Raw genomic sequence first — 72,089 nt, forward strand, 5'->3', positions numbered from 1 at the left:
TTTCATTATTCACTAGATTCTGGAATGGTTCCTTAGCACTGGAACATTGCAAATGTCACTTCACTCTTTAGGAAGTAGTGAAGCAGAAGAAAGGGAGCTCAGTAACATCAGCATGGTTTCTTTAAACGGACATCTTGTCTGACAAATCTGTTGGAATTCTTTGAGGAAATAAAACAAACAGGGTGGACCAGGGGTTCCCAACTGTGGTCCATGGACTGCTTGCTTAATGGTATTGGTCCATGGCATAAAAAAGGTTGGGAATTCACGGGGTAGCCAAAGGAGAGTCAGTGAATGTTGTTTGCTTGTATTTTCAGAAGGTCTTTGACAAGGTGCTGCACATGAGACTACTTAACAAGAGCCCGAAGTATTAGAGGAAAGATAGTAGCGTAGAATTAAGATTGGCTGATTAGCAGGAGGCAATGAGTGGGAATAAAGGAAACCTTTTCTGATTGACTGCCAGTGACTAGTGGTGTTCTGCAGGAGTCGGTGTTGGTGCCTCTACTTTTCATGTTATATGTCAATGATTTGGATGACGGAACTGATGACTTTGTGTTGGTACAAAGATAGGTGGAGGGGCAGGTAGTGTTGAGGAAGCAGGGCATCTGCAGAAGGACTTTGACAGATTGGGAGAATGGGCAAAAAAATGGAATATAGTGTAGGGAAGTGTATGGTATTGCATTTTGGTAGAAGGACTAAAGGATTAGACTATTTTCTAAACTGGGAGAAAATTGAAAGATCAGAGGAGTAAAGGGACTTGGGAATCCTTGTGTAAGATGCCCTGAAGGCTAACTTGCAGGCTGAGTCAGTGGTAAGGAAGGCAAATGCCATGTTAGCATTCATTTCAGTATATAAGGCAAGGATGTAACTGAAGCTTTATGAGGCATTGATCAGATTGCACTTGGGAGTATTATGAGCAGTTTTGGGCCTCTATCTAAGGGGAGATGCACTAGCATTGGAGACGGTCCAGAGGTTCAGAAGAATGATTCTGGAAATGAAAGGGTTAATGCATGAGGAACATTTGATGGCTCTGGCCTGTATTCGCTGGAGTTTAGAACAATGAAGAGAAATCTCATTGAAATCTATCAAATATTGGAAGGCTTGGAGTTGATGCAGAGATGTTTCCAATTGTGGGAGAGTCTAGGACCAGAGGGCAACATTAGAATAGAGGGACTTCAATTTAGAACAGCAATGAGGAGTGATTTCTTTAGCCAGAGGGTGGTGAATCTGTAGAATGCATTGCCACAGACAGCTGAGGAGGTCAAGTCATTGGATATATTTAAAGCAGAGGTTGAAAGGCTCTTGGTTAATGAGGGCATCAAAAGTTACAGGGTGAAGGCAGGAGATGATGGAATTGCAGAACAGACTTGACTGGCAAATAGTCTAATTCTGCTCCTATGTCTTATGGTCGAAGTGACCTTGACCATGGAATGTTTGTTGGTGCCAGATGGGGTAGTTTGACTACATCAGAAACTGCTGATCTCCTGGGATTTTCATTCAACGAGTCTCTGGAGTTTAGAGAGAGTGGTATGAAAAACAGAACCATCCACTGAGTGCAGTTGACAAGAATGCCTTGCTACTGAGAAAGGTCAGAGAATGGCCAGACTGATATAAAGGTGACAGTAACTTAAATAACTACATGTCAAAATGGTGGTGTGTGAACGAGCGTCTCTGAACACACAACACATCAAACCTTGATGAGGATGGGCTACAGCTGCAAAAACATCATGAACATACACTCAGTGGCCACTTTATTATAAATAAATTAGAAAACCTACATTTGCTTAGCTCAATGTGCTGCATTTCTTGTCTGCTAGATTCTGAATCTCAACTGCATTTTTAATTCTTATAATGGGTGAGCTCATGTATCCAGATCTCTTCAATATTCACCCAGCTTCAGAAATACTATATCGTATTCTGATTCCAAATTTAGATGATAGATTTTGAAGCAAAGGGATCAAACTAAAATGGAGCTAAAGACAAGTTTGCAAGTGGAATTCCACTTCTCCACTACAAATTAGTTTTCTGTTCCTGGACAACAAAAATCAGCAGGAAGGTTGGTGAGGATGGCAACTAAACAACAGAAATGAGGGCACATGAAATGAAGACAAGGTGCCAATTCTCTGCAAAGGAAATTGAAGCAAACAGTTACACCAAGAATTAATTGCTTAGATTCAGATTTATTTATCGCATGTATATTGAGAAATACAATGAAATGCGTTGTTTGTGTAAACAACCAACACACCCAAGGATGTGGTAAGGGCAGCCTGGAAGTGTTGACACACATTCGGAACCAACATAACATGCCCACAATGCTCTGAGTTCTGGTGACAAACTGGTTAAGGACTGGAGGCAAACCAGAAAAAAAACCATGAGGATAATCCCCAACAGAAAATGCATAAGAATCAGAGAAACTTGGGATCTTCAAATTGTCCAAGAAGAGATTAGACCTGCAAGACATCTGTACTGCACAAGTCTGGAAATTTACATTAAATTACTCATTTAGAATCAGAGGATACAGGATCACACCAATAAAAAGTACATTCAATAAAAGTACAGCACTTCAGACAAAAAATACAGTGCCTTGTAAAATATTCAGCCCCCAACCTTTTGTTCACATAAATGAGTATTACGAACAGGGACTTTGCTCAACTTAACATCTAAAAAATTAGTGAATTACATGTTCTTTTTTCACATTGGAGCCAAAAACAAAGAAACCTGTAAAGCATGAAAAACTAAAAATTCAAAACCTGAAATGTCAGCATTTCATCCCCCTTTGCTCAGTACTTAATTGAACCACCTCTTGAGCAGTAGTCTTTTTGGATAAGTATCTATTAGTTTTGCACAATGTGATGGAGTAAGATTTGCCCATTCCTTCTTGCAAAATTGCTCAAGCTGTGCCAGGTTAGTTGGGGAACAGTGGTGAACAGAAATCTTGAAGTCTTCCCAGAGACATCCATCAGATTAAGGTCAGGACTCTGACTGGTCTATTCAAGGACATCAATTTTTTTCATTTGAAACCACTCCACGGTTGCTCTGACAATGTGCTTTGAGTTATCTTACTGAAAGATGAACTTCTTCCCCAGTTTAAGTTTTCTGGCAGAGGCTAGCAGGTTCTTAAATTGAGGAATTCTTTGTACTTAGCAGCATTCATCTTCCCATCAATCCTGACCAGATTTCCAGTCCCTTCTGTTGAAAGGCATCCCTATGGCATGATGCTACCTCTACCATACTTTACAGTAGGGATGTTGTTACCTGGCTGAGGTGCAGTATTAGATTTACATCACACATATTGCTTAGAGTGGAGTCAAAAATTCCCACTTTAGTCTCATCTAATCACAAGACCTTCTTCCACACCTTTACAGTATATTCTAAGTGTCACTCTATAGTCTTTATGGGCAAGGATATGCTTCCCCCTCCCAAAGCCAAAACTACTTCTTTGTCACTCTTTCTTAAATTTATACAAGGCCTTAGAGATTGCAGAGCTGTGAACTTCATCTCCAGTTGCAGCCACTGACTTCTGCAGCTCACCCAGAGTGTCTGTTGGTATCACAGTAGCCTTACATGTGTCATTCTCCAGTGACTAAGTTTAGAGGGGTGCCCTGACCTAGGTAGTGTGGCTGTGGTTTCACATTTTTTTTAAACATTGGATTGCACTGAGCTCCAAGGTATTTTCAGTGCCTTTGAGATGGTATTGCACCCTTCTCCAGATTTGTGCTCCTTTATTTCCCTAATTTATCTTCATTTTTATATGGTCTGCTGAAAATGCACCATACTGTTAGACCTTACAGAGCAGAGGTATTTATTCTTATGAATTCTTTGAAAATAGCCTATCCTGCAATTTTCCACATCAAGAAATTGGGTGAGTTGGTAAGGCAACATACAGTATTGCACTTGAGGAAAGAGGAATTTTTCTTTTGATTTGACATGATGCACAAAATTTTGTAAATTAGCACAGAAATCCTACTTTAATATATTTTAAATTTAGAAAATGAGAGTAAATTGTGAAAATGGTTGAGGGGCTGAATATTTTTTAAGGCACTGTGGAATGCAAGTGGAATAAGTGAATTAGACACTGCAACATTGAATCAAAATCTAAAGATCAAAAAACGGTAACAGTCAACCAAGGGAAAGGAGGATTCCCAATTTGGTTGGCTTCAAAAACTCATTAATCTTAACCTGCTTAATAATCACAGGCAAGAAATGATTCTCAGTGGACCCATCCAGACAAATTCCAATGGAGACAGCTGTCAAGGCTGCATCATTAAACTTTGTTGCAGTATTTCACATCCTTTATTTTAGAGGTCTCTCATACCTTTTCATAATGACAATTTCAATTCAATTTTTCCAATATAATATTCCCAAATAGAATTTTTGCCAAGTTTCCTTTTCACATACGTATAAAAGTTTACAATCTGCTTTTATTTTTATCATTGGATTACAATTCATCTACTTCCTCTTTCTTTATATAATGGTATTCTCTTGCCACATTCTGCATGGCAACATAATTCAACTTTTCAGCAATACTAAGCCTCGTGAAATTTTGTTAGCCAGAGGTGGACTAGTTTTCCAGTGACAAGTGTTTGTGCACAAGGCCACATTGTAAATTCAGTTAACTGGTAGTTTAACAGTCTACTATAACAAAGCCATACCTCATACCATAAACTTGTTTTATTTAAATTTAAGACCTTGATCACTTCCAAACTTCTAACATTACCATTACTTTTCCTTTAATTACCAGATTCATCCACTCATTGCATTATACTAGACTTGCACTGTTGGTTCTTTGATATACTGATCTGGAACAATCTTAGATATTCCATTTATGTTTTGGATCAGAAGAACAGATATGTTTTTACTAATACCACAAACACGACCAACTGGACTGCTAATTTCCTGACTTCTCCAAATTTAGATGTTGAAAGCAACCAAACATTATGATCTGCTGTTAAATGCTTCGAGCTTCTTACACAAATGGTGGGTTTCTATTCTTTCAGAGATTGATGTCCTCTGCATATTTAAAGAACCTGGGTTTGTTCAGGAAACCACAGCACCTTACATGAAATTGGAGTGGTTTTGTTTATTGCAAGTTCACAATGTTAGTAAAAGGAAGCTAGATACAACACTTTTTTTTAAAGTTGATAGTTTATTAGAAGTAATTAGCACTTATCTTTAAGGGTACTAAATCACTAGTGCTTGGCTACCAAAGTGTGCCTCATTTCCAGAACATTAAGGGATGTTGCACAGTGGCATGTACAAGCCACATTTGATACCAATCACAAATAATCATTTGAAAACTACAGTTTGAGATTGTGGTGCGATTAATGCAAACTTTTAACAGCAACAAGACTTTCTTGTACTCCCAGCCCTCTTGTACTCAGCACAAAACATCCCAAAACTAGCACTAATTACAGAAGCTAGTGAAAACAAAATTTGCTGCTGGGGACATTGAGTTTCAATATCACTAGCAGTTTTAAAAAGTAGTTTTCAAAGTTAACATTCTAAATCCTTGCCACATTAGCCCATTTCAAAACTAGCTGGCAGCAATGTCTGAAGAATCTATCAACACTTCCAGTGTGTAATACTGTACTTAAAGCATACTTTGAAACAGTCTTATTAGCTATTCATTTGCGAAAGGTGGTAAAGTTAATACTTCAATAGACAAATGATATTGTTGGTTAACTGTCTTCATTTGCACTATAAGTAATGCAATCCCAATGGAGCTGATAATTAAAAAGTTAGATATTATAAAACAAATACAAACTGGAGTTAATTCGCACCTCCCTCTATTTTTATTTGTCAAATTACAGAAGTTTTTATTACAGACTGGTATCTCTCACACAGGCAAACTTGCTTTCATTGCCAACAGTCAAAGCACGACTGAACACTCTCCACAAATCCAAGCATTGTGCAAGATTGTAATTGCTGACATTAGGGACATCACATCACCTCCATGGACATTGAAACTTGCAGATTGCAAAAATTTTTGCACAGAATAGTGCATAACACTAGAAACCAAAAAGAAAACTCCATGCTTTCGAACACAAAGAGGAAGAACAAAACAGCTATGATGGAAGGTGCTTTATGGACATAATGGTTTACTGATTGAATACAAAGAAAACTTGCATTACAAATACAGAGATCCCTTTCAAAATTCATAATTGTGATTTGGTCAAAACCACAAGCATTTAACCGCTGATTCCCATATTAATCTAAATTTGTTAATATTTATTGGAGGGGTTAAGTTCTTTATGCAGATTCACAAAAAGACATCTAATCTTTAAAAAAAAATCTTTCGCTCTCCAGATATTATACAAGTTGTACAGTCTGAAAATGAAGGAATTGCCCAGGTAAAGTTGGCTCAACATAACTGGTGCATGCATCCATCACTGGAATTAGAAGGGAAGAGCAAAAAGGTTGATTTAAGAATTAGAACTTATTTCTTATGGAAAAAGTGTTGGCGGATTTCCTCCTGGGTGATCGGAGTGGTGTGAAGAATCAATGCAGCGATCTGTGGCCGCTCTTGCGGTAAGTACGAGTGGTGAAGGGGCTCCGGTCGGGTTCTGTGAGGACACCTGCCAGTTACCAATTTAATTGCTGCAGCACTGGCTCCGACTCTGTGGACTGGTCTCCTGGAGGTCTACGCCTCTGGTTCGTCCTGAGGTTCCACCTGCATTCTGAGGTTCATTTTTTGGCAGCTTTTTGGCTGTAAAAGAAAAAGGTTTAATTTTAAAAAGTTGTTCCAACAACTGATTTCATATTTATTATTTCACAATCTATAACACTTGAGTTGTATTCCCAACATAATTGGAAATTTAATGCACATAAACTACTGCTTATTATAGGTTCATGATTAAATCTTTGTTTTATTCTTGGTGCAAGAAACATCTTAGGATGCATATCTGTCCCTGAGATTTCCTGCTTTGCTGAGAGCCTTTCAACCCAGGTACATTTCTATACTGTCCATAGGCTCCACCAGAATGACATTCTAATTGAGGACAAATATTTCAAAGTTAAAAATTGCAAGTGCTATTGAAATGCTAGAAACATTCTGGTCCGGTAGGATCTGTGGAAAGAGGAACAGTTAATATTTCAGGTCAAAATTCTGATGAAGGCTCTGCAACGCAAAATGTTCACTTTCCTCCTACAGATGCTGCATGAACTGCCCAATTAAGCACTTTCTACTTTTTAGGAGAAATACTTGATGTTGCTGGCCACATTACAAGTGTTCCCAAGGTTTGTCCACTTATTATTCAAAGCATTTTAATTTGTTTTTATTGTTGCAGCGGCATTTTCCTTTCAACTCTTTTGGCCAATGTTTTAACAGGGGAAGAGTGAAAAAATTGCAATTAATGCTTGAAAAGTACAATTAGATATATATAATATGGCTTACATTGCCTATCATTGAAGAGGGCGTGTACATATGCTTCACTGTTTAGTTGGATATCATGAGTTATTGAAAAATATTCTTAAGATAATGTTAGACTGTCAATTTTCATAATACATAAATATGGGTTACTGGCACCTGCAAACCAGTTGCTTCAGGCAGATGGGGCTCGTCAGCCATGGTTGCAGCTCATCTAGAAGCAAAACTGATCTGAAACCTCCACTGCATTGTGACTATATCCACTTATATGGAGGGCTTCGGGAGCAAACCCAGTAGAAAAATCTGATGTTTGAGTTCTTCATGAACTCCTACATAGAGTTCAACACTGACTAGCAACTCCCGCGACATTGCTGGTGCCAAACTGTATTGGTCTCCGCAATTCCTTTGGATTCATATGCTGAGTGGAGGGGGAAAGCCTGCAACGGCTTGCTTGCCACATATTGCCCTGGCTTGTACATCATGAAGACAGCTGGGACACATCTATGGTCAACCCCAACCTGAGGGCCTCAAGTTTATCTAAAGAAGCAATTCTGTATTTCTCTCAAACAGTAATACCCTGTTGTTAATGATGCAACGTTAAGCAGTGGATTCTGTTTAATTGCGATACATCGGGACCAGTACATTTTGCTCCAATTAGCTGAAATTATGACAATAGTTAAGTACAAGACAAACTACTATTTGACTGTGCAATAAAAATATATTTAAATGAAATACAGAACTTAGGTCACTACAGTATTATAAAATTAGTCCCCAATAGTTATCAATGGAGGCTGCCATGTACTTTCAATTGACTAACTGAACAAAATCAGTGCAGTTACCTAGTGCTGATAATGGACTACCTTTATACAATGCTATTGATGATTGCATCTTCCAAATCTTAATTTTAGTTGTAACATTTAAGATGATTGTCAATACCTTCAAATTTTTCATAGTTCCCAAAATGAAGTAATGAATGTAATGGTTTCATTTTCACTCCTGACTGTTTCTGGCATCTCCAAGCCTGAATGCTTGAAACTGCAGTGAGCAAAAGTTCTGAAACATCTTATTGCTTACTTCTCATGAACTATCAGTGACCAAAAAAACTTTTTTGAACACAAGTGCACACAACTGATGCTATTTAAAAACTGTTTGCTCCAAGCATGACAGCTGCACAAATGCACGCAACTGATGCAAGTTAGAAACTGTCGGCAAGAGTTTCCTTCCCCTATTATGCAGCATAGGGGCAAATAAACGAAGGGAATCCTGGCTACTTTCTTGATTATTTTTCTGTTATTTAAAGGTTGTCCCAAATAGGCAGCCGCCCTGATGAATGCCTGATTAGCTGGAATCAACTGTAGTTGAAGACTTCCAGTGATATAGTCCCTGTAATTTACTTAAATACTGCTGTGACAACATTTAGTGCAAGTAACTTACTATTTTAAGTTTGTAAAGCCCAACTTTTGCTACAAGAGCACAAAGGCAAGCCAAAATAATTCCTCAAAGCAGTTCCAAATGCAAGTTGTCATCTTAAAGGTCAAACTCAAATGACAGGAGACAAAAAACACATTTAAGAATAAAAAGTCACATACCTATGGCCATAAATATTTCATTCACATTCATTGCTGTCTTTGCTGATGTCTCCATGAACAGCAAGCTGTTGTCTTCTGCATATGCTTGTGCTTCCTGCAAGAGAAAGAAACTTCTAATCAATCATCTATAGTTTACACATTTAAAATGCAAAAAATTCTTCTGTAAGAATTTCATTTTATGTAACAGGATAAAATGAATATACTTTGTTCCTGTGCAAAGATGTCAGAGTTGTGAGAGTGGGTAGTAGCAGATGACAAAAATGCAGTTGTATACAGTGACCTACCTGAAATTCCACTGCTCTTTTATTTGCAAGGTCAGCCTTGTTCCCAGCTAATGCAATCACTATATTTGGACTGGCTTGTCGCTGCAGTTCCTTTACCCAGTTCTTAGCCCGTGCAAATGTATCCTTCAAAATTAAACATTATATTCATTATATTTAGACCTGAAGATCTGTAAGATTTCTAACTCTTGCTTAGCAATGACTTGTTAGAAAGTGGCACGGTACTGGCCAATCTATATTAGTTAATTTAGATGACTGACAGTCTCCTAAGCATTTATTTATTGAGATACATTGTGGAGCCTTCTGGCCCTTTCAGCCAAGCAATCACCTGATGACCAATTAGCCTACCAACCAACGTGTCTTTGGACTGTGGGAGGAATCGGAAGCACCCAAAGGAAATCCAGGCAGGGAGAACGTACAAACTCCTTACAGGACAGCGGTGGGAATTGAATGCAGGTCGTTGGTACTGTAAAGCATTGTGCTAACCACTATGCTACTGTGCTGCCCGAAACATTTCAATGAGTGATGTAGCTTTTCAATTTGTCTTCCACTGCAAGGTTTAGTTACCTGCTACACCATAGCCCAAGATAAAAAACACACTCATGCAACTAAACCTGGCTCAGCCAATGGAACACACAAAATGCCAGAACTCAGCAAGTCAGGCATCTATGGAAGTGAATCAACAGTTGATGTTTTAGCCAAGACCCTTCATCTGGGGGGGGTGGGTGGGGGGAGAGAGGACAAGATGCCATAATAAAGGTGGGGGGAGGGCACGGAGGACATGTTAGGTGATAACAGAAGCCAGGTGGGTGGGGGAGGGGGAAGTGAAGCTGGGAGGTAATAACTGGAAAAGGCAAATGTCTGGGGAAGGAGAGGAGAGTGGACCATGGGAGAAAGGGGAGCACTAGGGGGAAGTGATAGGCTGGTGAGGAAAAGAGATGAGGTCAAAGTGGCAAACAAGAGGAAAGGGAGATGGAAAAATTACAAGGAGAAACTGATATTTATGCCATCAGGTTGGAAGTTGCCCCCTTTTCTCCTTCCTTTCCAGTCCTGAAGGGTCTCGGCCCTAAAAGTTGACTATTCCTCTCCATAGATGCTGACTGACCTGCTGAGTTCCTCCAGCATCTTGTGTTGCGCTCTGGATTTCTAGTATTTGCAGAATCTCTTCATGATCTGCCAAAGGAAAGCGGACATGCAGTACTGTGCAAATGATACAAATCTGTTTTAGATGTTAATTTTGTCTTCTGCATTAGTGTGTCAGGAGAAGAGAGTACAATTTAGATTTCCAAACATTTACTTTTCAAAAAAAAAATCAAATGTTAGAGAAATGTTTGTATTTCATTAAAGTAACATATTAATAGACAACTTTTCAAAAACTTGCTAACCCAGTGCGTGAACAAGTGAAGATAAACAGGTGCTAATCATCAGTCACAGCGAGTTGAATGAACTAAAATGATTAACTTAAACAGAAACAGGTGTAGAAGAAATTGAACTGGGTGAAGGCCAATCAAATTAAAAGGTGAAAGTGTGGCAGATGTGACAGCTTAACCTTCAAATCATCAATTCTGCAAGACAGCACATAACAAGACACAAGGTGGTCATTCTGCATCAGCAAGGCCTCTCTCTCGAGCAGAAACTTTGCAGCAAACATGAGTTTTCAGGAGTGCTGTCCAAGCTCTTTTGAAGCATGAAAAAAAATGGGCAAGGCTGAGGACGAGAAACGCAGTGGTCAGCTATGCAGACAAGATATGGCAGCCCTTCTAAATCAGAAGAAGTCCAGCACTGCTACCAGCTCTGAAATCACAGAAACCACCAACACCCAGGTATATCCCTCTACAGACTGGCGAAGTCTTGTCAGAAGTGGTTTTCATGGAAGAGTTGTTGCCAAAAAGCTATTTCTCCAAAGTGGAAACAAAGCAGAGATACTCACCTACACACAAAAACACAAGGAAGAGGATGCTGAACAAGTGCTCTGGACTAATGAGTCAAAATTTCAAGTTTCTGGCTTAAAAAGGAGGCAGTTTGTCCACAGAAGAGCTGGAGATCACTACATGGATGAGTGTCTGCAGCCAACAGTGAAGCACAGCAGAGGTTCTTTGCAGGTTTGGGGCTGCATTTCTTCAAATGGAGCTGGTGATCTAGTCAGAATTAATGGAATCCTCAATGCTGAGAAGTACAAGCAGAACCTCATCAAACATGCAAGTGTCTGATTAGTTCCAGTTTCAGTCTGCTGCAAGACAATGACTCCAAACACACAGCTCAGGTCATAAAGAACCATCTTCAGCAAAAAGAGTAAGGAGTTTTGCAACAAATGGTGCAGCCTCCAGAGTCCCCGATATCAACATCAAGGTGGTCTGGGATTGCCTGGAGAGACAGAAGCAAGCAAGACCAAGTCTGCAGAAGAACTGTGGCAAGTTCTCCAAGATGCTTGGAACAATCTACCAGCCAACTTTCTTATAAAACTGCATGACAAGTGTACCAAAGAGAACAAATGCAGTTTTAAAAGGCAAAGGGTGGTCACACCAAATATTGATTAGATTTAGCTTTTTAATGCTTACTGCTCTTTACAGTAAATTTTGATATTTAGAAACAATTTTTGAAAGCATCCTCACTTTAGAGATTTTTTTTTAACATGTGCCTAAGACTTTTGCACAGTACTGTAATTGGGGGGAAAATATTTCAAGTTAAGAAAGTTTAACCAGATGCAACTATGAAAGTTACAGGCACTGATCACAATTTCTACTCTCCTGTCTAAGATTAGTTATACAAGTAAAATATGACAGACTTGTATGATCGTGTCAAACCATTGGTGGCAGTAATCAGCAAAACCAACTGTAGCTCACCTGCCTATAATCTGCCAAGTCATCAGGCACAGGGCAAAGCTCTTATCAAACAGCAAGCATAAATTAAAAGGTTGAATCATTGATGCTCAAGTGCAGAACATTTAAGCATTCTAATGCAAGTAAATGCTGACTTACTTGCACCATAAAGGAAGTGAATGAAAACAAAATTTGGAGCAATGCCTCTAAAGTTAGATTTCCTCATTGGAAACTCAGATCATAGCCTGCTTACACCAGCTTCAGAGTTTTTTAAAAAATGGGAAAGTCATTGCAAATCACTTAGTAAGGCAAAGAAATTTGCCAAGTTACATTTTCAGAAGTACTTAATTTGATTTTTAGTATGGTACTTTGCATTTGAGAATTGGTCTTTATCGGGAAGTTGAGAATTTCATGTTCAGTCAATATGGTATTAGCATGGTGTTTTAATCCATTTAATCCATTTGGAAAAATCTTTTCATGTTCTTCTGGGCAAATGGATAAGAATAAGTGCATTAGTTTGATTTTGTCTGCAGTTTACTGATAGGGCTGCTGCCTCACTGTTCCACCAAACCAGGTTCAATCCTGATCTCTGGTGATGTCTGAGCAGAGTTTGCACATGTGAATGCATAGGGTTCCTGAGGCACTCCTCCTTCCCCTCTCATACCAAATTTGTGGAGGTTGGAAGGTCAATTGGCCACTGTAGATTGCCCCTGGTGTACAACTGAGGAATAGAATCTACAAAATAATGAGGGAAAGGTGGGAAATATAAATTAGGTTAGGATAAGATCAAAACAAAAATAGGTGATGTTCAATTCAGAGTCAATGGGCCAAAGTACAACACCTATAAAATGTGCTGCATTTATTATAGCACAATGAATAAAAGTCAACCAAGGGGATATCTGATCAACATATGCCAATTTGAATTTGAGATTCAGGCACCAGCACCAATTTATCAGTTCCCTGCTTCACTAATTAGTGTACACAAGGATAGTGCATGACCTTGGGTGGGTGGGACAACATACAGCAGTGAACAGGGCAGTACGAAGTACAGGCTGGATGGAAAGAACACCTTTCCACTTCATATTTGAAAAACAAAACCAAAGCAGCTTTAGACTAATATTTTTAGCCATGTTAAAGAGGCAAGAGCATGTGCCAGTCTGGGGAGGCTCAGAGCCTGCTGTGGTTCAGTGGAAGGCTGCGTTTCTGGTCAAAAAGGAAGAAACGGGATGTAAAAGCAAAACCAAGCAATAGGGATTACTTACTGTGTTAGTTATATCATAGACCACAATGGCAGCCTGTGCCCCTCTGTAGTACATTGGTGCCAAGCTGTGATATCTCTCCTGCCCAGCAGTATCCCAGATCTCAAATTTAACAGTTGTGTCATCCAAACAGACTGTCTGTGTTAGAAAGGCAGCTGAAAATAAAATTTGACAAATATTTAATTCCGGCAATAAGGAAAAAGTAATTTCATTTGCCATTTGGCAAATCAATACATTTTTGAAAAATACAAAACATCACAAGATTATATTCCTACTTGATAATGAGTACTTAGTCAGGTTTCATTAAAATTATCAAACCGGAGTAACAGACTATGGCTCTCAATACATGAACTGATCAAGTTTTATTTCTAGGAAATACAGAAATGGATAACTTCAGCCTTGGGGCTGGGATGTTAACTCAAGATGGAGTAAATACTGAATGCAAAAAAATTAACTAAATGAGCAAATACCTGCAGCTTCACCTAGCTGCATAAAGGTCCTACTTGTAAATGATCAAACAACACACACAAAATGCTGGTGGAACACAGCAGGCCAGGCAGCATCTATAGGGAGAAGCGCTGTTGACATTTCGGGCCAAGACCCTTCGTCAGGACTCCTCCTCGGCCCGAAATGTCGACAGCGCTTCTTCCTTTAGATGCTGCCTGGCCTGCTGTGTTCCACCAGCATTTTGTGTGTGTTGTTTGAATTTCCAGCATCTGCAGATTTCCTCGTGTTTGCTCTTGTAAATGATCAAGTCAAATTCAAATTACTCAAACTGTTTCAGATATTTCAGATGCAAGAGACTGCAGATGGTGGAAACACAAGACACTGGAGGAACTCACTGAGTCAAGATGTTTCAGAACGAGACCCTTCACGACCAGAAAGAGAGAAAGCAAAGGTCAGAATATACATGCCCCTACATTCTCCTCCCTCATCATCATTCAGGGGCCTAAACAGCCCTTCTATCTCAGCCAGCACTTCACATGCGAATCCATCAGGGTCACACATTCTATCTAGTGTTCTCTCTACATTGGGAGACCTGACAAAATTGGGCATTGCTTCATAGCAGCTTGGATCTCAGTGGCCAGCCATTTTAATTCTACTTCCCATTCCCACACTGACATGTCTGTCTACTGCCTCCTCTACTGCTACATTGAGGCCAGACATAGACTAGGAACTACACCTCATGTTCCATCTTGGTAGTCTTCAACCTTATCAATAGTTAATTCTCCAACTTCTGACAATTACTCAATGTCTCCCCTCTGTTTTCCCTTTTTCCTATGGCCCCTTTACCCCTTCTTTTCCCTTCCCATCACCAACACCTTCCTGATTTGGGGACTCCACTTTCCCTTTACTTTCTAATCTACTTCCTCTCCTAAAAGATTCATCCTTTAGCCCCCTGCTTCTTTCATGCATCAATGCCAGCCTCTCACCACCCCCCACACAAGGATTCACCTACCAGCCTGTGCTCCTCCCCCACCCCCACATTTATTCTGCCCTTTCCAGTTGTGAAGGATGTTTGCCTGAAACATCAATTGTTCATTTCTCTCCACAGACATTGCCTAACCTTGTTTTGTTGCTTAAAATATTTCAGAATCTGATTTCACCTATTTTTCTCCAAAAACAAATCTTTAAATAGCTCTGCTAAATTGCAGATCTACACATTTCACTCAAGCTGAATTTTTAAATTAATCATGGCAGTAAACATGCCGGCAATTTCCATATTCCAGACCCAAAAAAACTGACAAATTGCAGAACATTACTTCAAAAGAAAACTTCAAGATTAAAAATCACGAAGGTATAACCAATTACAAGTCTATTTGCAAGTAGCTGAATGATGTCAATTTTCCCAAAGCACTCATTTCACTTCCTCATTACTTTAAAAAAAAATCAGCTGTATTTTAAGACTTATGACATAATGCCTTCTGTACTTTAACAGTAACTGTTTTCAAGTTCAATAAACTGAAACAACTTTATATGGAAAGCACCCAATGTAAAAATGAGATTTCAATGTATCAACTGAATGTTTAAAATGCACAAGAATGCCAAAGTTCATGAATTATGTTTAGTCTTTTAGCCAAAATTTGACAAAGGAAATAAACAGAATCTTGGCACTCATGACAGCTACTGTAGATTTTGTAGAACTCATGGATCTGAGAAAGTGATTGTGTGACCTTGCTTAAATGTCAGAAAGTCGTAGGCTCCATTTCATAGAATGAGCTCGGGCATAGGACTGGATGCTCCAGTCAGAGGCATCATATTCATGGGTTATGCTACTGTACTAATCTAGAGGCACAGATAATCAGTACAGAGATAATGGTTTAAATTCCAGAATGAAAGCTATAGAGTTAAACTTCCACCTACTTTGAAAAATGTTAAGTCTTTGTAATGATAGCCATAAAACCACTAGATTGTTGTAAAAGCCAGTCTGGTTGATCAGCGATCTTTATGGGAGTGAATCTGTTATGATAGAAGCAACTTCTGCCACCACAGCAGACCTTTTGAAATGGCCACTCATTCAGAGGTGCCCCAGTCCAGTGGTATTCAGAGATGGAGAATAAATGCCAGCCTTATGAACAAAATGTAGATCCAAACTGAGCTTTGTTCCTCCTTACCACAGACTCAGTCCATCCATTTAAGATGCCAAAGCTACTACAGCACCACAAAGTCCCTGCAGTATCCTGGCTAGTATTTATTACTCATTTAAATTGTGGTTATTAAGCATTTTGTTGCAATGTTTACTAAGCCTCTACTTTGTAGCTGGTATTGGAAGTACATTAAAGGTGCATTTGTACTATGCCCTTAATTTATACAAGTATCCTTTATCAATGAATGTATATCAATTCTGATTTAATAATCTGCCTGCATCTAAATAGTTTCAAGCCCTTTTTGATACCTTGCGTATTGCCATTTCAGAGTTTGCAAATTCACATAGTAAACCTGATTTTTGCTTCAATTCTCCTTTTTACAAAACTATTCAAACTGTTGAAGGTACAAAAAGTATAGGAATTAAATTCTCCGCTTATCTAACCAAACAAATGAGGTTGTTCAGCATTTTGTCTTGCTAGCTCTGCATTAAGTTTCAGCTTCGTATGCACACTTCCACTTAAGAACATTTGTGTGACTGATGCACGCTAAATGGGAGCTTGAAGTGATAACTCAAGAGTCTGTACTCATGCAGGCTCTCGAGCCATTTCACACTGAATCCTTATGACCTGGCACCATCATTTCCCATGTGCAATATTCCCACAAAAACAAAAGTTAGCTCGTTCATGCAGAGAAATCAGACCGCAGCCGAAGAGATTTTGATACATCAGTACTTAATGATTTATGGTATAAAACTACAACAGGCTGCATAATGGTCTTGAACAATGTCACTGGACACCTGCTGTTTGGACAACATTTTAGAAATTCTTAATTTTTTTTTCCATAAAAGCAAATAAATCAGTTTTGGTATGGCCAATCCTGAGCATTTAATTAGATATTAAATATTCAATTTTTTGCTTAATGAGGGTTTTCATCCTCCCAGTTAATAACAATCTGGCAAAACAAAAACCAGGAACTTGAGTAAAAACAGGTGGATGCATTTGATTTCTCTAATAAATTGCAAACAAATTAGCAATAAAACTAACACAACTGCAAGATAATACTTTGCTTATAGCTTCCTTCACTTGCCAAGATCCATGTTATATCAAATGCACATCACATCAAAAATTAACTTTTGGAAGGTTCTCATTAATCTTCCCATTTTGATATTACCAATAGATCAATGATTCTGAATCAGTGGGGATACTGGCTGAATTCAATACCCCACAAACTAGACAATAGGTTCCTTAAAAGTGCACCGTCAAAATTGACTCAGGTTATTAAGAAGTCATTAGACCCCTAAGTGATTCATCCCTAAATTATGCAGTTCAACTAACTCGAGGAATCAAAAATTAATATATTACAGAATAGAAATGCTAGGCCAAAAATCTGGATTATTTCCCTCTTTGAAGAGTTCCGGATATTCTATACACCGATATCTTCTATGTGACAGTTCACTCAAAAGTTGGTGCTTGTCATAATACATCAATCTTAAGCAATCCCAGATGATCAAGAATAACTGGCTTCTGCTACAGTTGTATAGGTTGAGGCAGCCGAAGAGGCCTAAATTAGGATCTGCAGACTTCACCATAAGTGCGGCAGACAAGGTGGATATGGGAGGCGCCAAATATATTAGATTCTCAATGTTACCCCAAATACTGCTGTTTTCAGCGGTGATTGAGGCAAATTAGTGGGGGTTGTTGACGACTGAGGAGATATTCAAACTTTCTTCCTACAATCATCAACCAATTTCTTGGCATGAGTGCTCAGAAATGTGTAGGTTTGGGTATACAAAAGATAATATTGTTACAACCCCTTCATTACTTTATAATGTGAAAAAGCAGCAGTACCAGCAGCCAACCAGAAAAGGTCCCCTTTATGCCTACTCTTTGACCCCTGTCAGTCAGGCAATCTTCTATCCATGCTAGTATCTTTCCTGTAATACCCTGGGTTATCTTGTTAAGTATGACTGTATTGTACAGTAGGGACAAGCTGGAATGGAGGCTAGCTTTGCAGGCTCAGCTTCTTGTCCTTTTGAAAGTGATTTCAGTGACCTGTAACTCAGTCTCCAAATGCTGTGTGTTTCTGCCCACTGGTGTGATGAACTGGGTCTATTCCCGCTGCTCGGGGAGCAGATCTGAAACCCAGTCTGGTTTGGCATGCTATTAGCTTGCTTCTATTGTTTAGATGTGTTTATTCCCTCTTTCTCGGCACAGTGTACTTTGTTTCTTTTTAAATTGGGTTATTTGGGTTTCTTTGTGGCTGTCTGTCAGTAGACCAATTTAAAGGTGTATAATTTTTACATTCTTTAATAAGGTGCTTTGAATCTTTGAAATCTGAAACTGTTCCACTGCAGAATCAAGGCCACCCCAGTTTCAGTCATCAAGATGCAGTACACAAATTGCTTGCAGTTCATAAACTCGGTTGCATGGCGAAAGGAATAAACATTCATGAGAGAGCAAGTGAAATCAGCCTGAACCTCGCCTCCATACCAGACAATTGGACTTGCAGTCTGTCTAGGTCCTCATTTAAATTGTCCAAGCACATTCCAGGACCCGGATCCAAGTGTGATCTGAGGTCAATTCAAATCCACCAGGATACCTGGAGGTGAGAAAGACTGAAAACACATAGGCCAGTGATCCAGCTTTACCCATCACCCTACTGTACTGTCTGTAGACCCAATGGTGCACACAAAGCAGATGCAGGATAGAGTTAGCCTTCTGCAGGCAATCAAATGGGAGAATGATGCTCCACAGTTCTTCTCAATTGAAGAAAGGAAATGGCTTAGAGGCCATCGAAAAAAGGTCACATGTTGCTCTCTTCCATCAAGAGCTGCTGCATGGTGATGATATGTACTGTGTTGCTGGACAGACAACCCTCAGTACAATTCCAGGAGTAGCTCTTATGTCACAGGAGATGACTGCAGGCAGCTCTGGCAACAGGTTTTCCAAAAACAGACTAACCTAATTTATCTACTCTCTTGAAAACTATAATGACCTGAGATTCTCACTTACCCTTCTCTCCCAGAAACGGGATTAGAGATTATGAATTCATGAATGAATACTGTGCTCCCAAGGATTTACTGCTTTTTAGTTGATCTTATTTCAATAAGAAATAATAAATGCAGGAAAACAAGCAGGAATCGCTTATTTCAATACTATAGTGACATCAGCTGGAAAACCCTGGAATGGGGCTAAAATTGTTTTTGTTTGATCCTGAGGAATGTGCCATTGTTGATAAATGATACAGCAATTTTTATGTAAATATCTATACACCCAGAAAATAAATATGATATACTGCACATCCTGTCTACTCCTGTAAACAGCTTGTTCTGGAGGCCCAACCATGAGGGAATGCTGCCCTGTAACACCTTCCCTGCTTTAATTCACTTAAGACAAAAGGAAAAGTTTGAATGAATCTGTCAAGGTTCCTCACCCTCATGTCAGAAACAGAAATTGTAACTTGACAGGTACCAGACCAGAATTTCATATGCAAATCTCACACATTCCCATATCACAATATGGGAGCAATAAACAGCAGATACTCATTCAACAGTTCTCTCTCATGCTGCTTTTCATGTTTGGAAAACATTTCCAAATGCTCAAAGGGTAAACTGATCAAAGGTGCAGTTGAACAAGTTTATGATTTAAAAACCCTCCATCTCATCTTGAACACCAAATAGTGCCAATTCAGGATTTGGGGCTGGATAACTCAAGAGCAGAATTGGATCCAGAGTAGGTTAGCTCATCTCTTTGCTTTGACACAGGAAGGCGTAGTAATATGGTACAGTCGACCTTCACTAATCTGACTACCTGTAATCCAGTTTCTTTGACAATCCGGCACTGATTTCAAATTTCCCGGGCCACCGTACCAATCTGATGCGCATTGTTTTGGTCATGCTAGATCTGTTCACGCGTTGGTGCGTTCTTGTAAGTAGACAGGCGATTCCTGCTTGTTTTCCTGCATTTATTAACATCATTTGACTCTTTTTTAGCCCCAATTACAGCCCCAGTGAGTAAAGGAAATGCACCTCGTGCTGTGAAGCGAAAACACCGCACGTTATCCTTTAAAGATGAGGTTGAACGCTTGAAAAAAAACTGGACAGTGGTGTATCAGTGAAAAACTTGAGCGAGTGTTACAACATTGGCTCTTCCACAGTGTATGATATAAACAAAGAAAAACTGCTTTTTTTTGCTGATAGTGGCTCAAAGAAACAGATGTGTGTAAGAAAAACAATGAAAGACGGAAGAAGTTCAGAACTAGATAAAGTGCTGATAACGTGGTTTAATCTTCATGTAAGTGAAGGTGTTGAACTATCTGGAGATATGAAGGAACAAGCAAAAATGTTTCATGAACTAGGACTAGATTATGAATGTGACTATAGTGAAGGCTGGCTTCATCAGTTCAAGCATCGTTATGGGTTAGTTTTGTGCAGCGTGGTGAAAAACACTCAGCAGACAGGGAAGCAGCAGCAGAGCTAACACTTCAAAATCCAGTGCTATCAACTTCTGCTCACCCAGATGTGCTGCCACCTTTAGTTTTTTAAGAAACGGTTGTGCCAGTTTCAGCACCAGTTCCTGATGTTTCACTCATTTTTCAAGATGAAGATGCTGATGATCCTGACAACCCCACACCTGCAGACACGTAACTCTGCCCGAATGTATATTAAACGTCTCACTTCAGAAGTGGAAGTGCTCAACTTTTCAGTACAAGTCAATTCCTGTACCCTTTATTTTATCTTTGCCTAGTATATTACTTTATTAAAATTTCAATTGCTACTCATTTAATATTTCTGTTTATTATTGAACGTACTGATTTACATAATATTTTAAAGGTATGATGAGGCAGTTAGCTATTGCTTCGTGTGATCCTTCTGTAATTCAGCATTTTTACCAACCCGGCACTCCTCAATGCCAGATTAGTGAATGTTGACCTGTACAACATAACTGGTTCAAGAAATGTGATAAATTTGCAGAACAGTACAAGAGGTTAAAATTCCAGCTAGGTCTAATGAAGGGAAATATGGCTCTATATGGCCATCCTTACCCATCACCTGCCAGCTTGTACTCTTTCCCCTCTCCCCACTTTTTATTCTGGCCTCTTCCTTTCCAGTCCAAAACATGGACTGTTTATTCCTCCTCATAGATGCTGCCTAACTTGCAGAGTTCCTCCAGCACTTGTGTATGGCTCTGTATGGAATCCTCACTGCAGCATCGACTGTGATCTCTTCCTGGGCATTCTGGACTACTTTGGCCCAGAAACTTTGCTTTGCTTCACTGAAGGGTCTAGGGCCCTTTGAACTGGAGTGTGCCTACAGCAAAAATATTTCCTTCACTACATCAAGTAGTCATGGCCAACTACTCCACTATCGATTGATATTAAAAACCACAGCTAACTCACCAAAATATTCAAAACATTACTGTCACTTACCTCCAATTGTGCTTTCCTGGTATTCATGAAACTGTCCTTTCACAAAGCGTAAAACGAGGCTGGATTTACCCACTGCCGATTCACCCAGGAGAACCAATTTAAACTGACAGATTTTGTTTCCAGCGGCTGGTCCATTGGATCGAGCCGTGCCACCCCGACCCGCCATGGCCTAAAGTGCAGAGGCTTGCAGAAATGCTCCAAGTTTCAACAGGAGTGTTATGTCAAGGCTGGAACTCCGGAGGCAGTGATCAGCAAGTTCAGAACTGCAAAACACATCAAATTAATCTTGCATGATAGAAGTATTTGTTGCAGAGCCATCTCTAGAAGCAGGTGATTGCACAGAAAAAAAGTTAACAAATCATACACAAAACTTCATTGTTTCACATATGCTCAACAATAATTCAATGAGAGACAGTGAGATGTTATCATGTGCAATATAAATATTAGATTCAAGATCTGGATGTGCTTGAGGCAAATCTAAACACTAACATTGCACATGGCCATAAAAAAAAATCAATCTGCCAGATGCTCTATACACACCAATCTTTAATACCAGGCATATTTATCACAAAGGCAGCTCAAAGTTCATGCTGCTTTCAGAGCCATTCCACTTTCCCACTTATTTCCCTCTGGCTTATTCTCACAAACCCATCAACTCCCCAGGATTCTTCAATTATCCATCCTCATTTGGGTGAATTTATAGTGACTAATTAACCAGCTCACCTTTGAGATGTAGGAGGAAACTAGAAGAAATTCAGGTGGTCCAGGAAGAGCATGCAAATGAAACGAACCCGATAGGTAATGCCACCCACAAGCCCACCCAAGGTGACACAGGGGCTAGGTATGTAAGGTACTCAGTACACTTAAGAAAAAAATGAGTTGCAGGTGAAAGTACTAGGATTAAAGGAAGATTCTTTAGAAATGCAGGCAAAAATACTGAGATTAGCATAGACAAGTATTACAGTTGGCAGAGATGAAGTGGACCAAATCAGCCCATTTTTATGACACATGTTCCTACAATTCTAAGAACTACTTCATATAATTGATAATCTTCACGGTCTACTGTTAATAATGAGCACTAATCCAGAAGAGTAAAATCTTTCTAAATAAAGACAAGAATATGCAAGACATGTTGCAGATGTTTGAGGGGGCTACAAAATAAAGATATTAATAAATAACCCAAATCAGTGATTCTAATCTATTTACAAGCACCAATCTATAATAAAGCACAAACATGATTTTCTGTTGGGTAGAAGTACAAATAATTCTACCAGTAAACATTTGTTTATACCCAAAGTCCCACCCAATTCTAAGACTACAATCATTTTCATACCAAATATACATTCAAATCTCCAATTCCTTGCTTTAGTGATTCAAGACAATCAAGTTACCATTCCCCTTAATGGAGGCTATTAGAATGTTTCTTGCTCACTTGTTGCAAGTCATTGTCATATACAAATAACCTATAACTAAAACAAGTATTGCAATAGGAGCTTGCTCCATGTTTTGCTCCATGCAAAAGTTTGGGTACCCACTGGTCAAAATTTCTGTTACTGTGAATAGTTAAGTGAGTAGAAGACAAACTGATCTCCAAAAGTCAAAGTTAAAGATGACACATTCTTTTCAACATTTTAAGCAAGATTAGTGCACTATTTTTGTATTGTACAATTTTAGAGTGGAAAAAAAAGGAAAGAAGCACTATGCAAATATTTGGGCACCCCAAGAGTTTTGAGCTCTCATAACTTTTACTGAGGTCTCAGACTTTAATTAGCTTGTTAGGGCTATGGCTTGTCACAGTCATCGTTAGAAAGGCCAGGTGATGCAAATTTCAAAGCTTTATAAATACCCTGACTCCTCAAACCTTGTCCCAACAATCAGCAGCTATGGGCTCCTCTAAGCAACTACTTAGCACTCTGAAAATTAAAATAAATGATGCCCACAAAGCAGAAGGCTATAAGATAGCAAAGCATTTTCAGGTAGCCATTTCCTCAATTCCTAATGTAATTAAGAAATGGCAGTTAACAGGAACGGTGGAGGCCAAGTTGAGGTCTGGAAGACCCTCCAAGAGAACTGCTCATAGGATTGTTGGAAAGGCAAATCAAAACCTCCGTTTGACTGCAAAAAACCTTTAGGAAGATTCCTGAATCTCCTAGGGCTGAAATGGTTGCCACAAGAGGACACAGGTTTAAGGTGCTGGGGAGTAGGTACAGAGGAGTTGTCAAGGGTAAGTGTTTTTTTTTACTCAGAGTGGTGAGTGCATGGAATGGGCTGCCGGCAACAGCGGTGGAGGCTGATACGATAGGGTCTTTTAAGAGGCTTTTAGATAGATACATGGAGCTTAGTAAAATAGAGGGCTATAAGTAACTGTAGTAATTTCTAAGGTAGGGATGTGTTCTGTACAACTTTGGGGGCTGAAGGGCCTGTATTGTGCTGCAAGTTTTGTGTTTCTATGTTTCTAAGATTTAACAGATTCTGGAGTGGTGGTGCACTGTTCAACCGTGCAGCGACACCTGCACAAATATGACCTTCATGGGAGAGTCATCAGGAGAAAACCTTTCCTACGTCCTCACCACAAAATTCAGCATCAGAAGTTTGCAAAGCAATATCTAAATAAGCCTGATGCATTTTGGAAACAAGTCCTGGGAGCTGATGAAGTTAAAATAGAACTTTTTGGCTACAATGAGCAAAGGTATGTTTGGAGAAAAAAGGGTGCAGAATTTCATGAAAAGAACACCTCTCCAACTGTTAAGCACGGGGGTGATCAATCATGCTTTGGGCTTGTGTTGCAGCCAGTGGCACGGGGAACATTTCACTGGTAGAGGAAAGAATAAATTCAATTAAATACCAGCAAATTCTGGAAACAAACATCACATTGTCTGTAAAAAAGCTGAAGGTGAAAAGATGGCTTCTACAACAGGATAATGATCCTAAACACACCTGAAAATCCACAACGGACTACCTCAAGGTGCAAGCTGAAGGTTTTGCCATGGCCCTCAGTTTCCTGACCTAAACATCATTGAAAATCTGTGGATAGACCTCAAAAGAGCAGTGCATGCAGGACAGCCCAAGAATCTCACAGAACCAAGGAAGAATGGGCAAAAATCCCCAAAACAAGAATTGAAAGACTCTTAGCTGGCTACAGAAAGCATTTACAAGCTGTGATACTTGCCAAAGGGGGTGTTACTAAGTACTGACCGTGCAGGATGCCCACACTTTTGCTTTGGTCCCTTCTCCTTCTCTTATTTTGAAACTGTAAAAGGTGGAAATAAAAAAGTAGCAATCTTGCTCAAAATATTAAAGAAATGTGTCATCTTTAACTTTATGCTTTTTGGAATTCGGGTAATTTTTTTTACTCACTTAGCTATTCACAGTAACAGAAATTTTGACCGGGGTGGACTGGTGTGTGTTCCTTCGACTTCCCCTTCCTGAAGTCCACACTCAATTCCTTGGTCTTACTGATGTTTAGTGCAGAGTTGTTGTTGCAAAACCACTCAACTAGCTGTTCTACCTGGTGAACTGTAACTAATAAACAGCAGCATGACTTAGATGTTGCTGTTGTCCAGGTTGAGTGGAGAGCCAAATGAAACTGCATCTGTACTTGAAAGGCAAGTTTTAGATTATGCAAATCTCAAATGGCTTCACATGGCATAAGTACCTGAGCTTATGACTCTTGGCCTTAAGCCAAGAGTGTCCAACTTTAAACAAAGCTGGCACTTGGTCCAAACACAGCAGTGAACTCAAAAGGAAGACTTCACACAGAATTTTGGTAATACATTACCGATTACTGATTTAGTTTATGTAATGCACACACAAATATTAGACATGTACAACCATGTTACAAATAGATGTATCTGGGGATATACTACTACATTAAAGATGCCATAAAAACTCAAGCAATTCATCAGACAAATTTTTCCTCATTAACAAACAATTGCCTGCTGATAGTGATTACATTAAGATATAAAAAAAATCCTGAACTGGAGCCAGGGGAAAATTAGAAGTGGTGAAAGACTTGGGTTCTATAACAGGGATCAAGATACAGAAAGAAAAATTAGGAAAAGAATCTTAAATTTCAAAATGACTGAAGGTTATGTTGCCAATGGTGATCAGGATACCCAAGATTACAGAAGAGAACAAAGCTTAAAAAAAAACTTTCAAAGCCACTTTTAGAGATTGCAGTTAAGGTAATTATTTGGAGAGAAAAAAAACACACTTTCACGTCAATAACGTGCTGAACAACTAGGATGCTAGTTTATTTCCCTCAAAGGATGATAGCAAAAAAATGGAGGACTATTTAGGAGAGAAAGGTTTAGGTGGATCTTGGAATAGGTTAAAAGGTTAGCACAAAATTGTGGGCCAAAGGGCCTGTATTGTGCTGTAATGTCCTATGGTCTATGTAAACAGCCAACTCTCTGCAAAAAATCCCCTTTTACAGCTTCAGCACTCACAGCTGCTCCTTCTTGAGGGGGAAAAATATCAACATAATTGTGATTAACATTTTCGTAATTGGCTTGACATCGTCAGGATGTTCTGAAAAGAGTAATGTATAACCAATGAAGAGCACCTCTTCTGCTTCAGCATTATAAGCAGTCCAGGACTTCTGTCAAATATGCAAATATTTACACAAGCCTGTCACATCCAAGATTTTAGTTGAACATGGTTTTAAGTTTATTGAAAAACTAAACCCATTCAGAAAGCAAAATTAGTAAAGACAACAATCACTGGACACCTCATTTGGGCACTATCTTATAACCACAATCCCCAACATACATCGTACACCCACTTTTAACTTCACACTGTTGATGTCAAATCTCCATCACTGGTTGTTCTTGACATGCACATTGCATGTAGTTAAAAATTAATTGTCTGGGCAGGAAACTTATATTTCAGTCTTCCGGTAACGCGACAGTACTTGGCCTAAAAGGTGCAGCTAAAGAATACAAATAGTCTGAAACCGTTGCAAACTAGTACCACAGCACTAATGGAAACTTTGCCCAACACCATTTAGTAGTGAAGTCTTAGAACATATGCATATTACAGGAAGGTGTTAGTTGCAGCCTTGAAGCACACCGAGGTTGGCAAATTTCCACAGACTGATGAAGTGCACCTCCCAGATCTTATGGGAGGTCAAGGATGAAATCATGGAGGCCCCTTAGTGATATTTGATTTGTCATTTGCCATGAACCTGAAGACGACCGGAGGGTGGCTAATGTTGTTCCATTGTTCAAGAGTAGCAAGGACAGGTCACGGAAATACAGCCTGACATCAGTCGTAGAGAAGATACTGGAGGGCATTCTGAGGGACAAGATCGACTATCACTTGGATAGTCAAAGTCTGATCAAGAATAGCCAACATAGTTTTGAGGGGGAGGCCACATTTGATGAATCTTAAGTTTTTTTGAACATAACTAAGGAGAGATGAAGATGAAGATAGGATAGTGAATGTTGCCTACAAGGACTTTAGTGAAACCTTTGACCAAGTCCCACGTGGCAAGTTGATCTGGAAGGTTAGATCACATGGAATTCAGGGGAAGCCAGTGAGGTGGGTTCAGAATTGTCTCAATAGGAAGCTGAAGGCGAGTTGGAAGTTAATTGGCCAACTGGAGGCCTATGACTGATGAGGTCTCTAATCCTTTAGATATATAAAGTGTTTTTGTGAATGTACATGGCACAATTAGCAAGCATGCTAATGATACTACATTAAAGATTAACTTTATTTGTCACATGGTGAAAAAGATGTACAGAGGGCAGCCTGTAAGTGCTGTTGTGCTTCTAGCGCTAAATTAGAAAGCCCACAATTTACTAACCCTAACCAGTAAGTCATTGGAACATCGGCCAAAACCCGAGCACCCAAGGGAAACCGATACAGTCATTGGAGAATGTACAAACTCCTTATTGACAGCAGCAGGAACAGAATCCCGATTGCTGGCACTGTAAAGCTTTATGCTAACCACTACATTTCCGTACTGCTTGGGTCTGTTGATAGCGAAGTAGATTACAATGATTTACAAATATTTTGATCAGGTTGGGAGATGACTGGGAGAGGGTAAATGGACTTCAACTTGGGTAAGTGCGAGGTAATGCAGTTTGGACATTCAAACCAGGGTAGGACCTATAGAGTAAATGGCAGGGCAGTGACGAGTATCATGGAACAGAGGCACATGGGAGTACAAGTGCATAGTTCACTGAAAGTGGCATGTAGACAGGGGAGTGTCTAGTATACTGGCCTTTAGTCAGGGCATTGAGTTTAGGAGTATGGCCATTATGCTGAGAGTTATACAAGTTGCTGGTGAGATCACACTGGGAGTATTCATGTAGTTTTTCATCATCTTGTTATATGAAAGCTGGAGAGGGCACAGAAGAGATTTACGAGGATGCTGCCTGGACTGGAGGGCTGAGTTAGAGAGTAGCTGGCCACGCTGGATCTTTATGCATTGGAGCATGAGAATGAGGGCAACTTCACAGAAGTTTATAAAACAATGAAGGGTATTGATAATATCCATTGTCATAGACTTTTGGTTCCTTAATGTTGTCACAGCCCGAGGGCGGGGGGGGGGGGGTTGGTGGTGTTGTGGGGAGAAGAATAAGTGGGAATAACCTCCCACTAAATGCTCCTAATGGCATGCTCTCGAATAGCGTCTGACAACCAAGTCCAGCTCCTGGCCTTCACATGTGGCTTAGCTACTAAGCCTGGCTGAATTGTTTCGACTGACAGGAGAAGAGACAAAGGCAGATTACTGGCACAATAAAATTGGTTGCTTTCGGCAGATCAGGCTTGTCAGCCATGGTTGGCAGTTCATCTAGAAGGAAAACTAATTTCAAACCTTCTCTGCCTTGTAACTATACCCACTCATAGGGAACGCTTCAGGAGTAAGCACTGAGGAAAACCCCAAAATTGAAGTCGTTAAGGAAGCCCTGCATTGAATTCAGTACTGATTGGCAACTCCTGCAGTGCTGCTGGTGCCAAACTGTATTGGTCTCTGCAGTTCCTTTGGATTCATAGGCTGAGTGGAGAGGGTAAGTCTGCTGAATGGACAACAGCCTGCTCTCCATATTGTACTGCCCTGGCTTGCAGACTGGCTAGTGCATAGACAGCTGGGACGCAACATCCATGGTTGACTGCACACAATGGAGGGAATACCTACCATAGTCTTTTTTCCCCCGGGTTGGGGGTGGGGGGGGGGGTCCAAGACTAGAGGGCACAAATACAAGGAGGGAGAGATTTAAGAGAGAGACTAGGGGTAACTTTACACAGAGGGTAGTAAGTATCTGGAATGAGCTGCCAAAGGAGGTGGTCGAGGCGAGTACAGTGGCAACAGAGGCGGTTGCAGAGGTACATGGAGGGAAATGCTTGAAGGGTTAGGGACTGAACACATGCAACGAGGACTAGCAAGGAGGATGCTGTGGTCGGCATGGACTGGGGAATGGTGTGGGGGGTGGTCCTGTTTCCATGCTGTATGACTATGATCATTGCACCAATCATTGTCATTGCAAAGCTACAAATAAGGTAGAAAAGATACATTTCCAAGCATTAAACTACCCTTCAAAAAGGATTCTTGTTTTATAGCTTGGATCTTTAATTCTATCCCGTCCGCAATCACAATATTTTACTGATGTTCTTTAAAAAAAAGTTATCAGAAACAGCATTTTAAATTTTAAAAGTTTTCCATTTCTCATTCCTGAACAGCCCCTGTAGAAACCTGGGCAGCCAGTGTTTTATGAAATATCAATCAGAAGTTGTCAAAATGAACCAGGTCTCTAATTTTCTGTTAAAATTCTGTTTTAATCAGTTCCTGGTAATAACTTTTGAACTTGGGCTAGTGACAAATTCCTATTACTATGGGTCATGGCATACATCATTGTCAATCACCGGAGGATCAAAGCAAACAATGGCATAACCTGAAATCATTCACTGAGATCATAGTACATAGTATATTGAATGGTCATTGTAAATCAAATAAGCAATCAGCTCCTAGTGTTTAAAAACTGCTTGTTAAAAGTATCTTCAATGTTCTCAGGAAGCTGATGCCTAGTACTGACAACCAGAGAGTTGGGGGAAAAATCTCAAATGATATAACCATGATTCATTTCAGAAATGCTTGAAAATCTATAGTGCATGGCTTTTGAGGGAAAAAAGGGGTACAACATTACCATTGAATGGCCACATTTAATCTGCGCAATTAGGTCACTTAGCAAAATGAAAGGGAAGTGTAAATTTGTTAATCAAAATAGCAACATATTCAGACAACCCAGACATCAGGTTTTTCTGCGCATTAAGGGTTGTTGAACACACTGCTTTACCCTTCTACTTCTTTCATACCATAGGACAATGACTCAAAATGAGAATGGACACCATCTCTGCCAAATTATCGGTTGGTCCACATTGTAAAGGGATAGATGGAAAATTATTCAAAAGCAAACATTAAGCATTTAGGTTTGAATATCTGGCTAGAGGGAGCAAAAGGTAATTCATCAAGCCAACACTCTTTCAATTTTCTACTACTCCTAATGTCAGAGTAATCAACATATACTTGTAGGTTGAGAACCACTAACAAACCTCCAGAATATTGCCACGTCCTCCGTCAAACCAATTGCTCAAAAGTTAATCCTTTACAAATGAGATTGGAACCAAGTTCTATCAATGATCCATCAAAGGCCCCCACCACCACAGGCTCAGGAGCAGTTACTGTCCTCGAATCATCAGGCTCCTGAAACTGTGTGAATAACTTCACTCACCACTACTCTGAGCTGAGTATATAATTAGTCCGTGAGCCAAGACCCCAAATTTGAGCCACTAGTACCATCGGGGGGGGGGGGGGGGGGGAGAGAGAGAAGGGGAATAATGTGATTTTTGGCCAGATATACACCCCTAGTGCTAGAAAATGTGTGATAGCACTGCAGCAGTGGTAGCTTTCATAGCCCATGAATGGAGGAAGGCAGAGTACAGAGCAAAGCTACAGAAGATTCTGTATGCAACTGTGAATGACAAATCTTGAGAATCACATCTCAAGACAGTGAGGAGGTGCCAGCTCTTCAGTGTCAACAAGAAGCAGATGGCTGCCTACTTCTCCATGCTGCCCATGCCACAAGAGGGGATACCAATCTGTAGTGATTTGCTCAGAAGACACAGATGTCTTTAGCATTTTGTGACAAGGTTGAGGCCCCATTGTTCCAGAAGTGTGGCTCTAGAACCCGTACAAGGCTTGTAGACATCAAGAAGGTTGCTGCCACTGTTGGCATAGATGTTTGTAGGGCTCTCATCGGGTTGCATGCATATACAGAATGTGACACTGGAAGCACTTTTGCAGGCAAAGGGAAGACAAGTGCCCTAAACTTTCTGACCAGCAACAGGGAAACTCAGGACACATTCTTAGAGTTGGGTCAGGAATGGGACCTCTCCCCAGAAATGATGGACAAACTGGAGGCATTTACACGTCTCCTGTATGCCCCAAAAACATCGACCACCAAGGTCAATGAGCTCAGGTATCACCTTTTCTGTGCCAAAAAAGGTGGAATCGAAAGTCATCAACTCCCAACATGCAAGGACAGCTCAACAAAACATGCACAGTGAGCCAACTACTAGGCTGGTATATGGAGTAGATGTTTGGAGAAGGACCCACAAGATGGAAGATGGAGAGAGAAGAGGAAGCTGAACAGTTAGTGGTGCACTGGATGGAAGGCCAGCTAGCACCCAATGCCATCCTGGATCTACTGGCCTGTAACTGTCCAAAAAAATGTTCACTCCCAAGATGTATGTGTGTTGCAAATGGCCTCAGGTGTACTGACACGTGTAGACTGGCAGACTGTGAGAACCAGGCATCCACCTCAGAGAGTGAGGAAAGTTCAGATGAAGATGTGGAAGACTTGGAAAATTATGATTACTAGGTTATGAAAGTATGGAAAACAAAGTATGGAAAGCAGTCTTTGATTAAATATATTCATTTTACAACCAAATGGAGCCTAGGTTATGGCTGTGTGGAACCCCACATTTGAATTATTGTACTGTAATTCTATATGCTATGACAAAAGCTGAATTGTTTTGATTTGATACAACGATATGGAAAATATCATGACATTGATAAAACTCCAGAAATCTCCCCAAATGAGTTTTTTCACCTTCAGTTCTGGGTAATATTTTCTGCTGTACCGATGTTAATATGGAATATATACAAAAAGTGATTACTTATTTGAATTCCTGAATAAATTCTCTACAAGTCCATGTGATTATATATGCCCTAGGGGTTTTATTGACTTTTCCCAAATAAACAAATTTTTCTAAAAATATTTATGACCTATTAAAAGTCATAAGCATCTTTTGAAAACTAACAATTTTGCAATCTTTCCAGAAATGAGACTTCTGGGATTAAAATATTTTTAGAAATGCTAGGCTTTGCTTAGAAAAATAAATGGAATGTGAGAAATTCGAAGAGGAAAGCAAACAAATTGGTACAATCCATAATTTACTTACCCCAATCAGATGAAATTACAAGCAATAGGTTTTGGTTACATAGTTCAGTCCAAGCAAACAAAAAAATATCAGGTGAAGCTTTGAGGATATAGATCTTGTACTTGGATAGATTTAAATGGTTCCATCAATGGATTCGGTCCAGTGACCATGGCAGTAGATCCAGTCTCAAAGTCTGGTATCAGTATTAACATAGCAACAATCAGTTTGCACACTGTCTGTGTCCCATCCCACATCTTTCAACCAATCACAAAGCAGCAAGGTCTTCCATTGCCTAGGAATCAGTAGATACTGCAATCTAGCTGGTCCAGTAGTTATAGATTGACAACTCAATATTTGGGGATAAAAAAAATATGGAAACTAAAAGACTGCCTTGTCAAATCCAAAACACAAACAATGCTCCAAGTATTCACCAGTTCAGGCAGTATCTGGGGAGAGCAAAACATGTTAGGCAGAGTTTTGCCAAGAAACACAAATTTAGAAAGCAAATTTTATATTTGCAGAGCCAATATTTCCTTCTGTTTGGCACAATACATCAACATTGTAGTAAGATTTACCAAGCAATCATTAATATCCTACTTTATCGCCCATTTTCCTTTTGGTTTCAGACAGAACTTTGATTCCACATCCCCAAAACGGAACAAGCTACCTCAACAAGTGCAAATTTAATTATAATGGCAGTCTAGCCACCAGAGCAGGGGTTTCCAACCTTTGCCATTGACCAATATCATTAAGCAAGAGGGTCTGTGAACCCCATATTGGAAACCCCTGCACTGGAGGGTTTTGATATTATTGGTAAAAGGAAAATAAAATCAAGTAGTGGTATTATAACACCTAGATTTGGTAGTGTCCACTGCAAAAGAGAGCCTATCAAACTTACCTTGTTTGACATAAATTCACTTATTACTCCATTTGATCACTTCAAAAGATAAAGCATTGTTTATCACCATTAAGAATCAGAATAAAACTTGATTTTTGGAATAAGACTGCATCCATAGGATAAAATGTTAGCAGAATTCAAACTGAAAAGTTGACTCTAAGCTTAAGGAAGCTTGCAGAAGCAGATGGACTATCATTTAACTTATCAAAAAACTCGTGTTTATAGTTGGAACGTTTATGTACTCAAGGAACTTAGCTTTATAGCATTGTGAACTGTGAACAGTGAGCTGAGATCTGTCTCCAAATGCTTTTAGACCATTTGTGTAAAAAGAGAACCTGAGGACATAGATGTGTGATGTTACCCAAGTGATAGGGTATAAGTGTAGAGAGAAGATCTATTTTTTTTTATTGGGAATTGTTGAAGAACATCAAGTAGTATGTTAGGAAGACAGGATGACTAGAATCTATTCCTTTGGCTTCAGTTTCTGTGGCGGTGGATTTGTTCATCGGCATTGTTACATCTTTTTAGTTTATAAGAATTGTACCTATGTTTTGGAAGTATGTGTTTTAGGATTTGTTTGTAATTTGGAAATGTTGAAAATAGAAATCTTAAGTTTTTAAAAAAATGTGTTTTCAGAACATTGTTTGGATTTGAATGTGCATTACGGAAAATAAATGAACTGTATTTAAACTACTATGCTAGCTCGAAGCATTCTTCTCCTTGGTAGGGAGAGGGGACCCACTGCTTGAATAGTGGGCATTGGCAGCTAAATCTCTGCATGGAGAATAAACAGGAAAGTAAACTAGTCTTTGAAGATTGGGTAGTGACAGTATAATCTTCCTTTTGTGAGAGTACCCATGGCTATTTATATCTGATAAGATTTAAGGTCTTTGTTTTAGTTTAGAACTTTGCAGTAAGCAAACTCAATACCATCACAAGATTATGCATCTTTTTAATAGCCCAATTTGCCAGATCTTTCCCTATTCCTTTATCCTATTTTTATAGCTTTGTAACCCGTGTATACCTTTCGACTTATCAAATTTACCAACAGTATTTTTAGTGCCCTCATCCAAATTGTAAGATGTTAAGGCTGCATTACCAAATCCTTTGGCACATGAATTTGTAACATCTAGGTAACCAAAAGTTGAGACAAAAAAAGATAAGACAAGGGATGTATGGAAAAACATTGTTGTAAAAATGCCTGAGAAAAATGACAAATCAGATCATTGGCCATCTGGATGAGTTACGTTGAATACAGCTCCATTTGACTTTTCCAAGCTTTTTAGTCAAGCTAAAAAAAATGAACAAAATGTTACAGATGGTTCTGTAATCATCCCACATAAAACAACTAACATTTAAATTTCTAGGTTTAAACTATGTAAAACAGGGATTAGACTTTAATCAACTTAAGAATGCAATGAACACTTTTTCAGCCAAAATATTGTAGTCATTACTTTTGACCATAGCGAGCAATGCCTGAAAGCAATGTGCAAGTTTAGACTGGCTAAGTTTCAACATTTTCATATCTGTGCAACACTCAGGAATCCTAGGAAGTGGTAGAAAAGATGGGCTTCACCACTTTTATCCTTTTACTCTGACTGTAAATCACTCACGAACAAACAAGTGAACAATGGTATATGCAAAGTACTCTCCAAGCTCAAATATAAGGAAAGAAGACTTGTGCAAAGAACTTCAGTATTTAAATATGAGGTTAAGGACTTTTTAGCAGCACTTTGGACATAAAGGTATGGTATATTGAGACTTAGATTTAAAACTAGCCATGCTCTTAGGGCAATAGAGGATGTCTTTGGTCCGCTAACTGTAAGTATTCCCTGAAATAAGTATTAAGGGGTGTTCCAATTTCTAGCAAACTTGGGTCCACAGCACAACACTGGAAGGTTAGTATGGGGAACTCCTCCCTGCAAGATGGTAAAGAGGATTTTACTGTGCAACAGCCAATGCTATGGAGTTCTAGACACCAGGTCCAATCAAAGGGAAGAGTTCTGTTTTACAGTACCAGTTCAATTTATGGGGTGAGGAAGGGCAGGGTTTGGCTGAAGTTGGTGAATGAAGTTTGCCCAGCAGTTACTACAGAATAGAAGCTGCTGGTAGCCCCAAAACAAACGGAGGCAGCCCTGGTAACCTTCACTCCAAACAGCGATCACTGATATTTGTTCAGTCATTGAGAACAGGTTTGACAGCATCTAACAATTCTGACGAAGGGTTCCTGACATGAAACGTTAATTGCTTCTCTTTCCACAGACACTTCTTGACCTGCTGAGGGCTTCTAGAATTTCGATTCACGTTTCAGATTTCTGGCATCTGCAGCTTTTGATTTTCAATTAAGTATTACTCAGCAAAATTTTAAAGCTTGTCAAAGTTTAACAAAAATCCCCATATGATAATGCATATTTGAAATCAAGTTTGATCGGTTCAAGGAAAGCTAGTTAAATAAACCAGTTCAAAGAATCATGTTCCTCTGTTCTTGAGCTATACTTGGCATAAAGTCACCTTTTCCACTTCCTTATATGCCATGGAAAATTAGAGGGGGGGGGGGGGGAGTCAAGTCAATTTTAAGTCAGCCAAAGTAAAATCAAGAGAGGTAACACCCAACAAAAATGGATCTATCAGAACAGCAAATTGCATCTGGATGAATCATAGATAATTTCCAGTTACTTTCACATGGGATTTGAAAACACCTAGGGAAATTCAAGACTGGCTTAATCAACGATCAAGCTTGATAGAAAAGAAAATCTATGAAAGGAAGCAAGACAAACTAATCTTTGAATGGGGGTGGAAGTGACAATACAGTACAGATATTAGCATTGGAAAGCTAAAATCTTGGGTAATCATTTCTGCTTCATCATTTTATTACTTTATCACAACAAATCAAAAATTGGTGGCATTGTGGATAGTGTAGAAGATTAACAAAGAATGCTGTGGAAGATACGGGCAGAGAAATGGCAGACAGTTTAACGTGGCCAAATGGGAAATGCTGCATTTTGGGAGATCAACAGTAAAGAGATAATATACTTAATGGTAAGACCCTTAACAGTGTTGATGGGCAAAGAGATCTTGGTCACACAGTTTGATAGGTGGAAAAGGCAGCAGATGGCATGCCTACCTTTTTTAGTTGAGGAATCAAGATAGAGACAGGAAGGGTATAACTTTATAAAACACTACATCAGGATAATTGCATTCAGTTTTGGTCACCCCATTATAGAAAAGAAGAAGCTTTAGAGAGAATGCAGAAGAGGTTTACCAGGATGCTGGCAGGATTAGAGAGTATATGCCAAGTTGGGCAAACTTGGGTTGTTCCCCCACCCCCAGAGACTGAGAAGAGACCTGATAAAAATTTTAAAATTATGGGGCATAGAAAGAGTAGACAGCTAGCATCTTTTCTTCTCCCCAAAGTTAAATTGGCTAATATCAGAAGGCATGCATTTAAGGTGAGAGCATGTAATTTCAAAGGAGATATACAGGACAAGGTTTTTAAAAAAAAGTGGTAGATGCTTGGAACGGGCTGCCTAGGGTGAAGCAAATATGAGAAAGACATTTACGAGGCACTTAAATTGACACACAAAGGTGCAGGAAATGGAAGGACGTGGACATCGAAAGATTAGCTTAGTTTGGCACTTAATTACTCATTTCATTAGTTCAGTACAATATTGTGGGCCAAAGGGCTTGTTCCTGTACTGTGCTGCATTTTGTTTTAAAAATCTGTTTGGAAATAAAACCTAAAAATTGCAAATGAACACAAATTAGCACGGCATTATGTATTAGTAAAATGTAATGATTCACAGGATAAGCTTTTGAATGAATGCTTACTCTCTAATAAGTTTTAAGATGAGAAACCTTTGTCCCTTGCTTCTCACAACCAACCCCAATGACATTCAGCTAACTTTCAATACCAAAATTATTGCTGAATACCAACTGTGACCAAGACAGTCCTTTTGATCGCTGCCAGAGAAGGAATCTGTGAATGGTCAATTGCTGTGTGGCAGGCAGGTCGGCCTCTCTTTCGATGAACGTTGGTGATATCGGAGGATGGTATCGTGATTCAGCGTTTATGGATTGTGGGCTTTTTCAGACTCAGTCTTTATATTCTGTGTTTTTAAATCGCCTGCTCCTTTTCCGTTTTGTTGTGCAAGAGAGATGCTTAGGGGTTGACGTTCTGTTAGTTTTTTGTGTGTGGGGGGGTGCTGATGCTCCTGCTCCATTTTGCACAGGGGGGTGGTGTTTCGGGGTTGATGATCGGGATGCTGTTCTTTTTTGTGTGGGGGGTGGTGGGTGGGTTTGATGCTTCTCTCTGAATACCTTTCATGCTCTTTGTTTCATGGCTGTCACAAATTTCAGAGTTATATATGGATACATGATTTGATAATAAATGAACCTTTGACTGGAAAATCTTGCCAAAATTACCTCCAAGTTAAACTATAAAGTCAATAGAAAAATATTTTCAATGAAATACATAGCAAGAATTTTATTATAATCAATTCACCTTTTTAAATCTATTTGTTCCAAATGCAAGACAGACAATTTGTTAATTCTGCAGCAAATGCACATTTATATATATATTTTTAAAAATTGCCCATTATGAACAATACCACTATAATTGATAGCTTTTGTAAGGTCTTTAGATTACCTGCCACTGTACCCCAAATCTGGGGGAGAAAAAAAAACATTAAGTTTGGTGGTGATAGTGGAAGACAGGGATGCAGGAAAACCATTACTGCAAACTTCAATCAACTATGACAGCTACCAAAACAAATTTAGTAATTATAGGAAAGAAAAATCACATAACACAGGAACCAGCCATTTGGCTTTCAGCCTGAGCTTAAACTTGTCATTCTCTGTTCATTTCCCATGTCTCTTAAGTGTTTCCTTTTAAACCATACTTGCAACGTCCAAATCTGCTGCTATCATCTTTTCAGACAATGCACTGTAGGCCACACTGCTCTGAGAAAATCATTGCTGTTTCTGACTCTAAAGATCATTACTTTCTGCCCTCTGCTTTTACTTCAGTTTATCAAAGAAATCTGCTTTAATTCTCCCAACCCCTCCCACATAAAATCACTCCTCAATCTTCAATTTTAAGCTACACATACTGCACTTATCATCTCCCATAATCAAAGACTCTCACTCTTTGGGCCCTTTTGAAATGAAAACATTTAATCCATTTCTCTTTGGTGTTACAAATAAAGGGAGAAATGGAAGATTCAAAACCTGGCACCCAGAAGTGAATGAAGGACTTAAGCAACCTGTTATATGGTTTGTGATCAAGATAATTACTATTTACTGATCATCTACTGTAGGATTGAGGGTTACTTCCTGCATCATACAATACAAACTTAAAAGCCAAATTAAAAAAAAACCTTATCCTTTGTGATTTGTTTAATTCAGTTTGTGAATATGAAACCATGAAAACTCAGCATTCCCTCCCCACACATTCATTTAAGGTAGAACAAGTTTTTCTATCATAAGTTACACATCCAATATGCACAATGGAACTTCTTCAGAATCATTATTTGTGCAGTCCAAGGTGTACTTTTAGCTACAATGAATGAATCAAACTTAAATACAACAGAATACAAGTAGCAAGTTAAGCAGTGCCATAAATACCAAGATATTTTAACTGAAGAGGCAGTACAGCTATATAATGTTAATGTATAACTTTAGCCTCATACCAATTTTATGGGAATATACTTGTCATATAGTTTCATTACCTGCAGATTTTAAACCCAACTATCAAGGTTCAAATATTCACACATAATATTAATGCAAAATTGCATGTTCATATCCATGTACATGAATCTTGAAAAACATTAAAGTAAAACAAAAGTCTGAAATTAAAAATTATGGAACTCCTCAGGTCAGGCAGCATCTGTGCAAAGAGAAATAGTTAGCAAGCAATAGCTCTTCGTTAACTGTTCCTTCTTCCATTAGAACCCATTGCGAAAAATTTTGAAAGAATGAGTTTATTAAAAGAAATTGTGACTTTTGACCTTGTAGTAATTAAAACAAAAACAGTATTTCTAACAATTGCAAATTAATGCTCACTGTAGCCTGTCAATATCCTAAGGGTATTAAAATGGTAATAATGTTAACAAAAGAAAGGATTGCAATATTTGCAACAACCTGGACCACTATTGAACTCAGTTATCTCATGTACTTTATTAAAGTTGCACTTCCTGTTTTTGTTTCATTTTGTAGATTGAAAAGGGAATTGAGGAAAAGAGTCACAAAAACACTTAAGTATGCAATTGTACAAGAGATTTTAGTTGGAATGATAATGGGCCAAATGGCCTAATTCTGCTCCTATATCCTATGGTCTAAACCAATAGGTGCATCAGCAATACAAACATTGGAAAAGGCTACTCTATTTTTACTTTAGAAAACAAAAGGCTCTGGATGCCCAAGTTGTTTGAAAAGCCTCAATGAAGTACTACCTAGACTTTGAACTATTAAAACAAATGCATACAACTACTATCATGGAGACCCCCCGCCCCCAACCAAATACCCCTTTTGTCCTTGTCAAAATATGTAGACGTCTTCCACAAACAAGAGAAAACCTGGCAGATGCTAGAAATCCAAGCACGCACAAAATGCTGGAGGAACTCACCAGGCGGCATCTATAGAAAAGAGTAAACAGTAGACGTTTCGGGCCAAGACCCTTCAGTAGGACTAGATCTTTTCCTACCCCCCCCCGCCAACCCAAGCGAACCAAAGGCATATAAACAATTTTATTGACCCAGGAATCACTTAACATAAAGCAGCAAGATTAATTACTGGGTATAAAATATTGCTAGCAAAACACTTGCATTAACATTAATGTTGATTACACTTTTAAGCCACAGAAAGAGCAAGTTGGGAGACAAAGCAGATTCCAAACGCCGCATGATTGAGGGGCAGGAATAAACTGAAAACCAGAAAAAAAAGAGGAAGGAATGATGGAAACTTGAGCAACAAAATTGATAGGCAAAAAAGGATTTGTTTCAAATCAGAAATAAAATAATTTACACCGAGGTTTAAACTTCACACCATGTCCCAGAATTGCTTCGCAATACATTTTTTAAATAAAGTAATTGACAGAGCAGAAACCGTGATACATTAGTACTCTCTCCAAGTTTTGTTGTTTACATACAAGCTTTTTAAAGTAATGGAGTTTGAAATATTTAACACCGTGCTAGAAATCAGGAACAGGGCACCATTACACGCAGGTTAGACACAGCAGTCTCCACTAATGTCACTGTAGCCTGGCTTCTCTCTGAAGTTTCTTTGTGGCATTACAGAACGAAGAAGGCGTCGAAACCCCCTTTAATCTCGGTCTGAGGGGTGGGAATGCCCGGCTCTGCCAGCCCACCTCCCACAGCAACTACCGGAATGTATACAGAAGTATTTACCTCACGAACAGGGCGTTCACCCACAACGAACTGATACACAAACAGCGACAATGGGAAAGACGCGAAACGTGCAGCAGCAACAACTTCGCTTGAGTCTCAGTTTCTTATTTCACTTCTCTTGGCTGCTTCAGATTAAAAAAAACTCCAGGCCCAAGTTTCGGCCTCCACTTCCGCCTTTCCGCTTTCGCATCACCGGCCCGCCTATTCCTCTTCCGGAAGCTACGTCAAAAGTAAGAAGGAGCGTATCCTCGATTGGCATTACATCTACCCAATCCATAAACGGAATGGACAGAAGCTTGGAGAGAGCAGTCGGGTGACTCGAGACAGCCAATTAATGCTATGTCGGAGGATGCTATGTCGGAGGATGGACCAATAACAGTGAAGTAAGAGCATGTCGGGAGATGTAGTCCTATATGGGCCCTTTTTAATGGATGGAGTTTGAAAAAACTACAATCCTCAGAGGGCATTGCAATTTCCCAGGGACTTGAGGGTTGATTGACAAGTGGATTGTAACCTCGGAACGTAGAGTAGGAGGGTGATAGGAGAAATAAATTTTGTATTGGAATTTGAACACTTATAACAATTGACAATTTCAATTAGGTCTTTTGTAGAGCTCTCCAATCTTATTTATTTTAGTTTCAGAATATTATTTTAGGTGAGTGTCATTGTTACAACCGTATGTTTAAAATTAGTTTTGTGCCGTACGAGTTGAGGAAAATTGTTCTCTTGCTATCCAAGCAATGATATCAAATTGGTATAGTTTTGGTGATTACTATATACCTATTTAGTTATATATTTAAAACTCAATAAATTAATCCGTACAGATAAATTATTTGCGTCGATTTACCCCGCTAATACGAACTGCACATCGGGCCTACTCAGGGCTGCTCCGGGAATTTGGAACTAAGGACTCAATTTGGTTCGGAATGCTGTTATTGTTGCTCGCTTATATTGTTTTGCATGATTTTTTTTCTCTTTCTCTGTGGGCACTGGGGGTTGGTCTTGTTTTTTAAATTGGGTTTTTTCTGGTTCCTTACTTAGTGGTTACCTATAAAGAAATAAATCTCAATGTTTTATTATTTATACAGACTTTAATAATAAGTGCACTTTGAATCTTTAAATATTTGCTGTTTCGTACTTCATTGTATTCTGTGTACATATGGCTGAAACGAATTAAAATATATTAAAAAATTGGCCCAACGAATCACTGGTGTTTGGCTGCTAAACAAACAGTTACTTCGCTCATTTATCAAAATCATATGTTTTCTATCATTCTTTGATCTAAACTCTTGTATAGCTGTTTCGCTTGTCTTATCTCACCTTTTCATAAGGTGTACAGCTAATATCTTGCTATACCTAACCTGTCTGTTGTTGAAAAGTCTCTGGACAAAAACATCTTTTGGCCACAAATCCATCAGGCAGTGGTCAGTGTGGATTGTCCTGGATGAAGAGTCAAAATTATGAGTGATCTCTTTTCCAATAAGATTATTCCCAATTTTTGAGATTTTCTTCATATCCTCCACATGAGGACCACTCTCTTGAATGGCCCAACATCTTCCCCTATCACACAGTACTCAACTGTGATCCTAATAAGACTTTATATAGATGAGACTTCACTTTGATTTTGCAGGTTGTCAACACACTTTGGCAGTAAGAAGTGCTCAGCAGGCTTGAGATAGCGATATCATTTAAATGTGGGGGCAAATAGCTAATTTCTTGCTGCATCACTTGTCCCTTGCAGGAAAGATCCTGCTAAAAATCACCTTTGACCACAGGCAGTGGAGGAGAAATCAGTAGATCCCATTGGATGGTTTGCCAAGCAGAGTGTCAAAGTCATTTAACTGAATGCCCATCACCCAAACTCTCAAACAGGTACAAACACATAGTTAGTAATGAGAAGGGCTGTCCACTGCTGACCTAGAGCCTCAGTCCACCAGATGATGCCCTTGAGGTGGCTGTGGTGCCAATAAGATGGTTGCTCAACTCTTTGTACACTGTATTCGCTGAGAAGACTTAAGAAGGAATGTAGTAGTTTTTGTCAAGGTTCATCCCCAGCAGCTGTGTAAAACATGATCTATGCTCTCTTCCAGAGGATGCATACAGAGACAAGCATTAGATGCTGCTGGAAGGTCATCAACTCAATAAAAGACACATTTTGCTCTGCTGGAAACTTGATGGTCTTCCAGTGCAAGGAGATGTCCACATATGAACATAGCTGATTGCGCATTCTGTCAAGACCGAAGCTCATTGCAGCCATGGCAAAGGCTTGGGGGATGAACAGCAATCTAGTCTTGCTCCTACTGGATGCTAAATGGCTGTACCCAGTGCGGCAGTCTCTAAGATACTTCACTGTGAAGGAAACAGTAAGGTTAGTGACATATTGTAAAGGGATGCATTGAATTGCTTGGTTCAATGGCTGTAGGTAAAAACATGGCTCAATTGTATTTGCTGTGTATATTATGAATTAAATATATTTTGAGGGAAAAAAATTCAAGCAGTGCGCTGTGATCACAGCGGTTAGTTATCCTCTGGTAGCAGCAATTCCATTTCCAATTCCAAATGAGAATGATCCTATTCCTCAGACTGTTTGTCTAGCATTGCTAACGATCAGTTATCAGCAGTATGTGGATGTATAAATGCCATAATCACTACCAGAGAGAAAGCCAAATTGTAACAGCGTTCAAGAGGAGAAAAAAAGTTGTTGCTCTGATTACAAAAAATTCTAAACTGCAGTTTTATTCAAATTCTGATTAGAATTGAAAGTGTAATGTAGTCTGCACAAAGATTTAAAAAAATACTGTTCAGGAGCTGATCTGCTCTTTGTATTTGTAGAAACCGGTGATCTATTGATGCGTCAAACATTTCTTAATGTTGATTTCCATTCCAAATATTTTATTAGACTTTCAAGAACATTTGTTTGAATATTTATTCAAATATTTGATTGAGCCTTGACAAACAGATGTATATTCATATACTTCATGAGAACATTTTGCACTTAGATACAAAGTAACATTCATTTTACAAAAACCTAGATTTTCATCTAAATTTTGTATGTGATGTTTGTAGGAGGAGTTCAAAGATTTGCCAGGTCCATCATGGCACGAGCCTCCCCAGCAGTGAGGACATCTTCAAACGGCAATACCTCAAAAAGGCTCCATCCACAATTAAGGACCCCCATCACCCAGGACATGCCTTCTTCTCATTGCTACCTTCAAGGAGGAGGTACAGGAGTCTGAAGGCACACTCAATATTTTAGGAACAGCTTCTGTCCCTCCATCAGACTTTTAAGTTTTTAAGTGGACAATGAACCTATGTACACTACTTCACTTATTTCATTTTTTGCACTACTTATTTAATTATATAGTATATATAATATACAGTGCCTATAAAAAGTATCCACCCCCCCCAGCTTGGAAATTCTCATGGTTTATTGTTTTACAACCTTGAATCACAGTGGATTTAATTTGGCTTTTCATGTCAAAGTGAAAACACATCTCTACAAAGTGATCTAAATTAATTACTAATATAAAACACAAGAAAATTGATTGCATAAGTATTCACTCCCTTCAAATCAGTATTTACTAGACACACTTTGGCAGCATTTACAGCCTTGAGTCTGTGTGGATAGGCCTCTTTCAGCTTTGTACATCTGGATACTGCAATTTTTCCCCATTCTTCTTTACAAAACTGCTCAAGCTCTGTCAGATTGCAAGGGGATCATGAGTGAACAGCCCTTTTCAAGTCCAGCCACAAATTCTCAATTGAATTGAGATCTGGACTCTGACTTGGCCACTCCATGACATTAACTTTGTTGTTTTTAAACCATTCCTGTGTAGCTTTGGCTTTATGCTTGGGGACTTGCTGGAAAACAAACCTTCTCCCAAGTCACAGTTCTTTTGCAGACTGCATCACGTTTTCCTCCAGGATTTCCCCATATTTTGCTGCATTCATTTTACCCTCTAACTTCACAAGTCTTCCAGGGCCTGGTGCAGTGAAGCATCCCCACAGCATGATGCAGCCACCACCATGCTTCACGGTAGGGATGGTGTGTTTTTGATGATGTGCAGTATTTGGCTTACACCAAACATAGCATTTAGTCTAGTGGCCAAAAAGCTCAATTTTGGTTTCATCAGACCACAGAACTTTCTTCCAGCTGAATTTAGAGTCTCCCACATACCTTCTGGCAAACTCTAGCTGAGATTTCATGTGAGTTTTTTTTTCCAACAGTGGCTTTCTCTTTGCTACTCTCCCATAACTGGTGACTGGTGAAGCACCTGGGCAACAGTTGTTGTATGTGCAGTCTCTCCCATCTCAGCCCCTTGTGACTCCTCCAGAGTTCTCATAGGTCTCTTAATGGCCTCCCTCACTAGTCCCCTTCTTGCCAATCACTCAGTTTTTGAGGACAGCCTGCTCTCAGCAGATTTACAGCTGTGCTATATTCTTTCCATTTCTTATAACCATATAACAATTACAGCATGGAAACAGGCCATCTCGGCCCTTCTAGTCCGTGCCGAACGCTTACTCTCACCACTGGCCCGCATTCAGCCCATAACCCTCCATTCCTTTCCTATCCATATACCTATTCAATTTTACTTTAAATGACAATACCGAACCTGCCTCAACCACTTCTACTGGAAGCTCATTCCACACAGCTATCACTCTCTGAGTAAAGAAATTCCCCCTCATGTTACCCTTAAACTTTTGCCCCCTAACTCTCAACTCCTGTCTTCTTGTTTGAATCTCCCCTACTCTCAATGGAAAAACCATATCCACGTCAACCCTATCTATCCCCCTCATAATTTTAAATACCTCTATTAAGTCCCCCCTCAACCTTCTACGCTCCAAAGAATAAAGACCTAACTTGTTCAACCTTTCCCTGTAACTTAGGTGCTGAAACCCAGGTAACATTCAAGTAAAACTTCTTGGTGGTTGACTTAAATGTACTGCAAGGAATATTCAGTGACTTGGAAATTTTCTTGTAACCATCTCCTGACTTGTGTCTTTCAATAACTTTTTTTTCGTGGAATTGCTTGGAGCATTCTTTTGTCTTTGTGGTGTAGTTTTTGCCAGCAGTTGGACCTTCCTGATACAGGTGTATTTTTTTCTATAATCAATTGAAACACCTTGACTGCACATGGTGATCTCCATTTAACTAATTATGTGACTTCTGAAACCAAATGGCTGCTCTAGTGATGATTTGGTGTGTCACATTAAAGAATGTGAATACTTATGCGATCAATTATTTTGTGTTTTATATTTGTAATTAATTTAGAGAGATCTGTTTTCACTTTGACATGAGCCTTTTTCTGTTGATCAGTGTCAGAAAAGCCATATTAAATCCACTGTGATTCAATGTTGTAAAACAACAAAACACAAAAACTTATTGGGGGGGGGGTGCATGGTGAATACTTATTCTAAGCGCTGTGGGTGTATGTATATGTAGACACACCCAGCCCTAGGACACCAGGCAAGGCCATTTGATTCCAAACAATTGGTTTATTGATCATTACAGAATGTCTCTTTGGTGCTTCCCGCTCTCTCTCTTTTCCCTTCCCCTTTTCCCAACTGCGATTCCCCTCTCCCTGCCCCCTTCCTACTCTCAGTCCACAATAGAGACATCATCACTCACATCTGTCATGGAATTTGTTTTTTTTTACAGCAGCAGTACAGTGCAAAACATAAAATTACTACAGTACTGTGCAAAAGTCTTAGGCACCCTGGCTATATATCAGGCATCATAGCCACTGAGCTGAAGGAACACGTGTGTAAATTCCTGAGCCCTGCTCAGAGGGGGATTGGTAATGGAACCAGAGGCTCCAAACACCAACTACTGACAGACAGAGCAGTCATGTGAGACTCCACGATCAGGCAAACTAACAAAAGCTCAATCTGGATCGAGTGCCAGAAAACATACAACTCAATGCCCCACACATGGATCCTGGAATGCCTGTCTCTGTACACGGTCAACAGGACACTAGGGACCTTCATCAAGAACTCAATGGGCCATTGGAGGACAATGCTAGAAGCTAACTCAAAGCCAGGATGATGCACTATCCCCATTGCTGATCTGCATGGGCATAATCATCTGAAAGAGTGGATGTGGCTACAGGTTCAGAAGTGGAGTGACCATCTGCCACCTCTTGTACATGGATCACATCAAGCTGCATGCCAGAAATGAGAGACATTGATTCACTAATCCACCTGTTAAGGATGTACAGCAGAGATATCGTGGTGTCATTTGGACTGGAAAAGTGCAGCCAGATGGTATTGAAAAGAGGCAAACTCATCAAGACTGAAGGAGTCGAGTTACTTGAGGGCCACATACCAGTTGAACAGGACAGCTACAAATATCTGGGGATCCTGCAGGTGCATGGTCTCTAAGGATGACCTGCGAGGGGAATACCTCAGACAGCAGGCAGGGGACATGGAAATGGAAGAGGGTGAAGAAGACCAGAGGCCTTGGCAGGACAAGCCACTGCACGGGATGTACCATCGCCAGGTATCAGAGGAGGCTGACATAAGAAAGTCCTACCTATGGCTGGAAATGACAGGGCTGAGACAGCACAGAGACGCAGCTCATGGCTGCACAGGAACAGGCATGAAAACAAAAGAAGCAGGGGTCTATCACATCTGAGAAGGTAGTGGAGAATGACAGAGCTCAGATCCTGTGGGACCTCCAAATACAGACTGATAAGCAGGTACTAGCCAACCAACCGGACAAAGTAGTGTTGGACAAGGAACAGAAGAGAGCAATTTTAATAGATGTGGCAGTCCCGAATGACAGTAACATCAGGAAGAAGCTGGAGAAATACCAGGGTTTGAAAGAGCAGATAGAAAGATGTGGGAGGTTAAAGCCAGAGTAATCCTGGTGGTGAGAGGAGCACATGGAGCTGTGACACCCGGACTGGGAGAGTGGCTCCAACAAATCCTGGGAACAACATCTGAGATCTCGGTCCAGAAGAGCGCACTACCAGGAACAGCAAGGACACTGTGCTGAATGCTCAAACTCCCGGTAGAGGGGCCGAGATTGAGGGAAAATACACATACACACCACCCATAAGGGGTGAGACAAAAGATTTTATATATACACATTGTAATTTATAGTTTTTCTATTATTATGTATTGCATTATTCTGCTGCAGCAAAACAACAAATTTCACGACATATGCTAGTGGTATTAAACAGATTCTGATTCAAAGGCATATAAAATACCATTATGCATGCCCTGTTATTTTGTGTGTACAGAAGTGACTGCCTATCTGATGGTTCTGTTGCAGGAGAGCCAATGAGCATTTTGATGGTATCAAAAGTCAAAGTGAATTTATTATCAAAGTATGTATATGTTACCATATACTACCTTGAGATTCATTTTCTTGATGTGTTACCCCTGTCTATAATTCTTAATAAGTGCTCAATTTCTGAGCACACATTGGATTTGGGAATGCTTACATTCTGTGTTACTATAGGATAGAGTGTCACTTTGTGAATATTACTGTACTTTTATCCTGTCATATTGTCTCGTCCAGAACTGCTTATTCTTTGAATATTCCTTCATTATTAAAATGTTGCCAATACACAACAATAAAAATAAACTGTTTTGGAATTTGCTGCAACTTTTAAAGGAAACTGTTATTTCAGTGAGAAAGGTTTCATTGAGGTTTAGGTACATAACTAACAGATTTTCATTGGGCAGTACCATACGTTATTTAAAAAATGCTTTATACACAACTGCAATGCAGTTGTATCATCTTTCTGGCAAGATGTTTAAATCAAGTCTTCATTTGTCCAGCCTGAGAGGCAGAAAAGACCTTAGATGAGATGAGAGGGCATACAGGAGTGAGATACAGTATACCAGCTGGTTGAGTGGAGTCGCAGCAACTGCTTTGCATTCATCATCAGTAAGACCAAAGAGCTGACTGTGGATATCAGAAAGGGTAAGACAGGTTAACACACATTAGTCCTCATAGAGGGATCAGAAGTGGAAAGGGTGAGCAATTTCAAGTTCCTAGGTATCAAGATCTCTAAGGATCTAATCTGGTCGCACCATTTCGATGCAGCAATAAAGGAGGCAAGGCAGCAGCTATACTTCATTAGGAGTTTGAGGAGATCTGGTTTGTCACCTAAAACACTGAAAAACTTCTTCAGATGTACTGTGAAGAGCATTCGAACAGGCTGCATCATTGTCTGATTTGGGGGGGGAAATCAAAAGAAGCTAGAGAAAGTTGTAAAATTAGTCAGCTCTTTTTGGGTACTAGCTTCCGTAGTATCCAAGACATCTTTAAGCAGTAAGGGGAGAGCCCTTAACCCCTGGTGGAGTCATCAGGGCGCCGTCATGACATGCTTTTTGCACTGATCTTTTTGGCGATTGCTCATTGTACAGCGTGTCTAGCATTTTTTTTACGAGGTCGAGTTGCTAGCTCAATGTTCAACCCAGTACGGATGGAAAGCGTGCACAGGAGATCTTCAAGCAGTGGTACCTCAGAAAGGCGGTGTCCATTATTAAGGACCCCCATCACCCAGGACATGCCCTCATCTCATTGATACCATCAGGAAGGAAGTACAGAAGTCCAAAGACACACACTCAATGACTCGGGAACAGCTTCTTCCACACTGCCATCCGATTCCTAAATGATATTGAACCCATGAATTTAACAATTTAGTATAGATATATATACTTACTGTAATTGATTTACTGATTTATATTGTTTTCTATATTATGTATTGCATTGTACTGCTGCTGCTAAGTTCACAAATTTCACAACAGATGCTGATTCTGATTCTTTTTAAAGGGGAGCGATGAACTATTCCCAGAGGCCAACCTAAAAGAGATAATATGCTTAGTTCCTCTCAGGATATCCTGGTTGTGGTAACCAAAGCAACATGCACAAAATGCTGGAGGAACTTAACAGGTCAGGCAGCATCCATGGAAATGATTAAACAGTTAACGTTTTGGGCTGAGACCCTTCATCAGGACTCAAATGTTGGATGATTGCTTTACGAAATGCCCACAATCAATACTTTTTATCATGAAATTTCCCCACCCTCTATCCTATTACCAAATTTATCTTTTGTTCTCCCCCACCTTTCTCTCTGAACCTCAATTTATTTTTCTCAATTCCAACGAGAAATCTTTAACTCGCATTAATTTTGTCACAGACGGTGCCTGATTTGTTAATTATTTCAAGCATTTTCTAGTTTATTTTAATTATCGCTAATTACTGTTCTTAGCTTGCTGAGGATAAATGTATCTGCTTTTATCATACATTACAAACCTCACTGCACATGAAAGATACTTCACATTGAAATGTGCTTTGGCATTTCACGAGAATTGGGAAGGTGTTATGTAAATCCAAGTCTAATCCATTGTGTGAATGAGCCCATCTTTCAGTACTTATGTTATGATTCAGAATGAAATATGATGCGCAGGGTAAGTAATGTTTTTGTGTGGCAAGGAGCCATTGAACACAGAAGAAGACCCTTTGGCCAACTATGTTTATGCAGACCACCAGGTACTCGTTTCTTCTAATCCTATTTGTTAGCTCTTGGTCTGAAGGGGGTTGAGTTGAGTTGGAAAAGGAGGTTGAACCTGAAAACCTTAATAGTGATTAACATTTTATGTCAACTTGCTGTTGGAAACTAAGGATAACAATATTCATATAAAATAGAACTGAAGCAGTACTTACTCTATTATGGCCACTTTTTGAGCTAATGGTCAATTTTTTAATTTTCTGGAGCAAACAGGTAGAATGTGGAGGGTCTGTAAGGGATTGAATGTCATTTTCAATCAGGAGATAAGAGGTTTTCAGCCTTTGACACAAATGAGAGTCAGCCTTTAATCGAGGACAAGGATAGCTGCAAACTGCAGAGATCCATCTCTGGGAAAAGGCAGCTGCTTTTGGTGTCTGGATTCCCAACAAACGTTTTAAAATTGATTTTGGCATTGGTTTACTATTGTCACATATACCAAGATACAGTGAAAAGTTTGCCTTGCATATTGTTTGCACGGGTCAAATTATTACGCAGTATTTTAAGCTAGAATAAGGTAAGACAATAGTAATGCAAAATAAAGTATAAAATCTGCCAAAAAAGTGAAGTACAGGTAAATGACCAAGTTTGTTTGTTGTTCCTCTTCATACCTGCGGCGCATTGGGCGGCAACCTTGCCATTTCTTTAGCATTTGTCTGTTTTTTATCAGGCTGAGTTGCAAGCTTGATGCTCAAGCCAGTACGGATGGAAAGCATGCAAGGAGCCAGCTGGATTTGAACCTGGGACCATTTGCCTCAAAGTCTGGTGCTGATGCCACTACACCACTGGCCAGCTAAAAATGATGAAGTGCAAGATCATAATGATGTAGATTGTGAGGCCAAGAGTCCATCTTAAGGTACAAGAGGTCTGTTTGAGAATCTGATAACACTGAGATAGAAGCAGTACTTGAGCCAGGTGGTATGTGCTTTCAAGCTTTTGTACTCTTTGCCTGGTGGGATAAGGGCGAAGAGAAAATGTCCAGGGCGGGTGGAGTCTTTGATGATGTTGGCTGCTTTAGTGAGGCAGTGAGAAGTATAGACAGAGTCCATGGAGGAGAGGCTGGTTCTTGTTTTGTGCTGAGCTGTGTCTACAACTATGCAATTTCTTGTGGTCCTGTGACAAGACCATGAGACATAGGAGCAGAATTAAGCCATTCGGCCCATGGAGTCTGCTCTGCCATTTCATCATGGCTGAACCATTTCCCTGTTAACCCCATTCTCCTGCCTTCTCCCCATAACCTTTCACAGGCTGACTAATCAACCTCCACTTTAAATACGCCCGATGATCAGTTAATTCACCACCCTCCGGCTAAAGAAATTCCTCCTAATTTCCATTCTAGTTGGATGTCCCTCTAATCTGAGGCGGCAAAGATAGTTGAGGGGCAGGTAGTGTTGAGGAAGCAGGGAGGCTGCAGAAGGACTTAAACAGATTAGTAGAATGAGCAAAGAAGTGGCAGGTGGAATACAGTGTCGGAAAGTGTATGGTCATGCACTTAGGTAGAAGGAATAAAAGCACAGACTATTTTCTAAACGGAGAGAAAATTCAAAACTCTGAGGTGCAAAGGGATTTGGGAGTCATTATGCAGGATTCCCTAAAGATTAATTTGCAGGTTGAGTCCTCTGGTTCTAGACTCCCCCACCACAGGAAACATCCTATCCCCATCCACTTTATCTAGGGCTTTCAACATTCATTGGGTTTCAATGAGATCCCCCATTATTCTTCTGAATTCCAGCGAGTAAAGGCCCAGAGCCATCAATTGCACCTCATATGATAAACCTTTCATTCCCAGAATCATTTTCATGAACCTCCCCCGAAGCCTCTCCAATGTCAGCATACCCTTTCTTAAATAAAGTTTCCAAAATGGCTCACAATATTCCAAATGAGGCCTCACCAGTGCCTTATAAAGCCTCAGCATTACTTTCTTGTTTTTATAGTCTAGTCCTCTCAAATAAATGCTAACGTTGCATTTTCCTTCCTCACCATCGACTCAACCTGCAAGTTAACCTTTAGGGAATCCTGCACAATGACTCCCAAATTCCTTTGCACCTCAGAGTTTTGAATTTTCTCTCCATTTAGAAAATAATCTATGCTTTTATTTCTTCTACCAAAGTGAATGACCATACACTTTCTGACACTGTATTCCACCTGAAATTTCTTTTCCCACTCTCCTAATCTGTCCAAATCCTTCTGCAGACTCCCTGCTTCCTCAACGCTACCTGCCCCTCCACCTATCTTCGTATTGTCTGTAAACTTGACCAGAAAGCCATCAATTCTGTCATCCAAATCATTGATATACAATGTAAAACGAAGCAGTCTCAACACAGACCTCTGCAGAACGCCACTAGTCACCGGCAACCAATTAGAAAAGGCTCCCTTTATCCCTACTCTTTGTCTCCTGCCAGTCAGCCAATACTCGACCCATGCTAATATTTTTCCTGTAAGGCCTTCTGAAAATCCAAGTACACAACATCCACCAATTCTTCTTTCTCTTTCCTGCTTGTTATTTCCTCAAATAATTCCAACAGATTTGTCTCTTGAGGAAAACATGCTTCCATGTACTCCAAAACCACATCCTTAACAATTGACTCCAGCATCTTTCCAACCACTGAGGTCAGGTTAACTGGCCTATAACTTCCTTACTTCTGCCTCACTGACTTCTTGAAGAGTGAAGTGACATTTGCAATTTTCCAGTCCTCCGGAATCTATTGATTCTTAAAAGATCATTCCTAATGCTTCCACAGTCTCTTTAGCTACCTCTTTCAGAACCCTGGGGTTAGTCCATCTAGTCCAGTTGACTTACCTACTTTCTGACCTTTCAGCTTCCAAGCATCTTCTCTTTAGTAATCGCAGCCACACTCACTTCTGCCTGTTGACACTGTCGAACTTCCAGCATACTGGTGGTGTCTTACACAGTGACGACTGATGCAAAATACTTATTCAGTTTGTCCGCCATTTCATTGTCCCTCATTACTACCTCTCCAACATAATTTTTTAGCAGTCCAACATTTACTCTGATCGATTTTGTACTCTTTATATATCTGAAAACAGTTTTGGTATCCTCTTTGATATTATTGGCTAGCTTACTTCATATTTCATCTCCCCCACCTCCCCCATTAAGGCTTTTTTAGTTGTCTTCTGTTGGTTTTCAAAAGCTTCCCAGTCTTCTAACTTCCCACTGATTTTTGCTCTTTTATGTTGGCTTTGACTTCCCTTGTCAGCAATGATTGCATTAGAATACTTCCTTTAGAATACTTATTCTTTGGGATGTATCTATCCTGTGCCTTCCAAATTGCTCCCAGAAACTCCAGCCATTGGTTCTCTGCCATCATCCCTGCTGGTGTCCCCTTCCAATCAACTTTGGCCATCTCCTTGTTTGTGCTTCTATAATTCCCTTTACTCCACTATAATACTGAAACATTTGACTGTAGCTTCTCCCTCTCAATTTGCAGGGTGAATTCTATCATATTATGATCACTGCTTCCTAAGGGTTCCTTTACTTTAAGCTCCATAATCAAATCTGATTCATTAGACAACACCTAATCCATAATTGCCTTTTCCATATTGGGCTCAACCACAAGCTGTTCCAAACATTGTACAACTTCTCTCCCGGGATTCAGCACCAACCTGATTTTCCCAATCTACCTTCATATTGCAATCCCCCATGACTATTGTAATATTACCCTTGGGACCTGCCTTTTTCATCTCTCGCTGTAATTTGTAGCCCACATCCTGGTTACTGTATGGAGGCTTGTATATAACCCCCAACTGGGTCTTTTTATCCTTGCTGTTTCTTAACTCTACCCACAAGGATTCTACATCTTCTGATCCTATGTCACCTCTTTCTAAGGATTTATTTCATTTTTTACCAACAGAACCACCCAACCCATCTCCTCTGCCTACCTGCCTGTCCTTTTGTTACAGTGTGTACCCTTGGACTTTTAGCTCCCAACTATAATCTTCTTTCAGCTACGACTAAATGATGCCCACAACGTCAAATCTGCCGATCTCCAACTGCGCTACAAGATCATCTATCTTATTCCATATACAGCATGCATTCAAATACAGCACCTTCAGTCCTGTATCCGTCACCCTTTTAGACTTTGTCCTCTTTTACCCTGCACCTTGTCCCACTGACTCCAATTTTGCCCCATTATCTGCCCGTCCTTCCTGACAGTCTCACTGCACACTGAATCTACTTGTAAACAAACAGCCCTGTCACTCCGGTTTCCACCCCCCTCCCAGGTGTTGAGGTGTTACTGTTAGTTGAGATATGTGTTGTAAGTTTGTAACTTTTATGGAGCCATCTTCTCAGACCCAACATGTTGAAGGTGAAATAGCATTTAATTAGCTGTTTTACCTTTCTACTTAGAGAGTGTAAAGCTTCAATGTACTTTCTGTTCAGTGAGCTTCTTGCAAGAGAGGTTCATCCAAAGTGCTTGCTTATCTTGCTGAATAAAGACCCCATACACCTACAGCTCCAGTCTCCATCTGGCTCAAAGTCACAATAGGGACGAGGTACCATGACTGGCTTCCTACATCCTCATTCATCTTTCAACCGAGTTCTTTGGTGTCACATTAGGAATCTTACTGCCTGCTTTCCTGTGCCAAAATGAAAACATAGTCAAAGCAACTCTGGAAATATTCCTGCCACAGCGATCTCTCATCAAGTATTTACTGCACATTTGATAGTACACTGCTCACAATGGGTTGAAATTTTAAGACACAGCACCTTCTGTGTGAAGTTTGGTTTCTTGAGCAGCTGTTGATGGAATATTGGCTGGGAATAATGACATAAACACAAGTGATTCTGCAGATGCTGAAAATCCAGAGCAACACACACAAAATTCTGTAGGAACTCAGCAGGTCAGGCAGCAATAATTGAGAGGAATAAACAGTTGACATTTCATTTAGCTGTATATGGTTGAATTAAAATAAACAAACTTGATAAAGATACTAAGGGCTATTGACACTGTAGTTCATGGGTTCCCAACCATTTTTTTTATGCCATTGACCAATACCATTAAGCAAGGGGTCTGTGAACCCCAGGTTTGGAACCATTAATAAGTAAGCTCCCACCCTGGTCTTCAGAGACAGAGGCAGGAAAGTTATACTAATGCTACTTAAAACTCTGCTTAGAACATTATGTCCAATTCTAGTAACCTAACTTTAGCAACTATGTGGAAGATTATATGCAGGTCACAGAAACAACTGACTAAAATGATTCTAGGGATTAGGAAATTTAGCCAAATAATGGAAGCTAGGGTTATTGCCTTTGGACATCCTTAGTGACACAGTTTGGGAAGTCAATTAGAAGTAGGATATATACAGTAAACGCTAAGGCATTAAGGAATATTGATGAACAGGGAGATCTTGGGGTTCAATCCATGGTTCCATGAAAGTTGTAGCACAAGTAGATAGAATGAAGAAGTCATATGGCATGTTTCCCTTCATAGGTTAGGGCACAGGATATAAAAGTTATGTTGCATCATTACAAACTAACAAGACAGTACTTGGAGCTATATGCAAAGTTCCAGCTGCCACAGATGTGAGTATGCTGGAGAGACTGCAGCAGTGATTCACCAGGATGTTGCCTAGACTGGAGGATTTTAGTTTACAGGGAGAAGTTGGATAGATTTGTTTTCCATGGCGCAAAGGAAGCTGAGGGGTGACCTGATAGAATTATGTAAAATTATGAGATATAGCTAGGGTAAATAGAATATTTCTTCACTTGGAGGAGAATCAAAAGCAAGAGGACATAGCTTTAGGGTGAAAGGAAGGAGATTTAAAGGGGATCAGAGTGCAGAAAAGCAGAGTGGAAGATATCTGGAACACTTACCAGAGGTGTTCTCAATAGCTAGGAGACATATGGACGTATGAGACTTTATTGGCAAAGCTTGAAGGATATGGAACTAATGTGGGCAAATGGGATTGGGATAGATAGATAGGGAAAAAACTTTGGCATTGATGTGATAGGCTCAAAGGCCCATTTCTTTATTGTAAAGCTCTGACTTTAGGAACCAAAGAAGGAGATTGGCTGTTTAACCTAAAGAAGAGATTGTTAGAGGGATGCAGGATTGTAGTTACATAAGGAAAGAGGCAGTTGAAGTTTCTCTTTGCAGATGTTTCAGGACCAGAGGCATGAATTTAAAAGATTAGGCAAAAATGCACGAGGGATTTTGTTTAAAGTAGAGAACTGATAAAGTCATGAGTATAGAGTCATAGAATACAGAAGCAAGCCCTTGGGCCCATCTATTCCATACCAAACTGTTATTCTGCCTAATCCCATGGATCTAAAATCTGCAAATCCTTCCCATCCATGTACCTATCCAAACTTTTCTTCAGTTCTGCAATTGAAACCGCAGGATGGGATGGGTCTTTAATGATGTTACGAGCATTCCATAGGCACCGAGAATTGTAGATTGTCTCCAGGTCCAGTAGTTGAGTCCTAGCGATGTGTTAACCATCCTAATCACCCATTGGAGCACTTTGTGATCTATCATGTTGCAGCTAGAGTACCACACTGCCATTCCATATGTCACTATGCTCTCTATTGCACATTGATAAAAGTTGGCTAGCAATTTTTAAGTCAGGTAAGCACCTCAGGTAGTATAGTTGCTGTTGTGCCTTCCCTACTATTAAGGTTCTGTTAATGGACCAAGAGAGCTCCTCGGTGTTGTTCATCCCTAAAAACTTGAAACTGGAGATTCTTTCCACCACCATTCAGGACCTTTTGCCTTCCTGAAGTAAGCAATGCTGTACTAGATACATGCATAGGCGTGATGGGCCAAATGAGTTAGATTCTGGATCACCCTCAGTCCTCTGGACCAGCTAGTGTGTGAGGACCTGATGCTTGGGACCTGCATGTGGGTCTATAGCATCCTGCAGTCTGTGGCCTGAAAGAATACCATCAAAAGTCTCCAGATGAATGATTCACTTTCCAAACATATTCTGTCTGCTCTGTCAAATAATTTGAACTCAACTAGCAGTGCATTTTAAGGTTTGTCTTCAAGCATATGGGCCCATGAGAGGGATAATTTGTCCAGGTCTCTCACTTTTATTGTTAGGACATCTTCAAGGAGTGATGCTTCAAAAAGGCGGCGTACATTATTAAGGGTGCCCATCACCCAGGATATTCCCTCTTTTCATTGCCACCATCAGGAAGGAGGTACAGGAGCCTGGAGGTACAGGAGCCTGAAGGCACACACTCAGCGATTCAGAAACAGCTTCTTCCCCTCTGCCATCCCATTCCTAAATGGACAATTAATCCATGAACACTACCTCACTATTTAAAAAATTTTTATTTTTGCACTACTTGTTTGATTTGCCTATTTTATATATACTCACTGTAATTCACAGTCTTTCCTCTGTTATTATGTATTGCATTGTACTGCTGCCACAAAGACAACAAATTTCACGACATTTGCCAGAGATATTAAACCTGATTCGAATTCCAGTTCTAATACAGCATGGTAACGGAAGCTTCTGGCCCAACGAGCCCGTGCTGCCTAATTACATCTGTGTGACCAATTAAGCCATATCTCTTTGCAATGTGGGGGGAAACCAGACCACCCGGAGGAAACCCACACAGTCACAGGGAAAACATACAAACCACTTACAGACAGCAGTGGAATTGAACCCTGGTCGCTGACACTGTGAATGAGTTAATCTAACTGCTGCACTACTGTGCCAGTCCAATCCATGCTTAGAGTATCTGCGTGGAACCAGATCAGATGCTCTCATAAGGTTAAACAGTCAGGTATTACTCATTGCCTAGGCTCATATACAATCAGTATTAGAGGCCTCCTGTGCCTAATAAAGTGGCCACTGAGTGTATGTGTGTGGTATACTGCTGCTGTGGCCCATCCACTTCAAGGTTCGATGTGTTGTCCATTCAGAGATGCTCTCCTGCACGCCACTGTTGTAATGTGTGGTTATTTGTGTTACTGTAACCTTCCTGTCAGATTGAATCAGTCCGGCCATTCTCCTCTGACCTCTCTCATTATGAAGGTGTTTTTGCTCACAGAACTGCCACTCACTGGATGTTTTTTTTTGATTTTGCACCATTCTCTGTAAGTTTTAGAGACTGCTGTGTGTGAAAATCCCAGGGGATCAGCAGTTTCTGAAATACTCAAACCACCCGTCCGGCACCTACAGTCGATGATGATGACGTTGACTCAGGCCTGAGAGGCCGGTGTCGGGCATATTCATGCCTTACAAGACGCGGAACGAAAGACTATGTGGCACGCCACTCCTTACACAGACATTTTGCAGTATTTTTTTTTATTTTAAGAGGTTGAGTTGCGAGCTCAACACTCAGCCCGACACAGATGGAATGCGTACTTGGGGACGGCCTGACTGGATTTGAAGCTGGGAACCTACAATCATTCAACAGCTAAGGTCACTGAGATCACATTTTCCCCACTCTGATGTTTGGTCTGAACAACAACTGAATTTCTTGACCATGTCTGTGTGCTTTTATGCATTGAAATGCTGCCACAATTTGTGGGATTTGTGGAGGGATTTGTAAAATTACTCCTGTCTGTATAATAATATTCATGGGCACTTAGAACCATAGAACATTACAGCACAAAAACAGGCCCTTCAGCCCTTCTTGGCTGTGCCAAACCATTTTTCTGCCTAGTCCCACCGACCTGCACCTGGACTATATCCCTCCACACCCCTCTCATCCATATACGTGTCCAAGTTTTTCTTAAATGTTAAAAGTGAGCCCATATTTAACACTTCATCTGGCAGCTCATTCCACACTCGCACCACTCTCTGTGTGAAGAAGCCCCCCCCCCACCATGTTCCCTTTAAACTTTTCCCCCCTTCACCCTTAACCCATGTCAAACTTCCCCTCATTGTTCTACGCTCCAGGGAATAAAGTCCTCACCTATTCAACCTTTCTCTGTAACTCAGTTTCTCAAGTCCCGGCAACATCCTTGTAAACCTTCTCTGAACTCTTCCAACCTTATTAATATCCTTCCTGTAATTAGGTGACCAAAACTGCTCACAATACTCCAAATTCGGCCTCACCAATGTCTTATACAACCTCACCATAACCTTCCAACTCCTATACTCAATACTTTGATTTATAAAGGCCAATGTACCAAAAGCTCTCTTTTCGACTCTATCTACCTGTGATACCACTTTTAGGGAATTATGTATCTGTATTCACAGATCCCTCTGTTCTATTGCATTCCTCAGTGCCCTACCATTTACCTTGTATGTTCTACCTTGGTTTTTCCTTCTAAAGTGCAATACCTCACACTTGTCTGCATTAAACTCCATCTGCCATTTTTCAGCCCATTTTTCCAGCTGGTCCAAATTTTCCAGCTGCAAGCTTTGAAAACTTTCCTCACTGTCCACTACACCTCCAATCTTTGTATCATCAGCAAATTTGCTGATCCAATTTACCACATTATCACCCAAATCATTGACAAACAACAAAGGACCCAACACTGATCACCGTGGCACACCATTAGTCACAGGCCTCCACTCAGAGAAGCAATCCTCCTCTACCACTCTCTGGCTTCTCCCATTGAGCCAATGTCCAAACCAATTTACTACATCACCATGTATACCTAGCAGCCGAATCTTCCTAACTAACCTCCCATGCGTGACGTTGTCAAAAGCCTTACTGAAGTCCATGTAGACAACATCCACTGCCTTTCCTTCATCCACATTCCTTGTAACCTCCTTGAAAAGCTCTAATAGATTTGTTAAACATGACCTACCACCCACAAAGCCATGTTGACTCTCCCTAATAAGTTCCTGTCCATCCAAATACTTGTAGATCCTATCTCTTAGTACTCCTTCCAATAATTTACCTACTACTGACGTCAAACTTACCGGCCTATAATTTCCCGGATTACTTGGATAATGCTTTCTAAATCTTTATGTACATAGAGTCACAAAGCTATACAGCGTGGAACAGGGCCTTCAACCCAAATCCATGTTGACTATTATATCTCCCTGAGTTAGTCCCATTTGCCTGCAATGGGCCTGTATCCCTCTAAACATTTTCCATCTGCCTCTATAGCTTCCTCTGGCAGACCGTCAAATATACCCAACATACTCCGTGTGGAAAACTTGCCCTCAGATCCCTTTTAAAACTTTCACCTTTCTTAGTTTTAGACTTCCCTGTGCCAGGAAATGGCTGTGACTTTCTACCTTGTCTACACCCGTTATGATTTTGTATTCCTTTATAATGTCACCCCCTCAAACTCTGATTCTCCAAAGGAGAAAGCTCCCAGCCTATCCAGTATCTCCCTGTAACTCAGTCCCTCCAGTCCCAGTAAAACCCTTGTTAATCTTTCTGCACCCTTTCCAACTTAATGACATCCTTCCTATGGGTGGTGACCAGAACTACATACAGTCCACTAAGTTAGGTTACTCCAGTAACTTGTACAGTTGCAACATGAGGTCCCAAGACCTGAGCTTAGTGCCCTGACTGAGGAAAGAAAAAGTGCCAAAGGCCTTCTTCACCGCTGTGGTTATCTGTGTTGCCACTTCCAGGGAACTAGATAGCTGAAACCCCAGTTCTCTCCATTCTACAACACTCGCCATGGCCTTACCATTTACTGTATAAGCCCCTCCCTGGTTTAACTGACTAAAATGCAACATCTTGCACTTGTTCAGGTTAAATTCTATCTGCTATTGCTTGGCTGGCTTCCCTAGTTCATCTGGATACACCTTGCAAATTGTGAGAGAACCGAGATTTTCTTTCTAGAAATCAAATGTAATCTGAACTCATTAAATGATTTCAGTTTTGCATTTGTTTGCCAAAATGAAATTGCAGATAAATAACACTGCTTGGAAAAGGCGAACAGCAGAGCCAAAAGCTCTCTTCTCTGTCACGCAGGGAGTTGAGGCAAGGATCAGTAATAACATCTCCTCCTTGCTGACAATCAACACAGGCACATGCCTGTTGAAGATGTCCTAGGTAGTGGAGAGGGTTGTGCCAGTGATGGCGCTTGCTGAGTCTATAACACTTCAGCCGCTTGTAATGCTTGCATTGGAGGCTCCATACAAGGTGGTAATGTAACCAATCAAAATCCTCTCCACAGTACATCTGTGGATATTTGTAAGTGTCTTTGGTCACATACCCAATCTTCTCTTTGCATTACTACCATCAAAGAGGAGGTACAAGAGCCTGAAGAAACACACTCAACGTCTTAAGATTGGCTTCTTCACCTCTGCCTTCAGGTACCTGAATAGTCTTTGAACGTTACTTTGTTCTTTGTCTTTTACACTATTTATTTATTTTTGTAACATAGTAATTCTAATGTCTCCAACTGTACTGCAGCTGCAAAGCAACAAATATCATGACATGTGTCAGTGATACAAATCAGGTAAAACCCCCTCAACCATTGAGCACGTCTACATGAAATGGTGTCGTAGGAAAGTAGCATCCATCATCAGAGATCCTCACCACCCAGGCCATGCTCTTTTCTCGCTGGTAGAAGGTACAGGTACCTCAGGACTTGCACCACCAGGTTCAAGAACAGTTACTACCCCTCAACCATCAGGCTCTTGAACAAAAGGGGATAACTACACTCACTTGCCCATCCATTGAGATGTTCTCACAACTAATTATCTCACTTTAAGGACTCTTTATCTCATGTTCTTGTTATTTATTACTATTTATTTATATTTGCATTTGCACAGTTTGTTGTCTTCAGCATTCTGGTTGATCTTTCACTGATCCTGTTATAGTTACTGTTCTTTAGATTTGCTGAGTATGCCCACAGGAAAATGAATCTCAGGGCTGTATATGGTGACATAAATGTACTTTGATAATAAAATTCACTACGAACTTTGAACTTCGATTCTGATTTCTGTCATATCTGGGTAATGGCTAATTCATCAGTAGCCCAATCTTCTTCACTTGACAACAGAGGGTGCTGTTGTCCTCCTTAATGCAGCATATGGAAAACCAAACAAATATTTGATGATTGTTTTTTTTTGCATTAAGGAATATTCCCAATTTAGAGCATTATGAGTAAAATATATACTTAAATATTTGGTAAGGTTTGAAGAATATCATATTGAATTGCATGTGATGAGTGCACGTATAGAAGAAATAGTGGAGTTTGAGCTTTGTACCTTTTCAAGGAAGGGTAACAAACCAAAGAGATTATATTAGCTTTATTTTTGTCACGTGCACGTTGAAACATCGAAACATATGGTCAAGTGTGCTGTTTGCATCAACGACCAACACTGTCCAAGATTGAGCAGGGTCGGCTCACAAGTGCCAATATGCTTCCAGTGCCAACACAGTTTACTAATCTTTACTAATCTGTATTTCTGTGGAATGTGGGAGGAAACCCACATGGTCACACGGAGAATATACGATTTCCTTAGAGATAATGATGAAAATTGAACCTGGGCTACTGGTGCTGTAAAGTGTTACGCAAACTGCTATGCTACTATGCTGGTACTAATCTTATTTTTCTGGGTTAGCTGACTAATTCACTGTGGTGTCAATAGTAATAGTTTCTTGTCCTTCAACATAGAAATGAAGAAAGGGATTAGAAATTGACCATTCAACCCTTCAAGCCTGTTCTGCCATTTAGAACGATCATGGCTGATCACCTATCTCAATATTAATGGACCTTTCAGCCCTCTGCTCTATGCTAACCTTTTTTGCCCATCAACAATAATCTCGTTTGCCTAACATCAAATTTCTGCCCTTTCTCCATGTCTTCTGATACCTTTTATGCATAGAAATTCATCCTTCTCCTTGAAAGTTTTGAATCAGCCATAACAGCAGAATCCACACTCTCTGAGTGAAGAACTTTCTTCCCATCTCAATTCTAAATGTCTGGGGCCTGAGACTGTAAACCCACGCCTCTCCCCACACTCAGCCAGAGGGAACATCCTCCTCACGTCCAGTTTGTCTAGCCTTCTCAGAACTTAGGAAGTTTCAATCAGATCTGTCTTTCTTTTCCATGATCGAGTAACGTAAACCAAACAATCCTCATCCTGCAATCTCACCATCCACAGAATCAGTCTGGTAAATCACTGCAATCCTCTACGACAAGAGGGTGCTCTCATGACATTTAAGAAGTATCCCAATGAGCACTTGAATTGCCAAGGTGTTGAAGGCTATGGACCAAGGGCTGGTAAATAGGATCAGTGTAGATGCATACTTGATGGCCGGCATAGACACAGTGGGCCAAAAGGCCTGCTTCCAGGTTGTTTGACTCTATGATCCAGCTGTGTTGGATAAGCAGACCCAAACTGCACAATTACTCCAATTGTGGTGTGACAGAAGTCAATTTTAGCAAGACTGTGTTCCTATAATCAAATCCTCTTTCAATAAAGGCCAGCATTTGCCTTCTTAACCAATATTTCATTTCCTCATCCATATTATTGATGCACAGCAGGAATAGCCTGGGATTCTACAGTAGTCCCTTTCTTACTGCTTGCCATAAATTGCTCTTTGACAGCTGTTTCACTTACTGTTTAGAGTTAATTAGTTTTCTTAACATGCGTTAAGAATAGAAATTGCACCTGGAATTTATATTTGAAACACTTACACCGACAACCTTAAAAGGTTTTACACAAAAGGATCCAGATCCTTATTGATGTAATGATGCCCATCCTAACTTGCAGTTGTTATACTTTGTAATGCATCATGCTGTTGTGTCGTTTCTGAGCAGTTTCTCTTCTGCTGAATGTCCTGGCTGACAATCTTTATTGCTTTATAAGGTTTAACAATGAACTGTTAAGAAGCATTAACATCTTCGTGACCTCTGCAAAAAAAATCTCAGAAACGTAGCATGTTAAGACTAATGTTCACCATTCCTTTTAAACCGAGCAGTGCAAGGATTTGCACTGGATAAATGACTCAAAAACGGGCTATTCAGCCCCTCCAACCTATGCTAGCTTCATGTGAGGGCTTCCCTCTCTTTCCTCATCTACATCTAAAAGAATAGTTCCCTATTCCTTTTTCTCTGATGGCTTCTAGTTGTCTTAATCCCCACAAAGGGAGACATTCTTCTGTCTACACTCTATAAAAGCTTTAAAGATTTCAAAGACCTCTGTCATACAACACAGAAACAGGCCTTTCAGCCAAATTTGTCTATGCCAACCAAGATTCCCATCTAAGCTGGTCCCACTTGGTTGTGTCTGGTCCAGATTCATCTAAGCCTTTCCCATCCATGTCTAATACCTGTCCAAGTACCTTTTAAATGTTGTTAATCTGAAAGAAAAACAATATAGTATTGACTATCTCCACTCTCACCAACCCCTTTACCTAAGAGATAAGAGATTCAATCAATTTATCCTTTCCTAATGCGTGCACAATTATTTTTGTATTTCTCTCTGCATTCTATATTTTACAGTGAACTGCACATCATGCGCAGTCTAACCCATGGTTTAACATAATAAAAGCAAAGAATGCTGAAAACACTCAGCAGGTCAGGTAACATCTGTGGAAAGAGAAACATAAGTTTTCAGTCCAAGACCCTTTGTCAGAACTGGATAGGAGAAATTAAAAAAATTTATGTTGCTGAGAATGGATGGATGGATAAAACATTTATTCCCTTAACTACCTAACTCTACTGCCATCTTTGCTGCAACTTAAAATGACCTTTTCTATGTCTTTGACCTGAAATGTTAACCATGTTTCTTTTTCCACAGATGCTTTCTGACCTGCCGAGGATTTAAAATCTGTTCCCTCTGGAACCGAAGCCAAGTGCTAGGTGTACTTATTTTTAATGACCATGCTTATCTTCTTTCCATTCTTCTGTGTCAGTAGGAATGCTGGGAAGGTGGGAAGTACATTGGGAATTCAATGTACTTGTGCTAAAAATATAACTACATCACAAACTGTGATCCAAGCACATTTTTACAACAAAATGTAAGGGTGCGAAAAAAAATCAAAAAATCCATAAATAACATGAAAAATAATCTTTAGACACCTGTAATCCAAAATATTTATATAACAGTTCCAATGGCACATTTCTTCAAGGGTTTTGATTGAGCTGTACTTCCACAATTTCCCACTTATAACACAAAGGTAGATATTTTAGATTTTAATTTTCTTGTTAAAGTACCCATTCTTTAAAAAGTCCTCTTTCTTCTTCTCATTTTTTGTATGTGAAGTTATTCCAGTTTCCTGTGTTACAAGACAGGAATGAAAGAAATTTAATTTTAATCACTTTTAAGATAGATGCATTTTCTACTTGTATACACACATTGGTATTTATCTTCAGTGAATTTGATGGTTACTGGGAAGGTGATGGAGTATCTGCTCCTGGCGGGTCATCCCACTATACTCAACCCTGCTACGAAGGTTTTTATTTCACTGCTTGAGTTACCTTTAGCCTTTCTCAGCCAAGTTTAGAAACGTAATATGCATGGCAATCAATCTGTACCTCACGGGGTCTCAGAAAAGCAATGTGCAAATGACTACATTGTCCCTCTTGGTGATGTTGCATGAGGGATAACAATAGGCTAGGAAACTCTCCTCTCTTGCTCTTCCTCAAATTAGTACCGTGGGATCATTTATATCGGCTTGAGAGGGTGGATATAGACAATGGACAATAGACAATAGGTGCAGAAGTAGACCATTCGGCCCCTCGAGTCTGCACCGCCATTCTGAGATCATGGCTGATCATTCACTATCAATACCCAGTCCCTGCCTTGTCCCCATATCCCTTGATTCCCCTATCCATCAGATATCTATCTAGCTTCTTCTTGAAAGCATCCAGAGAATTGGCCTCCACCGTCTTCTGAGGCAGTGCATTCCACACCTCCACAACTCTCTGGGAGAAGAAGCTCTTCCTCAACTCTGTTTTAAATAACTGACCTCTTATTCTCAATCCATGCCCTCTTGTACTGGACTCTCCCAACATCTGGAACATATTTCCTGCCTCAATCCTATCAAATCCTTTAATTATCTTAAACGTTTCAATAAGATCCCCTCTCAATCTCCTCAATTCCAGCGTGTACAAGCCCAATCTCTCCAATCTCTCTGCATAAGACAGCCCTGCCATCCCAGGAATCAACCTAGTGAATCTACACTGCACTTCCTCAATTGCCAGAATGTCCTTCCTTAAACCTGGAGACCAAAACTGTACACAATATTCCAGGTGTGGTCTCACCAGGGCCCTGTACAAATGCAAAAGGACATCCTTGCTCTTGTATTCAATTCCCCTTGTAACAAAGGCCAACATTCCACTTGCCCTCTTCACTGCCTGTTGCACTTGCTCATTCACCTTCATTGACTGGTGAACTAGGACTCCTAGGTCTCTTTGCATTTCTCCCTTACCTAACTCTACACCGTTCAGACAATACTCTGCCCTCTTGTTCCTGCTTCCAAAGTGGATAACTTCACATTTATTCACATTGAATGACATCTGCCAAGTATCTGCCCACTCACCCAGCCTATCCAAATCTCCCTGTATTCTCCTAACATCCTCTTCGCGTGTCAGACTGCCACCCAGTTTAGTATCGTCAGCAAACTTGCTGATATAGTTTTCAATGCCCTCATCTAAATCATTGACATAAATCGTAAAGAGCTGTGGTCCCAATACAGAGCCCTGTGGTACCCCACTAGTCACCTCCAGCCAGTCTGAGAAACACCCATTCACTGCTACCCTTTGCTTTGTATCTGCCAACCAGTTTTCTATCCATGTTGAAACCCTGCCCCCAATGCCATGAGCTCTGATTTTACTCACCAATCTCCTATGTGGCACCTTATCGAATGCCTTCTGAAAATCTAGGTATACAACATCCACTGGCTTACCCTCGTCTAACATCCTTGTTACACCCTCAAAAAACTCCAACAGATTAGTCAAGCATGATTTGCCCTTGGTAAATCCATGCTGGCTCGGCCTAATCCTATTTCTGCCATCCAGATGTGCCACTATTTCGTCCTTAATAATGGACTCAAGCATCTTCCCCACGACTGACGTTAGGCTAACAGGGCAATAGTTCTCCATTTTCTCCTTCCCTCCCTTCTTGAAAAGTGGGATAACATTAGCCACTCTCCAATCTTCAGGAATTGATCCTGAATCTAAGGAACATTGGAAAATGATTACCAATGCATCTGCAATTTCCTGAGCCACCTCTTTTAGAACCCTCGGATGCAGACCATCTGGACCCGGGGATTTGTTAGCCTTCAGTCCTACCAGTCTACTCATCACAGTTTCTTTCCTAATGTCAATCTGTCTCAATTCCTCTGATATCTTATGACCCTGGCCCATCCATACATCTGGGAGATTGCTTGTGTCCTCCCTGGTGAAGACAGATCTAAAGTACGCATTAAATTCTGTTGCCATTTCCCTGTTTCCCATAACAATTTCTCCCAATTCATTCTTCAAGGGGCCAACATTGTTCTTAACTATCTTCTTTCTCTTCACATAGCTAAAAAAGCTTTTGCTATCCCCTTTTATATTCCTGGCTTGACTGAGCTCATACCTGATTTTTTCTCTCCGTATTGCTTTTTTAGTTAAGATCTGCTGTTCCTTAAAACTTTCCCAATCATCTGTATTCCCACTCATCTTAGCCCTGTCATACTTCTTTTTCTTTAATGCTATACAATCTCTGACTTCCTTTGTCAACCACTGTGGCCCCTTCCCCCTCTTTGAATCCTTCCTTCTCATTGGAATGAACTGCTTTTGCATCTTTTGTATTATGCCCAAGAATATCTGCCACTGCTGATCCACTGTCTTTCCTGCCAGGGCATCCGCCCATTTAACTTTGGCCAGCTCTTCCCTCATGGCTCCGTAGTCTCCTTTATTTAATTGCAACACTGACACCTCTGATCTGCCCTTATCCCTCTCAAATTGTAGATAAAAACTTATCATGTTATGATCACTACTTCCTAATGGCTCCTTTACTTCAAGATCACTTATCAATTCCTGTTCATTACACATCACCAAGTCCAAAATAGCCTCGTTCCTGGTTGGCTCAAGCACAAGCTGTTCCAAAAATACATCCCTTAGACACTCCACAAACTCCCTATCCTGGGGTCCAGCACCTACCTGATTCTCCCAGTTCACCTGCATGTTGAAATCTCCCATAACGACTGCATTACCTTTAGCACATGCCAATGTTAACTCCCTAATCAACTTGTACCCAATATCCACGCTACTGTTTGGGGGCCTGTACACAACACCCATTAGGGTCTTTTTACCCTTACTGTTCCTCAGCTTAATCCACACAGACTCTACTTCCCCTGTTCCCAAGTCACCTCTTGCTAAGGACTGAATCTCATTCCTCACCAACAGGGCCACCCCACCCCCTCTTCCCATATTTCTGTCTCTACGATAGCATGTATACCCTGGTACACTCAATTCCCAGGCCTGATCCCCTTGTAGCCATGTCTCCGTTATCCCAACAATATCGTAGTTCCCCATTTTCATCTGAGCTTCAAGCTCATCTGTCTTATTTCTGACACTACGCGCATTCAAGTATAGAATTCTTAGCCCATTCCTCCTCTCTTTGCTTAAAACACTGTCTACTGTACCTAACCCAGCTCCTTGAACTTCCATCGGGCTAATTGCACCCTGAATTTTGATGACCTTCTCAAGATCACCCAAACCTTCTACACATTTAACCCCATGCTCCTTCTGACCAACCCTCTGGATCTGGATCCCTGCCCCCTGCACATCTAGTTTAAACCCCCCCCAAGCAGCACTGGCAAATACTCCTGCAAGAATGTTAGTACCCCTCCGGTTCAGATGTAGACCGTCCCTTCGAAACAGATCCCAATGTCCCTGGAACAAAGACCAATTATCCAAAAACCTGAACCCTTCCTTCCTGCACCATGCTCTCAGCCTCGAATTAATGTGCATAATCATTCTATTCTTCGCCTCACTCGCATGTGGCACAGGTAGCAATCCCGAAATTGTCACCCTGGAGGTCCTGCCTTTCAGCTTCACTCCTAACTCCCTGAACTCTCTAAGCAGGACCCCCTCACTCACCTTACCTACATCGTTGGTCCCTACATGGACCACTACATCTGGGTTCATGCCCTCGTTCTCAAGAATAGCCTGCACCCGATCTGAGATGTCCCGGACCCTGGCACCAGGGAGGCAACATACCATCTGAGACTCCCGATCTGCCCCACAAAATCTCCTATCTGCCCCCCTAACTATAGAATCCCCTAAAACTATCGCTCTCTTCTCTTCCCTCCTCCCCTTTCTAGTTGAGGGTTCAACCTCTGTGCCAGAGGCAGGACCAAACTCATTCCTGGTAGGTCATCCCCATCAACAGTATCCAGTACGGTATACTTATTGTTAATGGGAATGGCCGCAGGGGTGCTCTGCTCTCTCTGCCTGCTCCCCCTGCCTCTCTGGACCGTCACCCATCTGCCTACTTCTTGGTTTTTTGGTGTGACTACCTCCTGATAACTCCTATCTATCTCTGCCTCTGCCTCCCGAATGATCCGTAGTTCATCCAGCTCTAGCTCCAACTCCCTAACTCGGTTTGTCAGGAGCTGCAGCTGGACGCACCTCTTGCAGGTGTGGTCATCAGGGACAACTGTGTTGACCCTGACTTCCCACATACTGCATACGGAGCACACCACTGCTCTGACTGTCTCCCCCATACCTGAACTGAATTAATAATATGTTATTCTCTTTAGAATGATGACTAACAGTGAGGAGAAACGGCTTCTCGCAGAGGGTAGTGAATCTGTGGAATTCTCTGCCCAGGGAAGCAGTTGACGCTACCTCATAGAAAGATTTAAGACACAATTGGACAGATGTTTCCATAGCAGGGGAAGTGAAAGGTTCTGGGGAAAAGGCAGTTAGATGGAGCTGAGTCCATGGTCAGACCATGTTCTTATTGGATGGTGGAGCAGACTTAATGGACCAGAAGGCCCACTTCTGCTCCTATTTCTAATCTTTATTTCCTCACTACCTTACTGTAGGTCATTGTGCTCATTTCTCTGAAGCAGATCGTGAGCCTATGCCTTCTGATTTAGATGAGAGGGCAACAGACTGAGGCAAAGCTGACAGCACTTTTGCCTGTGTCACTAGAGAGCATAGCTGTAAGGCAAGAAGCGGAAAGTTTAAAGAGTATGTGTGAGGCAAGTTTGTTTTACACAATGAATGGTGAATGCCAGGGTGGTGGTGGAAACATACTGAGGAGTAAAAATCTTCACGTTACATCTCCGTCTAACTGTGCAATCATTGTAATTTATAATTAGAACAGTCAATGTAACATAGAAATATGCTCAAATCAGCATGAGTTAATCAGTCCGATGGCCTGGTGGAAGAAGCTGTCCCGGAGCCTGTAGGTCCTGATTTCTACACTGCAGTACTGTTTCCTGGACAGTAGCAGTTGGAATAGATTGTGCTTGGAGTGACTCGGGTCCCCAGTGATCCTTCGGGCCTTTTACACACCTGTCTCTGTAAATGTCCTGAATCATGGGAAGTTCACAACTACAGATGTGCTGGGCTGTCCGCACCACTCTCTGCAGAGTCCTGCGATTGAGGGAAGTACAGTTCCCATACCAGGCAGAGTGTTGCAGCCAGTCAGGATGCTCTCAATCGTGCCCCTGTAGAAAGTTCTTGAGGTGAAAGAGGCGCTGTTGTGCTTTTGTCACCACACAGCTAGTGTATACAGGTCATGTGAAATCCTCAGTGATATGTATGCCAAGGAACTTAAAGCTGTTCACCCTCTTAACCCCAGATCCATTGATGTCAATATCGGTTAGCCTGTCTCCATTCCTCCTGTAGTCCACAACCAGCTCAATGTTTCTGTGACATTGAGGGAGAGGTTGTTTTCTTGACACCACTGTGTCAGGGTGGTGACTTCTTCTCTGCAGGCCACCTCGTTACTGTTTGAGATTAGGTCTTCAGCAAATTTAATTACCAGATTGGAGCTGTAAGTGGCGATACAGTCATGGGCATACAGAGAGTAAAGGAGGGGCCTTAGTACACAACCCTGAGGGGCTCCTGTGTTGAAAGTCAGAGGGGTGGAGGTGAGGGAGCCCACTCTTATCACCAGCCACCAATCTGACAGGAAGTCTAGGATCTAGCTGCACAAGGCAGGGTCAAGCCTGGGTGGAATTATGGTGTTGAATGCTGAACTGTATTTGAAGACCAGCATGCTCACATAAGCATCCTTCTTCTCCTAATGTGTAAGGCCGGTGTGTAGAGCAGTGTCTATTGCATCGTCTGTTGATCAGTGCTCAAGAGACTTTTAGACAGACACATACAGTAAATACTGCAAGGAAATTTATTTATTAAGATACAGCATACAATAGGTGCTTCCAGCCCTTCAAACCATGCCGTTCAGCAATCTCCCAATTTAACCCTAGCCTAGTCACAGGATAATTTACGATGACCAATGACCTACCAACTGGTACGTTTTTGGACTGTGGGAGGAAACTGGAGCACCTGGAGGAAACCCATGCATTCCATGGGGAGAATGTACAGATTCATAGAATACAGAAATCAACAGCACATTACAGGCCCTTCGGCCCACAATGTTGTGCTAACCATGTAACCCATTCTAGAAACTTCCTAGAATTTCACTAGCACATTACCCTCTATTTTTCTAAGCTCCATGTATCTATCTAAGAGGCTCTTAAAAGACCCTATTGTATCTACCTCCACCACCTTTGCTGACAGTGCATTCCACGCACTCATCATTCTCTGTGTCAAAAACTTACCCCTGACATCCCCTTGGTACCTATTTCCAAGCACCTTAAAACTATGCCCCCTTGTGTTAGCCATTTCAGCCCCGGGAAAAAGCCTCTAGCTATCCTCACGATCAATGCCCCTCATCATCTTTTACATTTCTATCAGGTCTCCTCTCATCCTCTGTTGCTCCAAGGAGAAAAGGCCAAGTTCACTCAACCAATTCTCATTAGGTATGCCCTCCAATCTACTCCTTACAGATGATGCCAGAATTAAACTCCAAACTCTGACGCTCCGAGTTCTAATAGCGTTGCGTCAATTGCTACACTACCGTGGTGCCAAGTTTGGTTTAATCTGCCATCATACTCAGCACAGGCACTGGTTCGAAGGGTCTGTTCCTGTGCTGTATGGTTCTATGTACTAAAATATGATGACATTATTTGAAGATCTGGCTCCCAAAATGTGATTGGACATTGTAGGTGAACTGATCCCCCCCCAAAAGTATGGGCATTGAAGCAGAGGATTTAATCTCAGAATGTGAGAGAGCACAGGTAGGGGAATTAATCCTACAGTGGGAGAGGACAGATGAGATCACAGAGCATGAAAAAGGAAAGTGGGAAGGGTCTTCTTCACAGGGTTTGCGAGGAAAGAGTCAGGGGAACTAGATCCTATTGAAAGATTAGATCTGCTGAAGATGTTTCCTTTCAAACAGAGGAGGCTGAATTAACGCTTTACACTTATTACTGTGTGTCTGTGCACAGCTCGCTCCAATGACAATATTCCAGTTTGCAGACACTGTTGTGGGCCAAATTAAAGGGTGGTGATGAATCAGCATATCAGAAGGAGATTGAAAATCTGGCTGAGTGGTGCTATAACATCAACC

The 72,089-nt window shown here is 40.5% G+C and overlaps 1 protein-coding gene and 1 long non-coding RNA gene across 3 annotated transcripts; one reads left to right on the top strand and one right to left on the bottom strand.

The window, feature by feature from the left end:
- Positions 1–2,161: 2,161 nt before the first annotated feature.
- Positions 2,162–40,281, bottom strand: rab5c (RAB5C, member RAS oncogene family). 2 transcript variants are annotated; one of them, XM_059956466.1, is made up of 6 exons: positions 40,075–40,278; positions 21,328–21,590; positions 13,315–13,466; positions 9,237–9,359; positions 8,953–9,046; positions 2,162–6,703 (listed from the first exon to the last, which is right to left on the bottom strand). In XM_059956466.1, the coding sequence occupies exons 2-6, from the start codon at positions 21,491–21,493 to the stop codon at positions 6,588–6,590; spliced, it is 651 nt and encodes a 216-aa protein (XP_059812449.1). In that variant the 5' UTR covers positions 21,494–21,590; positions 40,075–40,278; the 3' UTR covers positions 2,162–6,587. The 2 variants fall into 2 exon arrangements, with proteins under 2 accessions (XP_059812449.1, XP_059812450.1); XM_059956467.1 differs by lacking the exon at positions 9,237–9,359 and having other exon boundaries at positions 40,075–40,281.
- A 313-nt stretch (positions 40,282–40,594) lies between these two features.
- LOC132384865 (uncharacterized) lies at positions 40,595–50,138 on the top strand. Its single transcript, XR_009509020.1, has 3 exons — positions 40,595–40,729; positions 42,165–42,442; positions 43,141–50,138. It is a non-coding gene; the product is annotated as an uncharacterized LOC132384865 (long non-coding RNA).
- The last annotated feature ends 21,951 nt before the right edge of the window (positions 50,139–72,089 follow it).

This window comes from Hypanus sabinus, chromosome X1 (genome assembly GCF_030144855.1).
Source record: "Hypanus sabinus isolate sHypSab1 chromosome X1, sHypSab1.hap1, whole genome shotgun sequence".
Classification (NCBI taxonomy): Eukaryota; Metazoa; Chordata; class Chondrichthyes; order Myliobatiformes; family Dasyatidae; genus Hypanus; species Hypanus sabinus.

Excerpts from the sequence above, each read along its gene's own strand:
- rab5c (XM_059956466.1), bottom strand. The coding sequence starts at position 21,493 with ATGGCGGGTCGGGGTGGCACGGCTCGATCCAATGGACCAGCCGCTGGA. Across the intron at positions 13,467-21,327 it reads CCAGGAAAGCACAATTGGAG|CTGCCTTTCTAACACAGACA; the intron begins GTAAGTGACAGT and ends TTTTATTTTCAG. Across the intron at positions 9,360-13,314 it reads TCTATGATATAACTAACACA|GATACATTTGCACGGGCTAA; the intron begins GTAAGTAATCCC and ends TTAATTTTGAAG.